The sequence below is a fragment of the Salvia hispanica genome, chromosome 4, assembly GCF_029641045.1.
Source record: "Salvia hispanica isolate PSC_SH4W2 chromosome 4, Shi_PSC_v1, whole genome shotgun sequence".
Classification (NCBI taxonomy): Eukaryota; Viridiplantae; Streptophyta; class Magnoliopsida; order Lamiales; family Lamiaceae; genus Salvia; species Salvia hispanica.
Genome location: NC_142695.1, coordinates 30,890,751 through 30,962,839, shown reverse-complemented (window position 1 = coordinate 30,962,839; position 72,089 = coordinate 30,890,751). Strand labels below are relative to the sequence as shown.

Sequence of the window (72,089 nt, the reverse complement as noted above, 5' to 3'; positions counted from 1 at the left end):
AACAACAATACTTATCTAATGCTTTTGATAAAAGATTTGGGATTTAGAGCAGAAACCTCCTAATAAACTCAGATCGTCAAGTAACAACTAAGCTTAGCTACTGTCGAATAAAGCCACAACATAAGCTAAGTAATGAAAGAAAGAAGACTTAATTTAAGGCCGAGGGGCCGCCTCGGAGACCACCGGCGATGGCACTGCAGGAGCAGTAGCGCGAAATGGCGGCGCCTCGAGTCTCGCCGTGCAGCAGCAGTGAACGGTGGAGGGGCGTCGAGACGGCGGCGCTGGCCATGTGACGGAGTCGACGCCGGCTCGTCGTCGCCCAGAACTAGAAGCTGGCGGTGGAGTGAGCAGGACAGAGAGACGGAGGGAGAAAGGCGATGCCTATTCGCCGGAGAGGAAAGGCGGAAATGGCTGGAGCCGGCGCCGAGCGACGCAGCAGGCGGCAGCCCTGCTCGTCGGGCAGCCGAGGACTTTTTCGAACTCGACAGAGGGAGAGAAACATGTTGGAGGAGGGGTTCCCACCGACGGAGCTCCGAACTTTCGCCGAGGATGAGAGTGACGAATGGCGACGAGCGGCGGTGGGTCTACGCGTCGAGCATCGGAGACGTGGTAGGGAGGGCGCCGTGCGCCGCCGGCGACGCAGAGGAGGCACCGACCGGAGCAGCGAACAGCGAAGCCGGCGAACCACCGGTGAGAGAGGGGCGTGAGGAAGAGACGCCGCCGCCTCCCTTCTAATCTAGGGTTGAAATTGGGGATTTTAGTTAAATTATGTTTTGAGAGAGGGAGGCCGATGGTTTTGAGAGAAGGATGTAAATTGGGCCTCTCTTTTTTCTTTCTTTTGGGCCTCTATTAATTAAATGCATGGGCTAAGGTTTTATTCTAAAGAATGGACTAATTCTTTAATAATCTAAGAAGTTGGGCTAATAATTAAAATAAAATGGGAGTTGGCTTTAGCCTAATTAAATCATGAGCCCACCTATGTTGCTCAATCAAATAATTGAGGTTAAGTAATGGTTCGCTAAATTATTTCCACGATGATAAATTTAATTCCTGGACTTTAGTATTAGCGCTCGAGTAATTTATGGTGCGAAATGATGAAAAGACCTCGAGTCTATTTTAGTGCTCAGGGACCTTTTTTTTATGAATTAAGGAAAAGGAATAAAATGATCACGCACTTAGGATGCATTCATGTTTAAGCTTAATGGATATCTCAAAATCTGATTAAGTATTATTTTATTTCCTAAAGGGGCGTCTTCACACGCCGTCTAAGGCCAAGTTAAAGAACTTATGGATAGAGATTTTGCTTTGAGGTGGGCATTCTTTCAAAACGTGATTTCAGTATGAAAATGTGAATTTTTGCTCAAGTATGTTGTCATGCCATGTTTTGTTTTATGATTACCTATCTGCTTGGCTATGCCGATTTAAGTTAAATCGAATTCGGGTCCCAGTAGGGCCGCAAACCCTACTCGGACTAGTGTACACATAAGGGGACCGTGAGCTAACAAAGGAGTTGGCCGGTCCAGTGACCGTCGTGGAATGTGGCCACATTCCCGGTTCACATCAGTTTCGGATATGGTATATCTATGTTACGAGATTGCGCAATCAAAATCTTTATGAAAGAAAAGGATTTAGTGACTCGGGCCTTTTTAATAAAAACCCTGTGATCACTCAACTATGGCTTGACAATTAAAAATAGAACTATTTTTGGCAATATGCCCACTGACTATATCAAATACTCAGCCCTGCATGTTATTTTCAAATGTGCAGGTTGAACGTGGACGAGCAGGCGAAGGTGTTGGGAACGATCCTTAAATAAGTAGATAGGTAGCCCAATGTAGTATGTCTCCATACATACTACTTTGTCTTGGACTTTTCCGCTGCATTAGGACTTTTACTAGGAATTTATGAACCTAGACCGCACTCTGATTTTATTTTGGCCTTGATTCGCATTCGCCTATGAGACTAATGTCCTATTTTCAACTTATCAATTATGTTTATCCCGTTTCATTATTTCTAAAGTGTTATTTTAGTCACATATAGATGCAGTCACTACCACTAGGGAGAATGTGGTCGTGACAGAGTGGTATCAGAGCAACGTTCTTTCGCTCTGGACCCAAGAACCTTCTTTTCAAGCCTTGGTCTAGAATGATAGTACTAGACTAGAATAGTACTAAAATGGAAAGCTTAAAGGGACCCAACACCTCGACTCGTCACGTTCAACTGCAGCAATGAGGTAAGGAAGAAGTTCTTGCCAGAAAATTTTCAGTTATTCAAGAAAGAACTTGATAAAAAAAAAATTGATTTCTTTATGAAGAAATTTTGAAAATATTCAGGGTTTTCAAGGAAAAGCATGTAAATTCCATTTTTCCTACGAACCATGGAATTTCAAGTTTAAATTGTTAAGCATAAGGATGTCTTTGAGACAAATGCTAAAGTATTATCAGTTACACATGCTCGATTATGTGAAGTATGATGATAGATTAAGGAACTTTTTAGGAAGTTACGGAATGACTAACGCATGCGAACATAGAATGCCTAAGAAGTACGTTAGACTAAACGCTCTTGAACAGAGTTGTAAGTTGATGACTTCCTTACCGCTTTTCTAAGCGATAAAATGAACGAGTATATGCAAGTTAGGGCAAACCCCTAATTTTGTTTTAAGAATGAGGAAATATAGATGAATGTGTCTAAAAGTGGACCCCACACCTTTTCCTCTACCCTATCTCTTGACGAGACCACGATCCATGATGTTGTAATTGGAACAATTCCAAATGTACAAGAATGAACCTAACAATTTATAAATAACCCATCTATTCTTAGATGGTAACGATCAGACGAGATACGAGAAACTACCTACGGCACATGGGCGTCTGTTGAACGTTTTAAATGATGGGAACAACATGAAGTTCCCTTTGTCTTCATGAACTCAATCATAATCAAAATGAGCGTACCCTTGATCCAGTAAAGGAGGTGTATCCTTACACCAAAAGATATCGTACTTACGATCAAATTAAGTGATCCAGTCTTGCGTAGCAAGTCAAGGAGGCTACGTGATCTCGAAACAATACTTATAGCACGCTGTGAAGCACGATGGAGAGTGCAATGTTTTACGAGAATGACCATTCTGACTTATCGAGAACATTATGAAAATATAACCTTCGATGGCAGTTGTTAGTTGTAAGAACATGAATCCTAGCTAGGAATGTATGGCTTCCTAGAACGCTCTTACCATGTTCGAGCTCCGAAAGAACAAACAAGAAAGTGTCACATAACTGGAACAGATGATTATGGTCAACAGTACTTACTTGGATTCCCATCGATTTCTTTCTATGAACCTCATTAAAGAAAATGCCCTCGTCTACTTTAGACTGCAGATTGACTCGCATTTATGGAGTAATGCCTCACTTTTTCCTTTCCTATGAAAGTTGTGACTCTCTTCTAGTTTGTTGGCTATAGTAGTTGAGCTCATTATTCAGAAAATGTAAAGTGTTGACTTCTTAAGCTCCGGTCATAAACCTTCGATTCTAAAGTTGCTTACGACCATGCCCTTCAAAATAATCTCATTTTGAACATCCTTAACAAGGGTGTATTGCCGTCTTTTTAAGACTTTTGATTGACTCATGTTTTTACAAGTAATAAGTCGCTATCATTTTTCTTCAACGAAAGTGGTGACTCACTTTCAAATCCTAAATTCAGAAGAACTCATATGTTTCCAATTATCTTTGTTGGTTGTTGTCTCCTACGACCCATCAGTTATAAGATCAATATCCTGGTTTCTTTAACTCTAACGATATAACTCCACCCTTAAGTTGCTTATTGTTCAGAAAGTTCTCCTCAGAGAATGGCATGTGCCATGGAACTTTTGTTCACCTCCTTATTTGGCAACCATATTGTGACTATTTCGTTCTTATATGGGTGAATTTGTTTTGCCCAGTTCCACTACATGAATTGTTTCTAGCTCATGATTTCTTTCTGAAACACTAAGTTAAGGCTAATGTATTGCATTTTCCTTGATGGTAGTTGACTTTTCCAAAAAATATTTCTTTCACTTTGGTCGCTACCTGTGAATCCATTGATGTACTTCCATGATTTCTACATTAAGATGTTGGTGAACCATGATCAACGTTAATTCATGGCAATTGTTTACATTTCTAAACCCTCTTGCGACTAATCATCTAAGGTCTTGACATGTTGAAACCATCATCCTTGATGTCCGGATCTAGTCAATTTGAACGGACAATTGAACTATCTTATTTGACAGCCTACTATGGAAGGTGAGAGTTAATACAGTATCACCTTATCCTCGTGACCTACCTCATGTTCTTTCAAGTTCCCATCAGAATTGAATTCACAAATTCGATGGGTTTAATTATTTGAAACCATTTGAACCTTGACGTTCTTTGAATGGATACGATAAGTTATATTGAACTTAGTATTTTCCTTCAGAATCAATTGTCATGATTTGATGATGAAAATTCATAAGAGTCGAACAAGAGATGTTATTCTTGTCCCCTTTGATATTATGGAGACCTTCAAATTTTCAGTCATGCTCCTTCTATGTTTCCTATCCAAGTTAAGACTATTAGAGTAATCTTCCAGTTCTTGATATAAGACTCTCGAGAAATGCATAGCCTTAATTCCTTTCAGATACGTATGATGAATAGGTCTCTTTTGACACACGTGATGAAAATGATAGACCAACCAGAAGTGTCGCATAACCGACAATACGAAACGTTAAATATTTCACATCTACATACCGCTTATGACAAGCTGGTAAAAGATCGAATATTATGATATGAGGATAGGTAACTAGGCTTAAGAAGAGAAATGTTAAGGAATATATATGGATCAAATGATTTTTGACGATGTAGAAGATCATATATACAGATGTTTGATGGATCGAAATGCTTATTAGAAGTAAGATAAGTGAGCCACAAGAAATGAAGACACAATCATGGATATGTAGTGAAAATCATGGAGAAAATGCGATTTCATTCGTAGTTTATGTTTGACGAAACTAATTCCATCAACCAGAGAGATTCATCTAATAGTTGGCCAGAAAGAGCCACAGGTTGGAGCGACATTGGAGGAAAAAAAAAAAAAAACGCGTGATAGCACCACTACCCTCACCATCCCTGCTACGGGAGGAGGGAACCAAAATTTCTCTTTAAGGAGTTATCGCGAGAGAACGAATATGGAGTCCTACAAGATGGAGTAAGGACAAAAGTTGGCAACAAGATGCGAAGAAGTATTCTATGATATGGCACACCCCGATTAAGCGATCTTAAAAAAAAAGATATGACGATAGAATTTTGCGTTAATCTAGATATGAGATCTAGATCATTTTGGAAAGCCATGCTAGATTTTTTTTTCCCACGAATCGCTCAGTCGAACTAAAAGGTCATGGAGCCAGTAATGTTTGGAGAAAGAAGCCAACACCTACGTTGTGCTCTTCCATTATTCAAAGATAAACATAATTGAAGTGAAGTATGTGCTAAATCACGACAAAATGGATCGCGCACGAAAGTATCCTAAAGACTGTGAAATGTAGACTACCCCGGCTAAGCAGGGGTTACGAGGTCAAACCCGCTAGCTCAACGACTACACTTACGACTAATGCAAGCATTAGAGGGCTCAATATCGGACGATAAAATCGAAGATAAGGAATGGCTTCACCAGTTAATGAAAATAAATTAACCAATGAATGGCTTGAATCAGCCACGTTATCTCAGGCACCATATAGAATGACGCTTAAGGAGTTTGAAGAACTTAAGGTCCAGTTACGATAGGGCGCACAAGTACTCCTTACGATGAAGAAAGAAGGAACACTGAGAATGTGTATCGACTACCTAGAGTAGAACAAGTTGACGCGCAAGAACAAGTACCATCTACGAAGGATTGACGACCTATATGATCGACTTAGAGGAGCCGGTGTATTCTCGAAAATGGACTTGAGATTAGGTTATCACCAACTGAAAGTCCGACAAGACGATGTACCCAAGATTTGCGTTCCGCACCAGATATGGCCATTACGAGTTCACCGTAATGCTTTTTTTTGGGCTTACAAATGCCCCGGCTGTGTTCATGGACCTAATGAACCGCGTGTTCCACCCGTACTTGGACAAGTTCGTCCTAGTCTTTATAGATGATGTACTCATCTACTCGAAGAACGAGGAAGAACACGAGGAACATCTGAGGACCAACTTGGAGACGTTAAGAGCCGAGAGGCTCTATGCTAAGTTTAGCAAATGTGAGTTCTGGCTTAACGTGGTGAACTTCCTTGGACACATAGTGACGACAAAAAGGATCCGAGTGGACCCTACAATGGTGGAAGCAGTACAACGTTGGCAGTCACCAACAACACCTAATGAGATTTGAATTTTCTTAGGTTTGGTTGGATACTATCGAAGGTTTATTGTGGGATTTTCTAAAATAGCAAGACCAATTACTCAACAGCTCAAGAAAGGAGCTAAGATCAATTGGACACCGAAGTGTGGAGCAAGCTTCCAGCTATTAAAAGAAAAGTTGATCACCGCACCAGTCCTAGCCGTGCCAGCACCAGGAACAGGTTATGTGGTGTACACAGATGCATCAAAGATCGAAATCGGATGCGTGCTGATGCAGAATGGCAAGATGATTGCATATGCATCACGCCAATTGACGCCGCACAAGTTAAACTACCCAACACATGATTTGGAATTGGCGGCAGTGGTACATGCGTTGAAGATTTGGAGACATCACCTCTACGGAGTTCGATGCGAGATCTTCACGGACCACAAGAGCCTCAAGTACTTTTTCGAACAGAAGGATTTGAACATGCGACAACGCAGATGGCTCGAATTAGTCAAGGAGTACGACTATAGTATAAATTACCATCCAGGCAAGGCGAATGTAGTGGCACATGCCCTGAGCAGGAAGGCTACGCCCCAATTGGCCACCTTCCTCACGCAGAATGAGGAGCTCCTACGTGAGTTTGCTAAGATGCGATTGGAAGTAGTAAGAGCACCGGATACGGTGGAAAGTAGGATCGCCACCTTGGTGATTGAACCCGACTTAAGGGCCAAAATTGTTGAGGCTCAAAGGAGTGATGAAGCATTAGAGAAAATTCGTCTTAAAGTGAGGACGAGAAAAGAGGTGAGTTACCGCGAAGAAGCGGATAACGCCCTCACTTTTGAATGAAGATTGTGTGTGCTCAATGACGAGGCACTCAGAAATGAGATCATAAGCGAAGCGCATGAGACACCCTACACTGCCCACCCAGGAGGTACGAAAATGTATCAAGATATGAAGAAGCAGTTTTGCTGGGATGGCATGAAGAGGAGCATAGCGTCGTTTGTAGAAAGATGCCTAGCATGTCAACAAGTGAAGGCTCTACATCAACGACTCTATGGGAAATTGCAACCCCTAGAAATCCCCGAGAGGAATGGGAGCACATTGCGATGGACTTCGTGACAGGATTGCCAAAGTCACAACGAGAAAATACGGTCATTTGGGTGATTATAGATCGCCTTACCAAAAGCGCTCACTTCGTACCAATTCGTATCACTTACGGATCAAACAAGTTAGCTCAGATCTATGTGCAAGAGATCATACGATTACATGAAATACCGATAACAATCACATCAGACCGTGATCTGAAATTTACTTCTAGATTTTGGATAAGCCTGCAGCAAGAGCTACGCACCAGATTGAATTTCAGTACTGCATTCCATCCATAGACTGATGGGCAGTCTGAAAGAACAATCCAGACCTTGGAAGGATTGCTAAGAGCCGTAGTGCTCGACCGCGGAGGAAATTGGGAGGCAGTACTACCACTTATAGAGTTTACTTACAACAACAATTATCAGGCAACTATAAACATGGCCCCATATGAAGCATTGTATGGAAGGAAATGTAGATCACCACTTTACTAGGATGAAGTCGGTGAGAGAAAGACGCTTGGACCGGATTCTGTAGAGGAGATGATAGAGATCGTCCGTCAGATCCGTGAGAGAATCAAGGAAGCTCAAGATAGGCAAAAGTCTTACGCAGATGCTCGCCGAGCCGATTCTGCAGTTCAAGGCGGGAGACAAATTTTTCTGAAGGTATCCCCGTCTAAAGGGATTACGAGATTCGGCGTCAAGGGCAAGCTAAGACCGCGCTTCATCGGACCCTATGAAATTCTGGAAGAAGTCGGTCCTGTGGCGTATAAATTGGCACTCCCGCCGAGTTTCGAGAATGTGCACAATGTTTTTCATGTGTCACAAATGAGGAAATGTGTGTTCGACCCCAAAACACATAGTCCACCAAGAGGAGATGATTTTGGAACCAGACTTAAGTTATTAAGAGAAGCCAGAGGCAATCTTGGACAGGAAGGTCAAAGAATTGAGGAATAAATCTATTGTAACAGTGAAAGTTTTATGGAAGCATCATGGTCACGAGGAAGCTACGTGGGAATTGGAAGACAAGATGAAGGAAAAGTACCCAAAGCTTTTTGAGTGACAGGAGTAAAATTTCGGGACGAAATTTTATTAAGGAGGGTAGAATGTAATACCCGCTTCTTTTATTATCCTTTCCGTTGATGTTTAATGTCGAACTAGAGAATCTTCACTTTCTTGCTTCGTTGAATTAATTAAGAACTCGTTACTTACTGATACTTAGTGTTGATAGTTCGCGAAACAAAACTTTGAAGTGAAAGTTAAACGAACCAAAGCAATTTAAGATATTTATGAAACTTAACAAATGTCGAGAATGAATGCGGAGATATCATTCCCGACTAAAGCGTTTGTATACATCCCAAACTACATTTTCACTTGCATAATTAAATGTATGTGGGTTTATGAGTTTAAGAAAAAGGAATTATGGACGCTATTACAAAATACACAAGTCTGGGCCTAGAGCTTAAGAAACTATATTGCTATTGCTTGCATTTTGGGCCTCTTCTTTTTCCCAAGCCCAAATCTCAGCCCGTCGGGGCCAGGGCAGCAAGACCATTTCTGGACAGCAAAGTGGCAGCCAAGCTTCTCCCTCACCTGCAAGATAAAACAAGATTTAGCTACTAAAGAACAAGAGGAACTAATGAAGCTCTTAATAGAGGAAAGGAAACAACATCTCTTTAACTATGGAGGACCAAAGACTCACTAAAGAGAGCAAGTCAAATCCTGCAAGTCTTCACACCATATGGCAGCACCTGCATTCTTGCATATGTACCTGCCACAATCAAACAATGGTTATTAGCTAAGTACTAAGTAGCCACATGGGAACAAGATGAAATTAATGGTCAAGTACCTAGTAATACAAATAACACCAAAATTCTTAAATAAGAGTGCTGCAGAGGGGATCAAACAAGGGGATTTGATGCGGGAAAAGAACAAAAAAATACAACAGCTCCAAATTAAGGCTTCACGAGTACACTTTCTTGCCTATGAAATCCCCTCCACACCACCTTTGATCACCCTCCTACACACCTTAAGATTTTCCAGCAACATAGCAAGTTGAGAGTAGGAGATATTGAGTTCTAGGAGCAGAACCAGTAGCTACTGCAGAGGTAATACATCTCCATCCTTCTCCCATATGATTTACTCACATCATCATATAGTAACTAAAACCTCAAGCATGTTAGAGCCCCTTCAAAATGTTGACATACTAGAAATGAGGGAAGAACAGTAGCTCACAAAGCTCAAACATGCCCTTTTATGAAATGGAACAGAAGAAAACGTTACGTTCCTCTTAAACTCAAGATTTCATAACAACAATACTTATCTAATGCTTTTGATAAAAGATTTGGGATTTAGAGCAGAAACCTCCTAATAAACTCAGATCGTCAAGTAACAACTAAGCTTAGCTACTGTCGAATAAAGCCACAACATAAGCTAAGTAATGAAAGAAAGAAGACTTAATTTAAGGCCGAGGGGCCGCCTCGGAGACCACCGGCGATGGCACTGCAGGAGCAGTAGCGCGAAATGGCGGCGCCTCGAGTCTCGCCGTGCAGCAGCAGTGAACGGTGGAGGGGCGTCGAGACGGCGGCGCTGGCCGTGTGACGGAGTCGACGCCGGCTCGTCGTCGCCCAGAACTAGAAGCTGGCGGTGGAGTGAGCAGGACAGAGAGACGGAGGGAGAAAGGCGATGCCTATTCGCCGGAGAGGAAAGGCGGAGATGGCTGGAGCCGGCGCCGAGCGACGCAGCAGGCGGCAGCCCTGCTCGTCGGGCAGCCGAGGACTTTTCCGAACTCGACGGAGGGAGAGAAACATGTTGGAGAAGGGGTTCCCACCGACGGAGCTCCGAACTTTCGCCGAGGATGAGAGTGACGAATGGCGACGAGCGGCGGTGGGTCTACGCGTCGAGCATCGGAGACGAGGTAGGGAGGGCGCCGTGCGCCGCCGGCGACGCAGTGGAGGCGCCGACCGGAGCAGCGAACAGCGAAGCCGGCGAATCACCGGTGAGAGAGGGGCGTGAGGAAGAGACGCCGCCGCCTCCCTTCTAATCTAGGGTTGAAATTGGGGATTTTAGTTAAATTGTGTTTTGAGAGAGGGAGGCCGATGGTGTTGAGAGAAGGATGTAAATTGGGCCTCTCCTTTTTCTTTCTTTTGGGCCTCTATTAATTAAATGCATGGGCTAAGGTTTTATTCTAAAGAATGGGCTAATTCTTTAATAATCTAAGAAGTTGGGCTAATAATTAAAATAAAATGGGAGTTGGCTTTAGCCTAATTAAATCATGAGCCCACCTATGTTGCTCAATCAAATAATTGAGGTTAAGTAATGGTCCGCTAAATTATTTCCACGATGATAAATTTAATTCCCAGACTTTAGTATTAGAGCTTGAGTAATTTATGGTGCGAAATGATGAAAAGACCTCGAGTCTATTTTAGTGCTCAGGGACCTTTTTTTTTATGAATTAAGGAAAAAGGAATAAAATGATCACGCACTTAGGATGCATTCATGTTTAAGCTTAATGGATATCTCAAAATCTAATTAAGTATTATTTTATTTCCTAAAGGGGCGTCTTCACACGCCGTCTAAGGCCAAGTTAAAGACCTTACGGATAGAGATTTTGCTTTGAGGTGGGCATTCTTTCAAAACGTGATTTCAGTATGAAAATGTGAATTTTTGCTCAAGTATGTTGTCATGCCATGTTTTGTTTTATGATTACCTATCTGCTTGGCTATGCCAATTTAAGTTAAATCGAATTCGGGTCCCAGTAGGGCCGCAAACCCTACTCGGACTAGTGTACACATAAGGGGACCGTGAGCTAACAAAGGAGTTGGCCGGTCCAGTGACCGTCGTGGAATGTGGCCACATTCCCGGTTCACATTAGTTTCAGGTATGGTATATCTATGTTACGAGATTGCGCAATCAAAATCTTTATGAAAGAAAAGGATTTAGTGACTCGGGCCTTTTTAATAAAAACCCTGTGATCACTCAACTATGGCTTGACAATTAAAAATAGAACTATTTTTGGCAATATGCCCACTGAGTATATCAAATACTCAGCCCTGCATGTTATTTTCAAATGTGCAGGTTGAACGTGGACGAGCAGGCGAAGGTGTTGGGAACGATCCTTAAATAAGTAGATAGGTAGCCCAAGGTAGTATGTCTGCATACATACTACTTTGTCTTGGACTTTTCCGCTGCATTAGGACTTTTACTAGGAATTTATGAACCTAGACCGCACTCTGATTTTATTTTGGCCTTGATTCACATTCGCCTATGAGACTAATGTCCTATTTTCAACTTATCAATCATGTTTATCCCGTTTCATTATTTCTAAAGTGTTATATTAGTCACATATTGATGCAGTCACTACCACTAGGGAGAATGTGGTCGTGACAGAGTGGTATCAGAGCAACGTTCTTTCGCTCTGGACCCAAGAACCTTCTTTTCAAGCCTTGGTCTAGAATGATAGTACTAGAATATCGAATGTCAACAACTCGTATTAAAATGTCAACAACTAACAAATAACACTTATAATTTACATATCAATACCGAGAATATCGAATGTCAATAACTCGTATTAAAATGTCAACAACTAACAAATAACACTTATAATTCACATATCAATAGCGAGAATATCGAATGTCAACAACTCGTATTAAAATGTCAACAACTAAAAAATAACACTTATAATTCACAAATCAATACCGAGAATATCGAATGTCAACATCTCGTATTAAAATGTAAACAACTAATAAATAACACTTACTATTCACATATCAATATCGAGAATATCGAATGTCAACAACTAACAAATACTAACACTTATAACTCACATATCAATAGCGAGAATATCGAATGTCAACAACTCGTATTAAAATGTCAACAACTAATAAATAACACTTACTATTCACATATCAATATCGAGAATATCGAATGTCAACAACTCGTATTAAAATGTCAACAACTGATAAATAACACTTACTATTCACATATCAATATCGAGAATATCAAATGTCAACAACTAACAAATAACACTTATAATTCATATATCAATAGCGAGACTATCGAATGTCAACAACTCGTATTAAAATGTCAACAACTAACAAATAACACTTATAATTCACATATCAATAGCGAGAATATCGAATGTCAACAACTCGTATTAAAATGTCAACAACTAACAAATAACACTTATAATTCACATATCAATACCGAGAATATCGAATGTCAACAACTCGTATTAAAATGTCAACAACTAACAAATAACACTTACAATTCACATATCAATACCGAGAATATCGAATGTCAACAACTCGTATTAAAATGTCAACAACTAACAAATAACACTTATAATTCATATATCAATAGCGAGAATATCGAATGTCAACAACTCGTATTATAATGTCACCTACTTTAAAATTCTTCTCCTCTTCTTTCTTCTTTTCTTAGCACAATTTCTGCATATTTATGCACCTTCTTTTTCATGTATGCCTTTAGCTTCTCTGCCTCTATCACTCCTTCAACCATTATCGTTTGTGCTTTTATGTCTGTCTTAACATTATGTATATCTGCAACCATATTAATATATTTATTTCATTATTCACAAATGAATTTCTATGATATATGTGTTGTAATTTTTGTACCTCTGTGCATTCAGAGCCTCTGACGTGCTTCCTTTTGTTATTGTTCGCAATGCAAGACCCTATTAAAATAAAAATAATAATAAAAAAAACAAAAAAAAAAGTTTAATAAAAAATTTTAAAAATTTTAAAAAAATTTTTTAAAAAATTAAAAAATAAATAAAAAAATATAAAAAATTAATAAAGTTAATAAAATTACAATTATGCCCCTCTGTTGACATAAACTACATGCTGTTGACATTTTTCTTATTTCTCAATTTAGCTAAATAATCTCAACCTAACAAGACCCTATATATATATGTATATGTATATATATATAGGAAAATGATCAATATAAAAATGCATCTCAATACAAATCCAGACCAAATCCTGACCAGAGATTTTTCAATCTAATGGTCAATAATTAAAGAAAAACACGTTGGTCATTATAAAGAAGTTTTAGGTCATATTATAAAATTTTGGTTTGAGGTCATATTAAGATCATTTTATGTCATCCTTATTATAATGACATAAAAATAAGTTTACGATGACCAAAAAATGACCTCTGAGTGCTTGGTTTTATATTTTTGTATTAAGAAAAAATGGGTTTAACATAGATCAAAACCCTCTCTCTCTCTCTACATATATATATATAGGGTAGTGATAAAATGCAAACTTATATATTGTACAAACTCAAAACTCCTCAACATAACACAGTTTCAATACAATATCAACACAGTGCAAAATTTCAATATTTTAATGTCAACACAGTATCAACACAATATCAACACAACATCAATCATTGACTACCGTTGAAATTCTGTTGACATTTTCCTGTTGATGCTTTTTTGTGATCTGTTGACATTTTTCAATGGTCCAGATCATAGTTTTGAGTTTGTACAATATTTAGAGTTTTCATTTGATCACATTCATATATATATAGAGAGAGAGTTTTGATCTATGTAAAACTCATTCTTAATACAAAAATACAGAACCAAGCATACATATGTCATTTTTAGGTCATCGTAAGCTTATTTTTATGTCATTATAATAAGCATGACATAAAATGATCTTAACATGACCTCAAACCCAAATTTTATAATATGACCTAAAACTGCTTTATAATGACCCACTGTATTTTCCTTTAATTATTGACCATTAGATTGAAAAATCTCATGGTCAGGATTTGGTCAGGATTTTGTATTGAGATGCATTTTTGTATTGATCATTTTCCTATATATATATATATATATATATATAGGGAGATGATCAAAATAAATATGTGTTTAGATCCAGAAATGCAGCCCAAATCTTAGCCCTAGGATTAGATGATCTAATGCTCAATAATTAACAAAAAACACGGAAGGTCATAATTAAGCAGTTTTAGGTCATATTATAAGGTTGGAGTTTAATGTCATGTTAAGATCATTTTAGGTCATACTTGGTTAGTATGATCTAAGCATAGATCAAAACCCATATATATATTAGGGCATTTTTAGGTCATGGTTCGTGTATGCTTAGGTCATACTAACCAAGTATGACCTAAAATGATCTTAACATGACATTAAACTCAAACCTTATAATATGACCTAAACCTTCTTAATTATGACCTTCCGTGTTTTTTGTTAATTATTGAGGGCTAAGATTTGGGCTGCATTTCTGGATCTAAACACATACTTATTTTGATCATCTCCCATATATATAATATGGTCCTCTACTATTTCAATAAATAGTAGACAAAATATCAATAAAAGGGTAATATCTTCATTATGTATCATATGATAATTTCCGTGTGTGTTTTTTTATAATTGTTGTATTACAAATATAAAAAATATGACATGAGAATATCAACACAAGTATAAGAAAATGTCAACACAGTTTTATTGATATTTTACCTACATTATATTGAGATTTTGCATAGACTATATTGAGATTATTTTTGCATTTGCTGATAAAATTTGCTTATCAACATATACAAAAATTGAAATATAATTTATCAAATTTCATCACCCGAACATCGTCAGAACATATGCAACTGAGATCTCGTTGGAATCCTTATAAAATTATCTTTAATTTGATATATTTTTTGCGAAAAAATAATTTAAGTCGGAGAGTTACGTAAATTTAAAGTTTTAAGATGATTTTGATGAAAGAAAATAGACATTAGTACCCTTTAAGTTTATTTAATAATTTTTAATTTAAAATATAATCCATATGGCATTATTCCAACCACTAGATCTCCTAATCTGATGGCTAAAAATTTGATCTTAATTTGTGATTAATAATTAGTTAGCAATTGATTACTCCCCTATATAAGTGTATCCATGTGTAGAGAAAGTGTAAGCAATGTGTAATATTTTATTTTTATAGGAGTATATTATATGTACGTGGGGCGCATTTTTATATAGCTTTTGAAAATAATCAAACTTTTAGGCTTTTAAAGTATTATGTTTATGCTTTAAAATAGTAAGTCTTTACAAATAGGATACAAATGCATGATTATTGTATATAGGTGGATTATTCTAAAAGAGATGACTAATCGGCTAAGCCAACCTTATTTCTACATAGGAGGATTTATAGTGGAGACGGAGAGAGGGGGGAGAAAAAGAAAAAAAAAGAAAGACGATGGAGTGCTGAGTATATCTAGTACGAAGAGAATAAAATCATGCTTCGAGCTTATGATGGAGAGGGTTGTAAATCCAGAGAAGGTTTGAGGTTTTGGTTTGATTCTTATCATAATCAAGACACTTTTAATTTTGCATGTCGTATATGCATCTTTTTTATGTGTTCAAATGAAGTAAATGATTAGATTATATGATGGGATACTGATAGGGTTATGTGTCAGTATTTGATATTAAAGGTGAAATATGATACGAGTATATGATTGATGCAATAGATATGTTTTGCTTATGGTATTGGAATTGAATCATTTGATTAAAATGGATCTTGTCCTAGAACTGAAATCACAGTGGACATAATGGGACCTTCGAGTCAATCATATTGGGACCTTCGGTTCAAGTCATATTGGGCCCTTTGGGTCAAATCACATATGGACCTACGGGTCAATCATATTGGCATATGCAGTGGTGGACCTACATGGGGGCATGGGGTTCCCAACTTTTTTAACTTTTATTATATATATATATATATATTGGGTTCACCAAAATTAGATATACATCAGTTAGATCCAGTGGCTGACAGTCCAGTCTTTTGTCGGAGGGATCTGAGTTCGAGCCTGATAAGTCATATTCTAGGCCTTGGTTACTGGTCAGTATGATGAGCTTAATGTACATATTTTGCAAGAAAGGTGCGTAAGTGTGCAGGAAAAAGGTGCAAGTCAGCAGGAAAGGAATTGGGAAGTTCAAGTGAAAAAGGACGCCAGAAGGGTGCAATACTGATCAGAATGCATGCCCTAAGGCCCAAGATGGAGAAAAGAGGAAAGCTAGTAGACGACCAAATATTTAATGGGAGCAAAAGCGACAATTTTCAAGGAAGAATAACCCTACTTTTTAGGGCAAGTCTCCCTATAAATATAAGGTCACATGAAGAAAGAAGTGTGCATGTTCCATAATCTACAATCTACCTACCAACACACAATAACCTCACTTAGAAACCGCTCTCGGAAGTCTTAGCTCCGAGACGGAGGCCAGCTCTTCAATTCTCGTTCCTCGCCACCAGTCATGATCACTTGAAGCCGACCGAGTTCCACTGGAGATCATCCACCGTCTACTCTTCCAGCCGTTTAGTCGCCAAAAATTGTTTCATCGCCCAAGTGGCTAAAACAATCTTTACTTGCTTTCTTAGTTTAATTTCACATTTCGTTTTTAGCTTGTTGGATCTTGTTAGAACTTAAATCTTCAGCTGCGTTTGAAGTCTTTTGTTGCGATCCAAACATTTGCTATGGAAGTTGTTGCTTTTCTTTCGTTTCCTTTGATCGTTGTCGCATTTCATTCTGCCTAGTTTAGATTTTTGTTATTTACGTCTACTTTCCAAGTATTGAAGCATTTTTCATTTGCGTAGGCTAGATCTGAGTTTGTTAACTAGCATTTCGAGTTTTCTTTGTTACGATATAAGGTTTAATGCATGAGTTTTTCACTTACGTTGCCGTCGTCACCTTGCATGTTAGTCAGTAAGATAAATCTACTTTATTAGCTGTTAATCTTCGAGTTTAAGTCTTTTAAATTATGGATCTGATGTGTGAAGCTGTAAATCTGAGTTTATCCATGGAGTTTGTGTTCATCTGAATTTTATGCATACTTGTTGAAGAAGACAACATCACAATCCACCTTTTCTAGGACCACTTTACTTTTCAGCCACCTTTTGCTTTTGTCCTTCCACTTTTTACAGATTTTCTACAGATCTGTCAGCGCGTCAGCCAGTTCGTTAGGATATTCACCCCATCTTTTGTTTAACCACTTTTAGTGAACTTCTACTTTTCACATGCACTCCAATAGAATATCTTTTCTCTCTCACATGTCCACCTCACCCAGATATTAGATAACCACACCAGTTAGTAGAGTCTAAGTCCAATTTTAGCTTTCGTCTAGGTAGAATCTCAACTCAAGCATGGTAGCTAACCAACCATTCTAGAGTATCACCACAGTTTAAAGCTGCAACCATCGTTCCTCGTGGGATTCGACGCTTACTCTCATTATACTAACCAGTAGAAGTGGGTTGAGGAAATTTATTGATACCAGGTTTTTAGGTCTTCGATCCAGCGACACGACTAGGATAGGAGTCACCTCCTGATCAGTTGAACACAACCCGAGACCCAATAACCCTTTCCGGTACATCAGAGCCCTATGAAGGGCGTAATTCACTTTTGTTGGAGAGATTTGAGTTTGAGCCTTATGCGTAATTCATGCACAATTTAGTTCATGCATATAGGATTAGGGCTGGCAAATCGTGCAGATTGGGTCATTATCGGGTTAACCTGATAATGACCCAACCCAATAAGGCCTAACCAGAAACCGACCTGTTAACGAAACCGTAAATCTGAACACAAACCCGACCTGCTACCTTCAAATCCGAACACGACCTGCACCCGACGCGAACCCGTTATTGACACGATATAATATGGGTTGACACGATACGATAATGACCCGAACCTGATATTACACGATTAAAACCTAATATTACACGATTAAACATAATTTTTAACCTATTTTACACAATTAAAATTCGTTTGATAAGAAATTAAAAAATTAAAGTAATATATATATTTTTAAAAATAATAAAAATAGTAATATTATTTCTTAATGGGATACCCGTATCCGACCCGAACCCAACCCGAAATTATCAGGTTCTTAATGGGTCAACCCGATAAGGATACGGACCCAATAAGACTTGACCCTAATCTAATAATTTTGTGCGGATTCATGTCGGATTATCGTGTCGTGTCAAAAATTGTCAGTCCTATATAAGAGTACCATTTTTACACATTTATTTATTTTGTTAACACTTCATTTTTTTCAAATAGATACACTTTGCGATGAAAATTTTTGTTAACACTTTTCATGCTGTTAATTCCAAATTGCATACTTTGCAATAGTTATTCTCCTAATAGTTATTGTATTTATTACTAGTGTTATTCAAGATAAATCATTTTAAAAAATTTTATTATTATAAAAAGCAATACATCCATATTACTTAGTTAATATTATATTTATTCATAACAATCTCGATGTTACTCTTAACGACAATGATCATATGTATTTCTAGATATTGTCATCACCCTTTTATTATTTATCATTTACTATGATGTACTATAAATCTCACAACTTTCATACCACTGATGCCACAACTACTTGCGGTGAGGTAAATATTAAATAATATCTGCAATGGTTAATGATAATTTGGTCCCCCTAGAGTCGAAATCCTGCGTCTGCCACTAGGCATATGCATATGGATATGAAATCAATTATGATGTATGTTGAATATCGTGTCTGATTATATGTGCTGGTTAAAGAATATGCTTGATTGTTATGTGACGTGGAATTAAAGGTGGAAATTTATATACATTAAGTTTTGGCTCATAGACCACTATTTTTCTGGATAAGATATCAATGATGTTTTGATTAACGTGGGTCAATTGTTCACAAAGTTGGGAGTTTATTATTAAAAGATGATATGTCATAGGGTGTGACAATATGGACCAAACAGTAACTACCAGACCAAATTTTGCAGATAAGTTAAGGGTTTAGTGTTTGAAGAGACATACACAACTAGTGTGTGGGTGGTCACTGTGTGCACAGAAAGAAATAGCAGGTTCCTACGTCCAGCAAATCCGCTAGATCACACGGTCTAGGAACTCGTTGGTCGTCGGAAAATCCTGGTCGTCGGACACACAGAGCACTCCTTCAAAAACCCTCAACCACTTTACTAAACCTAGCACAGGGAAGTAGGGATCCATCCCACAGAGATGGATGCGTAATAATCATGCTCAAGGATTTGGGGATTGTTTTTGGGTTGGCTGCTGCCACGCATTTTTTTGGGTTGAGGAAATTAGACTTAAACTTGGGATTTTAAACTGCTACGCTAGCAGCTATATCTAGGAGAAACAACAAAAGCATGCATGAAAACTAAACCGAACAATCACTAGATCTGAGAAACTACCCTTATTACCTAGATCTGGGAAATAAACTGATGGTGGGGACCATAACTGAAAAAGCAGAGTACGGACGAAATGCTGGAAAAACAACTAATTAAGGTACTAACTAACAGCGACATCATCTTCTCCAACCAATTTGCGTAAAAACTCAGAAGAAAACAGCATGAGCGAAATCGGAACAGAGCAGACTGGATTTAAACAATTTTTAATGAAGAAAAATTAAGAACTAAACAGATCTACGAATGCTAGACGAAGCAAAACAGAAAGCAAACAGGAAACTCAAAATCCCTGCATAACTTGACTTCCCCTGTTCATATCCAACCTCGGACGCTAAATCCACTCCGGATCCAAGCATTCGACACAAACTCCAGCCAAAAGAAACATTTCATAACTTCAGATTTAACCAACAACCTCCGATCAACAATAACACCACCGATCTACAGCCAAATTCTCAGATCGAGCACCAAAGTAACAAAAACAGAGATCAACATGCAACTTGCCGAAATAAAAACTCTCAACAGCAGGATCAACGTAGATCAACACGAAATAACACAATTATAACGAAAACTAAAAAGTGCATAGATAATCAGTAACATTAACAGCTAAATCGACTTCCAAAAGTGAAGTTCGAACGAAATAGAGTGCAAAAGAACTGAAAGTAAATCGATTGTATCTTCGCCCTCACGCGGACGGTGTTTCGACGGAATCTCTCTGAAGAATTAACCCTTTGAAACCTAAAACTACCCCAGAACTCCCATTTCCCAAGTGTGTGTTGTGTGTGAGCTAAGAGTGAACGAAAAGGAGTGATATCTTGTGTGTTGCATGCTCCTCTATTTATAGGCGTTGAAGTGGGGCCCAGCGAGGTATAGATAGACTTTGTTGCCCTCAGCTATTGACTCCCTTCTTCAAGCCTTCTTTTCCTTAGATTCTACTCACTTCTACTTCATTTCTTCGCTAGACTATTTCCTTCAGCATCTCCTGGATCTAGCGATTCTGTCACACACCTGGCTTAGAAACCGTGTTAGACCCAGCAAAATGTAATGCTTTTCACTATATAACCGATGCATGAAATTAGCCTTATCAGTGTTCAACAATATTAACTAGTCTATGGTAATTTTACACGCGGTTAGAGACGGGCCATGGTAATTTCAACGGGCCATATTTTTCAAACCAAACACAAATGAATTATACTGGCTCAAGATATTTATCATTTTCTTTCTACTACTAACTAATCAAACAACTCCTAACTAATACTCCCTCCGTCCACGAAAAATAGAGTACATTTGCCATTTTTGGTTGTCCACGAAAAATAGAGCACATTTTGAAAAGGAAAGTTTTCAACAACTTTTCTCTTACTTTTTTCCCTTCTCTCTTACTAATAATATGGACCTCATATTCCACTAATATTACTTCCCTCTTACATTTTTTTCTTCTCTCTTATACTAATAATATGGACTTCACATTCCACTAACACTACTTCTCTCTTACTTTTTTTTTCCTTTTCTCTTACTTTATCAATTCCACATTAATACCCGTGTCATTAATGTGTCCTATTTTCCGTGGAAGAATGGAGTATTAAATCAATATATTAGAAGTAAAAGGAAAAAGTAAGCTGTTTTTATAAATTTGTTAAACAAAAAAGTTGCAGTGTATTGTCCGACAAGCTTATCAAATAAGTTTTTACTAGACAAAAAAACTGCAATGTTACTCCCTTCGTTCGTCATTAGGAGTCCCATTTCTTAGTGGAATAGGGGTTCCACTTGTATGTATTTATATTAAATTATATGTGAGTAGAATGTGCAATCCTATTACTATTTATGGTAAAAGTGAACCGGGACTCCTATTCGCGGACGGAGAGAGTATAGTCCAACAAGCTTATCAAAGAAGTTTTCATTCTCTATAAATACTAGACAAATAGAACAACAACTCAATTGTTATACAATATGGTCGATCATAGCAAATTAGTATGCATGGAGTTAAGGTGCATTGCTGGCTTATGTGATCAAGAAGCGACCTAGGAAGTTAGTTCATATAATCATGTGAGCCATACGTCAAACGTTTCAGCCGTAGCTCAATTCTAAGAGTAATCAGCCTATTGAATAGACGTCCAAATGCTCATCAAAGACCTCCAATATCTTCATCTTCGAAAGAAGTTCGCGTGAGTATCTTGCACACCACAATCGGAGTCTGGTGGAGAGAGTTATGGCCAATTTACTAAAGTCGGCCAATTTACTAAGTGAGGGCGAGTCAAGCGAACGCGCGGCCAGGCGAAATGAGACACTGAAAACGCCCGGTCGGGTGTTTTGCACGTTTTTTCACATTTGGACTGTGACACCCCTTACCCGACTAATTTAATTATCGAATAAGTGATGTCACATTTTGGTACAAATATCTAATTACTAGGAAATCCTTATCTGCTTATAGATAAATTATTTTCATTTACTTGGTAGTTTGGGTCCAATAAAGGATTTTCTCTTCGAAACCCGTTGGAAGGGGCAGGAACGATAGAATCAGACCGATTCCCGAAATGCCTTTCTGGATATTCCTCAATGTCCCGGCTATTCACGGAACGTGAGTAGCAGATGATTAATCATCTGCTTCCGGAAGAAATCCATGAATTTTTTAGGAATCCTACAAGATCGGTTCGTTCTTTTTTCTCTGATAGATGGTCAGAACTTCGTCTGGGTTCGAATCCTACTGAGAGGTCCACTAGAGATCAGAAATTGACAAACGGCTATATAACGTCTATATATATAGATACAACCTGGATAACTATTTACAAAATATAGGAATTTACCAGAAGTGTATGAAATAACTAAAATGTTCCAATTATATTACACTTCCTATACATGCTACAACTAAGCAAATCCAAAAGAATTACTCAAACGCAAAACTTTGGTTAGTGACCCAACTTGCGCAGCTAGTCTGACCACCTAATCTCAAAAATGCCAGACACCTTTGACATACAAATAACTTTATTCCTTCTCCTTCTCCTTCTCCTTCTCCATGTCCTTGTTATCTCCTAATACACAAAGCAAGGGAACAATGGCAATAAAATCGTCGAAACTACAACGGCGCCGGAACAGCCGGGCAGCTGTGACGCAGAGAAGGATGGAGGATGTCCTTGTTTTCGCACAACGGGAGAGAGATTGAGACACAGAGAGAGAAGACAGAGAAGGCGGTGGTCGGAGGATGGTGGTTGCCGGAAGCGCCTTTGCCGGCGGAGGAATTTGTGCGCGTGAGTGTAGGAAGAATGCTGTGTGTGTTTTGCAAAGTGAAATTGTGAGTAGAAGGTTCCCGTAGGTTGTGGAAGGATTGAGATAAAAATCTCATTCCCTTTAGCTTTTCCATTTATTCTCTTTATTTTAAATAATATAGTGCCAAATGGCACCCATTTGAATCAATCCAGTTAATCTAGAATTTTCTACTAAGACATATTAAGAATCTTAAACATCACCATGCTTACAAAAAAACGTTCCCATAAATATCTATGAAGAAATTTGGTTGTTTTCGTGTGAAGACAATTTTGCCCTTCTATCAATCCACAATTCAATTCTAATTTCTTTCTTTATTCACTCATCTATATTTCTGAAACTCACTAATTATAGTGCTTGATCCTTTAAAATTATTCATAATCATTTTAGTTAATTTACCCCTTTCATTAGCTTCAAACGATTATCAAAATCTTGGTTTATAAACTTTATAAATCCTTAATTTCATCACATTCAACCTTATCACCATCAACCTTATAAAGAAAATTATCATTCATATATAATAATTATTACTATTTCTAATATCAATTTATTCTCTGAGAACTCTAATTCACTGATTTTCTAATTCACTAATTAACTTAGCTGGAACGTCCCAAAATGGAGTATGAGTTTAAAAAATTGACGTGATACATGAATAGTTAAGGTGTGGTATGATTTATGGAATATTAACAAGAGTGACCTAGGTATAGGGAAGATAATTCGGTCACTAATTAACACTTAACGATTGGGAAAAAAAGTATGATTTCTCTTAATGGTGATAATACTTTGCACAACAGCGGTTGTGCTATTTATGCAGACAAAACAATTAAAAAGAAAAGAAAAATAGACAAAATAAAAGATGAAATACCTGCATTTTATTGTGTTATGGTTGTATTTCTGTGTACAGTAGGGGATCTCTAGTCAGTTAACGATAATCATAATACTACTTAGGTTATTCAATAATCGAAAAAGTATGATTTCTCTTAACGATGATAACGAGAGGCGAGATTCATAGAGTAATTGATACGATCATGGAAGCCGTGCGTCAAGGATTTCAACTACAGTTGGATTCAACTGGAAATCGTCCTATTGAGATGACATCCGAAAGCTATGAAACTACCACCATTGTCTTCGTCTTGGAAACAGCTTCGCGTGGGTATCTTGCACATCCTAATCGGAGTCCGAATGAGGGAGTTATGGCGGTTTTACGGAAGTCGCGCAGAGAAGGCCGGGAGCTTCGGGAAAAACGCCCGACCGGGCGTTTCGCTTGTGAAAATCGCCCGGGGACAGGGAAAACGCCCGGGCCGGGCATTTTGGCATGTGAAAAACGCCCGACCGGGCGATTATGCCGATTTTTTAGATTTTGTGGGCCAACTTTCTATTTTTGGACCCATAGTATAAATACCTCTTCATGTCATTTCTTTTCTTTAGGTTTTTGCTGAATTATATGCTTGAGAACTTTGTTTCCTCTTGGAGAGGGTTTCTATCCAATTCCTAGATTTAGGTTGCTTGAATCCATCAATTGCTAGTTCAAGCATGGGATTTCCATCAATTGCTAGTTCAAGCATGGATCAAGTAGAGGTATGCTTTGAGGTTTGTGGTTCCCTTGAAGATCTAGCCATGGATGCATGTTAGTATGTTGTAAGTGTCTTAGCTTGCCTCATCAATGACTATGTATCACAATTTCCACTCTATCCAATGTTACTTCTTGTTTTGATCATCTTAGTTTCCTAAATTCTTGTTGGGTTGCCATTATTGATACAATAGAAAATCTACTTCACAAAAATATTAGATCAATCACCTACAAATTGGGTAAATCCTTCAGAAATGGATCACAAAATACATGGATCCACATCATTTGGTATCTAGAGCCTAGTACCCACTAGGTGTTTGATCTATTGTTGCTTTGGGTTGGGTTATTTTTCCTTTTGTCTTTTGTTTTTGCTCTGTTTTGTTGGGATGATCGGATTGATCAATTGTGCTTAGATTAAGCTGAAATTTGGTATGTACGATCTATGTTATGTGACCTACGTACCTGAAACATTTCATCAAAAAATTCCTTAGTTTGCCTACTTAACCGTGGAGATTAACATCATTGCCCTGTTTTGGCATAGTTGGGAAAAACTATACAAAACATATCCAATCATCAAATCTTACTATATATGGCCATTTTTTCCTTGATCTAGACTTGTTTGGGAATCTATCCACCAAAATTCATCCAAATTGGGCACGGGAATCAATACCAAAAAAAATCATAAAGATCAGCCAAATTTCAGCAAAAGTGTCACCCCTTGTTTGTTTGTTTTTTTTTCTTTGACTTGCATCTTGCTAATATGTGTTTATGGCTTTGTCTTCTTGATTTTGTTGACCAAGGAGTATACCTTGATTGATCCACCTCAAGCACTTAAATCTTGGAATTGGATTTGTGAGTGTGAGTGAATCCACCTTTCTCAAAATATTCTAAGCCTTTGTCGAGAGTTATTGGGGAGTGATTTGAGGGGGGTTTGGGACATCAAGGTTGAGTTCATCTTCTTAAATTCTACTTTCTTTTATTACTAACCTCTAGGACTAGTTCCTAGTGTTTGTTTGATTTGTAGGTACTTACTCTATGCCTCCTCGCACCCGGTCCAACAAAATGGTGGGGACAAGTGCGGAAGGGGAGGAAACAAGCATGACTCACCCTATACCCGATGGGGACCTTGTGAGCATGATGGCCCGCATGATGAAGGAATTCAAACAAGAGATGATGATCCAAATGGATGTGCGAGCAAAAGAATCCATTGCTCAATCAAAAGAATCCGAAGCCCGCATGCTTGCCACCCAAAACACTTTATTTGAGGAGTTCAACACCTTGAAGGGAGGCCGCACATCTAGGACTCCTACTTCTAGGGGTAACAATCTACCTAATGTTGCCCCGGAGGAGATGATGGAAGAAGTGGTGTATGAGGGATGGCAAAGGGGGAATGATATAAATAGAGTCAATCACATGGAGAATGATCGGTTTAGGGGAAGAAATGGTGCCCGTGGCCGTTTTAAAGGTGACTATGAATCAAGGTACCATGGAGATAGGCTTGATAGAGGATATAGTGGGAAAAGAGCTCCCAAGTCTCATGGAGAGTGGTATTCTAGGAGGGTGAGAGATCAAGTTAGCCATAAGGGGTTTGAGAGGCCAATTGAAGAAGAAGTCTCATATAGAGCTCGATTGAGGCCTACCTACCCACATGGTGGTGTTGACACAAACCAAAGAGGTAACTCATCAAGTAATTTGGCTACACCCTCTTCTTTCCATTTATCACATAAGTCTCTTGATGTATATGGAAATGTCTCCTCTTCGAAGAGCTTAATCCAAATTAGTAGAAAAAAAGAACGAGAGAGAGAGAAAAGGCTTGAGAGTGAATGTGAGTCTAAAAAGCCAAGAGTGTGAGGTGCAAAAGTCAAGAGAGAGTGGTGGGGGTGAGAGAAAAGAAAAGTATCAAATGAGAGAAAAACCACAAGCACAAGTGAGTAAAGGGTGCTTATTAGATTCTAAGGTCAACCTTGGGTGGGCACCAAATGATCCTTTGCCTCTTGCCCTTGGTGAGGAAACTAAACCCTTACCCACTAACACTTCTTCTATGTCTTTTTGTGTTCATTAATTTGTAGGAAATTTAATTGAAGGCATGGAAGTGAGGCATCATGTTGTACATGGCTTGGAAACTACTCACCCGGAGAAGGAACAAGAGGAACGAGGGCAAGTGGATGAACTCCTTGCCCTAGGTTCAAGTGCACTATCCTTATCTTCTTGTGATGTTTCATTGAATGAGATTATATTAGAGAAACCCCTTTGTGTTGATAAATTTGTTATTGATGTCTTGTGTAAAAAGTGGTCTCATGAGCTTGAAACTTTGAATGCTAAATCTACCTTTGCACCATATATTGATCCTTTCTTGGTAAAATCAAGCATTGAGAGACATGGCATTTCTCTTGTGGCTTCTACCTTGAATGTTGGAGTGACTTCCTTCCATGCTAAGATGCCTAAACTTTCATTTGTTGGTAATTTTGAGCTTCATGTGTATGTGGATGAGGATACTAAGACCAAGAAGAGTAACATGGATAATGACTTTAGAACTTGGTGTTTGCTATGTCTTCATTGCAAAGTGGTTAAACCCTTCAATGGGATTGGAGTATTCTATGGCCGTTTTGTGAAGGATTTTTTCACTCATATGTCTCTTGAGGATGATGTTGTGACTAATGGCATAAAATTGCATCGTTCTCATGTTTGTGGTATTTGTTTTAAAATTGCTAGAGCAATTGTGTGGGGCTAATTTGGAAACATTTCTCATGATACTTGATGTAGTTTTTTACAAGTATCATATGCGTGGTGTTGTGTCTTGTCTCCATGTCGTGCATGAAGGTTTATGGACACATTGCTCCCTTATGTTTGATAATCTCTTGAAATTGATGGGGCAATGGGATGAAATCCATATTGATGAACTTTGTTTGTTAAATGATAATCCTTCTTGCAAACTTGATGTGTGTTGTGATGAACCTACTCTATGTGTTAAATATGGGCTTGTCAATTTGTGGAGTAGCTCTCATTTGAGCAAGAATGATGTATCAATGGTTCCTTATGGTCTTTTGTTGTTTAACCTTGAGAATATGAATCTTGTGAATAAACCTTATTCGGTTACCTTTGAATATACACACTATGAGGACCCTTTCTTGTATATGCCTAGTCTTGTTGAGAATGCCAAATCTTTTGTGAAGATGTTCAAGGATTTGGGCATCATTTGTATGAGGATGATCGAACCAAATAGAAACAAGGTGCTTGGGGCATTTGTGTTTTGGCATGTTGATTGTTTTTATTGCATGTCCATCAAACTATTCAATGGAGTTGGGATGTTTTATGGTCTATTTGTGAAGAACTTTATATCTAATGGCTTTGTTTGGGACTACATTGTGAAGGAATGCCTATGTTTATTTGCACATATATCTTATACCTATATTGTGAGGTTGTTTGAGTTTTGTTATGAAGGGTATCTTGATGATTTTGTCTTGATTTCTTATGGGAGGGATTTGGACATGAAAGGAATCATTAATTCGTGCTCTCATGTTTATTGTCACTTGGCCTTGAGCTTGAGGGAACATGATTCTGGAGGCCCACACAACGTCTTTGGTGTATTATTGTCTCTTAGAGCCGTTAGTGGTCTTAATCCTTTTCATCATACTTTCATATTTGATTTGCTCTTTTTCCATTCCATAGGTGTATGAAATCCGGATTTGAGGAAAAATCATTTCCAAGGAGGGGAGGATGATATGACCACGAGTGCTAGACGTCAAGGGTCTTCATTTTGGCGTGAGCCATGGGTTGATTGGGGCCCAATGATGAAAGAGAAGAAAAGCCAATGGTCCAACAAAGCTAGAGGGATTCCCGATGAGGCAATGAATAGAGACGGCTCGGATTTGAGGACAAATCCTTTCCAAGAAGGGGAGGATGATACGATCATGGAAGCCGTGCGTGAAGGAATTCAACTACAATTGGATTCAACTGGAAATCGTCCTATTGTGATGACATCGGAGAGCTATAAAACTACCACCATTGTCTTCGTCTTAGAAACAGCTTCGCGTGGGTATCTTGCACATCCCAATCGGAGTCCAAATGAGGGAGTTATGGCGGTTTTACGGAAGTCGCGCAAAGAAGGCCGGGAGCTTCGGAAAAACGCCCGACCGGGCGTTTCGCTTGTGAAAATCGCCCGGTGACAGGGAAAACGCCCGGGCCGGGCATTTTGGCATGTGAAAAACGCCCGACCGGGCGATTATGCCGATTTTTTAGATTTTGTGGGCCAACTTTCTATTTTTGGACCCATAGTATAAATACCTCTTCATGTCATTTCTTTTCTTTAGGTTTTTGCTGAATTATATGCTTGAGAGCTTTGTTTCCTCTTGGAGAGGGTTTCTATCCAATTCCTAGATTTAGGTTGCTTGAATCCATCAATTTCTAGTTCAAGCATGGATCAAGTAGAGGTATGCTTTGAGGTTTGTAGTTCCCTTGAAGATCTAGCCATGGATGCATGTTAGTATGTTGTAAGTGTCTTAGCTTGCCTCATCAATGACTATGTATCACAATTTCCACTCTATCCAATGTTACTTCTTGTTTTGATCATCTTAGTTTCCTAAATTCTTGTTGGGTTGCCATTATTGATACAATAGAAAATCTACTTCACAAAAATATTAGATCAATCACCTACAAATTGGGTAAATCCTTGGGAAATGGATCACAAAATACATGGATCCACATCATTTTTGTGATCCATTTCCCAAGGATTTACCCAATTTGTAGGTGATTGATCTAATATTTTTGTGAAGTAGATTTTCTATTGTATCAATAATGGCTACCCAACAAGAATTTAGGAAACTAAGATGATCAAAACAAGAAGTAACATTGGATAGAGTGAAAATTGTGATACATAGTCATTGATGAGGCAAGCTAAGACACTTACAACATACTAACATGCATCCATGGCTAGATCTTCAAGGGAACCACAAACCTCAAAGCATTCCTCTACTTGATCCATGCTTGAACTAGCAATTGATGAATTCAAGCAACCTAAATCTAGGAATTGGATAGAAACCCTCTCCAAGAGGAAACAAAGCTCTCAAGCATATAATTCAGCAAAAACCTAAAGAAAAGAAATGACATCAAGAGGTATTTATACTATGGGTCCAAAAATAGAAAGTTGGCCCACAAAATCTAAAAAATCGGCATAATCGCCCGGTCGGGCGTTTTTCACATGCCAAAATGCCCGGCCCGGGCGTTTTCCCTGTCCCTGGGTGATTTTCACAAGCGAAACGCCCGGTCGGGCGTTTTTCCCGAAGCTCCCGGCCTTCTCTGCGCGACTTCCGTAAAACCGCCATAACTCCCTCATTCGGACTCCGATTGGGATGTGCAAGATACCCACGCGAAGCTGTTTCCAAGACAAAGACAATGGTGGTAGTTTCATAGCTTTCGGATGTCATCTAAATAGGACGATTTCCAGTTGAATCCAACTGTAGTTGAAATCCTTGACGCACGGCTTCCATGATCGTATCAGTAATGCATAGTTGAGAGAGCTTTGGGAGTAGAAGATGTTTTATATTTCTTTTTGATAATTCGCAATGTAATTTAGCACCTCAATATATGGGTGTGAATTTTCCTATCTATGAAAAATACAATCAATTGTAATCAATCTATTCTAGGACAATATGTAATTGAATCAATCTTAGTCAATCAATTATTCTCCTCATTATTCTGCAATGTTCTCTCCTCTTAATATGTTTTTACACTCCCCTTCAAGTTGAGCAATGTAATCTCGATGCTTAACTTGCCTAGCATTTCTTTGAAGACCTTTGGGTGAACTGCTTTGATTAGTATATCCGCGAGTTGTTCCTCAGATCGGACAAAGGGGAATTCAATGATGCCTCCTTCAAGCTTTTCTTTGATAAAGTGCCGATCAACCTCCACGTGCTTCGTTTTGTCTTGTTGCACTAGATTTTCCGAAATACTAATGGCCGCCTTGTTGTCGCAGAACAATTGGCTCTTCTGAGTAATTGGAAAGCCAATTTGTTTGAGCAATCTTCTTAGCCATAGGATTTCCATGAGTCTGCTTTTCATTCCTTGGAACTAAGCTTCAGCGCTTGACAGAGCTACAACCTTTTGTTTCTTACTCCTCCAAGTAACTAGGTTGCCCCCGATAAAGGTGAAGTATCCTCCCGTTGATTTCCTATCCACTGGATTGCTCGACCAGTCAGCATCGGTGTATCCATCGACCTCTAAGTCTTATCTCTTTGCTAGGAATACTCCATAGCCTACAGTACCCTTCAGGTATCATACAATCCTCAAAGCGGCCTCCATATGATTAGCTTGAGGTCGATGCATGAACTGACTCACTATGCCCACTGCATATGAGATGTCGGGTCTGGTGTGTGAAAGATAGATAAGTTTTGCAACAAGTTGTAGATATCTTTCCCTCTCTGCGAGATCGACTCCTTCTTCCAGTTTCAGGCCATGGTTGGGAATCATTGGAGTGTCTGCAGGTTTGCATTCAAGGAGACCAGTTTCTGCCAGCAAGTCTAGTACGTACTTCCTTTGTCTTAGGAATATTCCGTGTTTGGATCTCAACACTTCTATTCCCAAGAAGTATTTCAGTGCTCCTAGATGAATTTGAACAAGTTCTCCTTCAAACTCTGAATTTCTTTCACATCGTCTCCAGTAATAATCATGTCATCAACGTAAATAATCAGACATGTTACCTTGTTGTCTCTCCTTTTTGTGAAGAGTATGTGGTCAGAATGGCTTTGCTTGAATCCATATTTAGTCATTGCCTAGCAAAATCTTCTGAACCAAATTTGCGGAGACTGCTTTAACCCATACAATGTCTTCCGTAGTCGATAGATTTCTCCTTCTCCATACTCTTCCGAGAATCCTAGGGGAACTTCTATGTAAACCTCCTTATTGCTTTCCAAATCTCCATGGAGTAATGCATTTGTGACATCGAACTGGTGTAGAGGCCAATCTTTGCACACTGCTACATATAGTAGGGCTCGCACAATTTCCATCTTAGCAACTGGGGAGAATGTTTCTTCATAATCAACTCCATACACTTGCGTGTATCCTTTCGCCACAAGTCACGCCTTGTATCTCTCGATTGAACCATCTGCTCTTCTTTTTATTGTGAATATCCATCGACATCCAACTGGCTTCTTTCCTTTGCGCAATGTGCGTTTCTCCCATGTGCCATTTTTTACAAGGGCATCAATCTCCTTTTTGGCTTCTCTCCAATGTTTGTGCTTTCTAGCCTCTTCAAATGATAGTGGGATTTTTTCCTCCTCATATAGGGCAGCTTCGAATGGCAGAGCCATTTATGATAGATGACCTTGAGCAATATTTGATACTGCATATTTTGCCTTTCTCCCTTTCCAATCTAGTGAGTATCAAACTTCGTAAATTTCTGAAAACCACACAAAAAGATAAATTAAAACTTTGCAATTCTTATGCCTACTCCATTTTGAGTGTTGGTGAGATTTAACTTTGGACCTTTAACCACAGTAATAACCACGCAGCTACTAACCTATATCATCCTCAGAAAGCTATTTATCTATAATAAATTAACTTCGAGGAGAGATCCCTCTTGTACTCCTGGGAGGTAATTCATATGGTTCTCCAGTAACCTCATTTCTTCCACTTGTTCCACATTCTTCATTATTGTTCCTATCAATATAAGTCTGTTGTGAAGGTTTTATGAAAATCTGAACTGTTTACCTCAGGAATCAAAGAAGGGGATAATGGTTGGACGACGTCACCTTGCTGTTCGTTCTGTATCACAGGGCTTGACGGCCCGGCGGTGCTGCTAACTTCCTCTGTTGGACCAATGATAAGGCTCATTTCATGCATCGGTTATGGGGTTAAATTATGTGATTTTAATGAACTAACACACGTTTAAAAGTTTAGGTGGGTAGAGAATCTACTAGGCCAAGGGAACGGATGAAAAATCTACAAGGCAGAGGAAACCGAAGAAAATGGAGTGAAGAAGTCAGCTTGCAACCGGACCCAGGGGATTACAGGAGCAAAGGCGGGAGTAGAGGTGTTAACTGGGCCGGGCCGGCCTGGCCCAGCGACTTTTAAGCCCAGCCCGGGCCAGGCCCATGTCGGTGGCGGTCCGGGCTGGGCCTGGGATTTGATCTAAATAATGGGCCCAGTCTGAGCCCGGGCCCAGTTGGTAAGTGGGCCGAGCTGGGCCGGGCCGGGCCGGGCCTGCGCTGGGCCAAGTCAAAATTTTCATTGTGCACACTTAACATTAATTAATCTATATAAAAAATACATAGTTTAATCAAGATTATGCTTCAATTTAATATATTCCAAACGCATAAATGTAATATAATTCCATAAAATTAGTTATCATAACATATTATAATTATGGAACGATTTTGAATTGAGAGAAATCAATTATCTACTAAAATCTATAATTATGCAAATCAATTAACCATTAATATTTATAATTATGCAAATCAAATGTAATTATGGAAATCAAACTTGTTATAAGTTTTAATAGGTTGACTAATTAAATTAATTGATTATTTTTGCATAATATCATTAATAAAATTTATGATTATCTAACAAATATAAAATAAGCATGCATCTTGTAACACCCAAAAAAAAAAGCCCTTAGTCGGAAATTGATTTTCCGATTAGGAAACTGGAGAATCAAGACTCTTGCCGAATAATTCGCTATTGAAAATAGTGGTTGTAACATCCCAAAAGTGACCGACCCTAGACGGAATTTGTTATTTCAATTGAAAAATTTGAAGAAAAAAGTAAAAAATAAAATAAAATTCATAATTATTGTAAGTTTATAATGTTATGAGAATTGAGATTTTGAAATATTATATTGAGTTTTGTTTGTGTACGAGGAAATTTAGTATTGGGATTAATACAAAGGTAACATTGAAGAGTAGAAGAAATTAAATAGATGTTGGGTACATATTGAATTAGATGCCTATAACTAAAGAATTGTATATGAAATAATTTAACTATCCTCTTCTCAATCAAAGTGGCGTGTAATGAGGAGAAAATAAGCTTCAACTTGAAACCTTAATCTAGATTAGTCTAGAGAAATTGAGTAATTCTTAAGTGATGAAAGAGTGCCACATGTCATAGGTTTTTACCATTTGTTAATATAAGACTTTTTAAAAATACCAAATGCAACTTTCTCTCCCTCACTCTCTCTCGATATTTTTTTTTCTCCCTCAAAATAAACCACAGCTTCCATTATCTTGAACCTCCATAACTAATTTTTCTCGAATTGTCAAGTTTATCTGCGGATCGGTTGAATCACTCATGCAATCGACAGGTTTATCAAGGTATTACATTACATTGACCTAGCTTACTCCTGAAGCATATAAATTAATGAAACCTTAGGAATTGTGAATTGTATATATGCGATTTTTGGGATTAAGATAGGAGATGAATTCAACCTTTGATTCTATTGGTCAATAGAGGTTTGTTGGTGGTGATTTAGTAGGTTTTTATGTTGGAAATGGAAGAATGGTTCACTTGTTCTTCCTGGCTGTAGTGATCGACACCATAATTGGTTAGGATTTGTTTAGAATTGGACACTAGATTGGAAAATAAGCCTAAAGTGATTTTATTAAAAATTATTATGATGATTTAGTATACTTCTGAAATTTTGTCAGTAGGCCTAACTTACTAGTTTAGGATTTTGGTTAATCATATTTCTAAATACAATTAACATATGTCAATATTGGGATGAATTAAGCTTAACAATGGAGTTTTTTTTAAGCGATGATTAGAGTCGAGATGCTATTATTTAGCATAATGATCAAAATTAAGAGGAAACTAGGTTGATAAGATTAGCGAATTTAGTTAGCAGTTTTGATCATGAGGGTATAGTTTAAGTAGAGATATTGAAGTATCTTATTGAGAACTTTCGAAGCAAGATTAGTAATTTTTAGAAATTAGTACATAAGTGTATACATTCTGTGAATAGTGGTGTGAATATGAATTTGATATGTGCTTGAAATCATAATGTACATAAGGTGTGTGATTAATCTGGGAATTAATTGGAGTCTTTTGGTATAATTAGGGAATTTATGAAATTAACCCATAAATAGTATCTTGTGAATAGCAAAAGAATATTTGGTGTTTCTATTTGAAAGTTTTAATGAGAGAAAATGGATAAATAGTGAATTTATATTACAAATGATAACATACAGATTGAATGTAATTAATATGAGTTGCTTATGAGTAGAATATAAGGCGGAGGATTATGGACGGTGGTAAAATGATGGGATAAGGATTGGAAGAGAAAAGGGTGTGAAGTGACTGGAACGTAAAGGTGGTCAAATGGATTATGCTCATAAGCCTGACAGGTAGCATGCTCAGCACTTAAATGGCCTAATTCTCTTATGTGCTTTAATGTGCTTATTATATGACATATTATCTTGGTAAATTATGAGTAATTATGTGATAGAAGACTTATGAAGCAAAATATGAGAATATGATGATTGAATGATTTGGTAATATAATATGCAAATGGAAGAATATGATTGTGACTGTAGATAAATGTGGAAATGAGCATTAAGGTGAATATGATAAATGATATATGATGATGAGATGTATACAAATATGATTACATGTGATGAGGTCTGATTTGTCTTGTGTTATGTTGGATATAAGTATTGATACAAAAATAAGTATATTTGACTGTGTTTATGCCCCGTGCTTGAGTGTATTCTGTGGGTACAATTGGCGTGTCATAGGACTGCAGCGCTGCATAATCTGAGATCACTCATCTTCTGGACGATCGAAGTGAGGATCGTTCTGATCTGTCTGATATCTGATATCTGATTATCTGTCTACACCCTAAATGGGTGGTCTGTGTGGAGTCCTCTCGAGGACAAAATCCGCTTTTGCATCTGATTCTGATATTCTGATTCTGATTTTTTTTCTGATCTGGTTAGTGTACCCTAGTCTGTCACTAAGCACTTAATGGGGCAATATGTGTTTGATTATGTGAAAATGTTTGTGATCTATATGTGTTTGTGTGTGAAATAATAATTTGTGATACGCATTTTACTTTGTATTCTACCCTGTTGGTTTACGAAGTGATATATAATTATAAATCTGGTAAATTCCATAAATCCCATGAGATAGAGGATGATGACTGTTGATCATATGTTCTGGGATTGATCTTACTCATTGTTGGTTTCTGGGCATGGATAGTTATTGGGGAAATACTGCTTAAATTATGTTAGAAATTAATAAAATGAAAATAATATGATAGAGGTGGTGATAATTGGTAAATAAAACAATTTTAGAATTTTTTTAGTTGTATGATTATTACTTGAAGAGAATTTTGGCTTAAGTGTTGATTGTGCTACAGGTTAGTTGGTATTGAAGAGTACCAGTCGATATTTGTTCATTTCTGTCTCAGCGCTGCATCTTTGGTGGATCACTTAGCTCTATTAGAGATAGATCTTTCGAATCGTTAGTTGTGGCATGTTAGCACTAAATTCTGTACTAAGTTATTTCCGCTGTAAATGTAAATATTAAATAATCATTTAAGTATTTGGTTTTGAATGGTTTTCAAAATGAAAATTTTGAATTTGCTATACTTGACGGGTGACATTACCTATTCGGCCTGCCGACGCCGAGTAGGGGGTGTTACACATCTAACAATATATTAATAGAGATGGATGTGAATGAAATAATATCTAATCTTCATTGTAGACTCATATACATATATACTACTCCACTTAGGCATAATTTATATATACATACATATTACAATTTTCATAAATATAGATAACTAATCAATCACTATATTTATGGAACTATATTTGGTAGAAATAAATTATTAACAACTAATCTTTTTATTATACATATCAGAACAATTATACCACAATCAATTCTAGGATCCTCTATATCTAAAAAGAAGATAGTCAGTAACTATTCTCTATAATTATGAAAATCAAATTTATTAGTATAAGTTTTGATTTAAGTTGAGTAATAATTGATTAATTGAATATTTTTGCATAGTGTTATTAATAAATCTGTAGATATCTTTAACATATACAACAAATATTAACCATACGTCTAATAGTAAATTAATATAGTAGATATGGATATGATATTGGTATATTAATATAGTAGATATGAATATGATATTAGTATGTTATTATGTTATGCTTAAATAAGTCCATGGAAAGAACTAAAAATATAGTAGTACAATAAAACTAAGTAAATAAGTTAGATTATGTTGGGCTGGGCCGGGCCTGGGCTGGTTCTGGGCTCGGGCCGGTCCTGGGCCTGGGTCGGGCTTTGTGTGGGCCTGGGCACGGGCCGGTCCTGGTTTTGTAAAAAGGCCCAATTGGAGCCCGTTTCATCTACTCGGCCCAGCCTAGGCCCGCTTCATTTCATTGATTGGCCGGGCCTGGGCTAGACCATACTGGGCCTGGGCTGGGTCGGCCCGACTCATTTGACATCTCTAGGCGGGAGCAGCTATGAGTAGAAAAACATCTTTTGAGCTGTGGGCCTCAACTATAAATAGAGACACAACATGAAGTCCGAGCCTCAACTATAAATAGAGAGTACCCTAGAAGTCCGAGCCTCAACTATAAATAGAGACACAACATGAAGAGAGGCATAATTCATTAAGCTCACACATTCATTTTTCGGTCTTAGCTCACTTCCTCTTCACTCCACATATTTCTCTGCGCACTTAGCTTCTATGGGGTAAATTCTGGGAGTTCGCGGTGGTCTAGTTAGTTTCCGTGGTGTAACACCGTCCTTACGAAAGGAGAAGATACAATTGGTTATTTTCTATGATTTTGAGCTGAGACTTCATCGTTTTAGAAGATCAATACTTGATATTTCTGTGTTGAACCTTTAATTTAGTAGTTATGGAAGTTGTTGTTTTCATTTCAACTAATTCTAATGTTTGATTATTGGAATTTACTGATTTGGATGCTTTTCGCAATTGATATTTGATTTGGAGTTTAGATCGGGTTGTTCGGAGTTGATTTGTAGTTGAATCGGTTGAATCTGAATTGAGGAGTGTGGATCTAACGTATCGGAGTTGGTTTTTGTTGATCTGAGTTGAATTGTTGATCCGAGTTGTGAATCTGAGACGTAATGTTCTGAATTTTGCATGGTTATGGATGTTTACTATTGTCTGCTTATTTTGCTCGGCCTAGTAGTTTAGATCTAGTAATTTTGTGCTTAATCGTAATGTTTGAAGTCAGATTTAAGTTTGCTCTATTTTCACATGCTTGATGCTCTGTTTACGTTTCTGTTTACTCAGCTCGTTGAAGAAGATGAAGGTAGAAGTTAGTAAGAAATCGGATCTGGCAGTAGCCGTGTTTACTTTCTGCAGCTTTTCTGTCGTCATAGCTAATTCGGGAAAATGGTCCCCACTGCATGTTTACGTATTGTTTAGCTGTTTTCAGAACTCTGGTTACCTGACCTAGTAGTTTAGTGATTGAATTTCTTTAGTTAAATTTCATTTCCGTTAGTCATGCACGCGTACGTACTTTTCCTGTTCCCTAGGTCTAATAGATAGGTTAGTTACCTTTAAATTACTATAAGTCTAGTAGTTTAACAAGTCTTAACCCATGAGTTGCGTGGCAGCAGCCAACCCCTTCCAAATCCTCTGAACACTTGCTTACACCTCCATCTCAGTGGGATCGATCCTTACTACCATGTACTAGCCAATAGTAAATGGGTTAAGGTTTTGATAGTGATTGAGAGTATCCCAACGACACTTTCAGATAGTTTTAAGATTAGCTAGGCCTAGCGATTGAGTAAATCCTCTGGACTTATTTGATCTGCACCTGCACACATACATATCATACTACTCGCCAGTCCACTTCAACCAACGTCTGTGACAGGGATTGGCTGGGACTCTCTCCCCTGTCTGGTTTCCCCTTGGATGTGGTTCTCCCCCTAAGTGGTTTTCCTGTGGGCTGATATCCAATAGCCAATCTAGGAGGTCATCGTTTGGACTCTTGTCTAAAGGTTGAGTCTCAATCTGACTACTAGATTGGCTGTAGAAGTATTCTCCCTCCACAAAGTCACAATTCATGGTGGTGTGCATCCGCCGAGTTGTCGGGTCATAGCATATGTAGACTTTCTGATTTTTTCCATAGCAAAGAAAGACACACTTAAGGGCACACATGTCAAATTTGGAACGCTCGTGCTTTGGGATTTGAACAAAGGCTGAACAGCCAAACACCCTGGTTCAAGAGATAAGGATGAGGGGATTTCGAAGTGGTTTGAAAAAATATCTAAAGGAGTTTTGAAGTTAAGGGTTCTAGTGGATAAGCAGTTTCTAAGGTATACAGCGGTGGCTATAGCTTCATGCCAAAAAGATTTTAGTATTCTGGATTCAATTAAGAGGGCTTGGGTAATTTCAAGTATATAACGGTTTTTCCTCTCCGCTACCCCATTTTGCACCGAGCGTATGCACATGAAGTTTGATTGACTAATCCCTTTGTCCTGAAAAAGGCTTACATTTTATTATTGACAAATTCCCTCCCCCCCCCCTCCATTGTCGGACATAAGGATTTGGATGCTGTGATTATACTAAATTTGAATAAGGTTATAGAAATCAATGAACTTATCAAAAACTTCAGCTTTATTTTTTTAAAAATAGATCCAAGTCATGCGAGAGTAATCATCAACAAAAAGCACAAAGTACCGAAAATCTTGTCCCCCAGGGATAGTGGCAGGACCCCACACAACAGAATGTACTAAAATAAAAGGAGATTTCATTTGAGTATTGTTCAACTTGAAAGAATATCTATGGTTTTTGGCCAATACACAAGTATCACAATTGAAAGAGTTCATAGAAGTAACTAATTCAGGAAAAAGTAGGTGAAAATATCCCAGGGATGGGTGCCCTAACTAATGATGCCACATCCAAGCCTGCATGTCTGTCGGTCCGGGAGTCAGCATCATCACAGCACTCTTTTGGGCTCTCGTACACATAATACATTCTGCGTCGCTCAGTGCCACACCCAACTATCGTCCCCGTCTTGATATCATGCAACATGCAAAAATTGAGGTTGCATTAGCAATTTAATTTACAGTTAAGCTCCTTAGTCACATGACTAATAGATAAAAGTTTGTGGGACAATGACGGAACATAAAGGCAATTAGATAGACATAGAGTGAGCGAGATATTTATCGTGCCTGCCACCATAACTCATGCTAGGTCCCCACTGGCAGTTTGGACAGAGGATTTTCTAGAAGTGGAGATAGATAAAAAATCTGAGGCTTCAAATGATATTGTACCTGTTGCTCCACAGTCAAAGATCCAATGGGGGTCTTTCGGGCCTGATGTGGATGTAGAGGAACATGTCATGGCGTCGAAGGAGTTTTTACAAGGGATAGATGCCTGGGATATAACATTTTCGGAAGGCTGGGGGTTAATTTGCAAGGTTTTGGCGATGTGGGGGCCAGTCTGCAATAATGCAGAATTATGGGGTATGTATTTGGGACACTGATGTGGTATGGGGGTCAGTGGGGAATTTATGGGAAATGTGGGGTGTATTATGTGAGGGGGTCGGGATTTAGGGCTGGTGGATTTTTGGTTATTAGTGGGGTAGGTTTGGGTTTCGATGAATTGCGAGTATTTAGGGCAATTTTTGCCCTAATTTGTAAAATCCCCACCGTCTCACCTTTGCTTGTGGGAACCCTAGGCGCCTTCTTCATCCGTCTTCCGCCGTCAATGGCGTTCCTAACCGGAGATACTGTACCTTCTCACCACGTTTTCACCATGGAGACAGATGCAATGGTCGGCTTCTCCTCTGCTTGCCCCTCGCTGCTACCTCCGCCGCTGCCGCTCACCGATTTTTCGATGTAGGTGGCGTGGTCGATGGCAACAGCGACTGAAGCCCTTTCGTCTCCACTATTTCGGCTGGACTTACGGGTTTGCCTCTCCTTCTTCATATCCTCCCACCACTCCGGGAACCCGTGAATGTGAAACCATATGTCTTCTGTATGCTTTTTACCTCCGCAGTGGCTGCACACCAACTTGCTCTTGTCTTCCTCCTTTCGGTAATTAGGGTTCCTCGGTGGCTGGTGATTTTGTGCGTTGGGTGTTCGATTTCTGTCGAACACGGCAAGACCTACTACGATTCCAGACTCATGGGGTTCTGTATTCAGCAATTTTTCATTTACAGACTCTCGTCTACCAGTCTGTAAGCTTTTCTGGCTGTTGTTATTAGATTCATATTTAGGATCTCCCTTTTGATTTTATCATATCTATCATCTAATGCCCATACGAACTGATACAATCTGTGTCTCTCTGAGTATTTTAATTGTACTTTTCGATGTTGGACGGAGTGTTCATCGGGTTTGGATCTCGAGTATCAATAGAGATCCATAAATCTTGAAGTTTTTGCCATAAGTTCTCCGGTGACAGATTTCCTTGTTTCATACTGTAAGCTTGTCTGGGCAGGTCTGAAATTTGGAATTGATCTGCGCCGCTTCCGTACGTTGCTGCCAGACTTTCCCATAAGTCGTAGGTTGTTTCGTACTGGGAGACTTCATTGACGAGGCTGCTATCGATGTTGTTTATGATCCAATTGAAACAACAATCGTCTCGTTGCTTCCATAAATTGTAACTTTGGTCGGTTGTTTGGGGAGGGTCTGTAACTCCAGATATGTGAGATGCCAGACCTTACCCCCGAATGGCCCGTCTCATCAGTTTTGCCCATAGGGGATAATTGTCCCCGTTGAGCTTTTCTACCAGGCGCACCTCGCCTGTCGGCATCGCCTAGCGGTTATGAGTTGGTTGTTTTTTGTGAGGGGTGTCAAATTCAATATCTGACATATTGCTGGTTATTTGTGTTTTGCAGGCTTCAAAGGGTCGGAAAGGTACTCGAGACTGTGATAATATTTTTCTGAGTCTCAGGCCCGGATAAACCTGCTCTAATTATCTATGGAAAATACAATCAATCGTAATCAATCTATTCTAGGACAATGTGTAATTGAATCAATCCTAGTCAATCAATTATTCTCCTCAATTATTCTGCAATCTTCTCTCCTGATATGTTTTGACAATTTCAACATACATGTGATATTCCGTTTAAGTCTCAATTGTCATAAAAATTGGGTGGACTTAGAGAAATTTTAGAAAGAATGACACTTTGTAACTGCCTAATGCAGTGAACATACCTTTTTCAATACCATGTTGAAGCCCAACAAAAATAATAATCCCTAGGACATGCATACAATTTTGGTTTAAACCGGATCAATTAACAAATATATTCTTGAAATTTAAGCTGTCACTATAATGTACTAATGATTTGGTATAAAATAGTATTCCCTCCGTCCCATAAAAGATGTCACACTTGAGGTTTTGTTTTGTGTGTTAAGTGAAGAGAGAAAATATAATTTGTATAATAATGTGAGTGAGAACTTTTACAAAAAATGGAAATGTGACATCTTTATTGGGACAAATTAATAATGAAAGTGAGACATCTATTATGGGACGGAGGGAGTAATCAATATATAACTAATAAAATAATTCAAAACTTAATAAAACGAATGAATTAGAGTCTATGTCCCGTTGAAATAGGTTATTCAGAGTTGACATAAATTTTAATGTGCAGTTGGTAAAGTAAAAGAGAATGAAAAAAAAAAAGTAGTTGAAATTGTTTAATGGATGGTGGAGCCCATAAATGATAAAGTAAAAGAGAATGAGAAAAAACAATAAAATGGATATGGGCTATTCCCCCGTATCTGAAAACCTGACAATTATTTATCCCTAAAAATTTGTCACCTTTCACTTTTACTATTTTTGGTAGTGGACCTACATTCCAATATTAATTTCAACCTACTTTCTATCACATTTTTTGAAACCTGTGCCGGATCAAATGTGGACAAATTATTAGAGATAAAAGTTCAACCCTAGCCCTAAAAGGTCGGGTTTCGGACTAGTGACTCGGGATCGATGGGTTCTAAAGGTGGACCTTTAGAACGAGTGCGCATACAACCTGAGAAAAGAAACACCAAGATTAGAGAACTCAAAAATAAAAATAAAAATAAAGCAAATAAAATCTAGACTAATAATCTCAATTATTATCACGATATTAAGCTCTAACGACACAAAATTGTCCCCGGCAACAGCGCCAAAAACTTGACTCATCTCCCGAGTTTTATTGCATTAAGGTGTGAATTATTCTTATTTCCAGATTAATTATTTCATCTCCCGATTAATCTAATTAATCCTACACAATCAAGTGGTGATCAAGCAATTGAAATGAAGAAACCCAAGAATAATCAAATAACTACAAGAGCAAGGTAAGAACAAAATTAATTCGATAAAAACTATGGAATCAATGTATCATCACCAAGAATTCTACAAGAAATGTTTAGCTACTCATGTTCCTCAAAAATACCATGTTTGAAATAAAGAATTCAATGAAAGACATAAGAGATGGATACTAAGAACTCCTGTGGAATGAATCTAGGAATGAAGTCTTCAATCTTCCGATATAGAGTCTTCAATCTTCCGATCTAGAGTCTTCAATTCTCTCTCTTAAAGTGTTCTTGGGGGGGTGTGTGGGTGATGGAGGCGGTAGGTGTTGAATCCCTCTTAACCCTAGCCTTTTTCCTCTTTTTCTTTTCTCAAAAATCGTGTTTTCTGCAAATTAATTCGCCAAAACAGTGCACCCGGCCGCGTGAATTAATAATACACTGTAAACTGTAAATTCACCCAGCCGCGTGAAGTTTTTTGACCCCTTTCTGACTCTTTCGGCGCAAAATTACAGTACCCATCCGGGTGAATTTACAGTGTAATAATTCACCCGGCCGCGTGTAAGTTTCTGGAGAGCGCAGTGTTCTTGTAACGGCCATAACTTCTTCTAACGAACTCCGATTGAGGCGTTCAAGATACTCACGTGAAACTCTTTCAAAGACGAAGAGATTGATATGAATTAGAGGCTGATTGGACTTCAAAATCTCCAGTAACCATTGTCTCAAACCAAGGCTGTTGCAACTCCACATAATTTTATACCTTTTTCTACACATTCTTAACAAAATGGTCAACATACCAACATAATAGAGAAGGAGATATAAACACGTCCAATAATAGACAAAATATGATCAATTCATACAAAACCACCCTCTAAAACCATGTAAAATCCAAGTATGCCAACTCCCCCAAACTTACATAATTGCTAGTCCTCGAGCAATGAAAAAATAGAACTAATAGAAGACTTGGATTTAAAGGGGTTTAGACATCATCATTGTTTTAAAGAGTATGGAATAAAAGAGCATATCACAATACAAATTCTATCAAGTCAAGTTTGGAATAAAAGTGCACTTTTACTACTAAATCGTATATCACCTTGGATCCATGCTTCTCTCAAGATATGTGTATGTGTATCTCACTCTAAAAAGTGTATGTATAGAAATAATACTCTCAAATCAAAATACAAGTAGTGTTTATCATAGGCTTGCTCAAAATCAAACATCTTCTCTACTAGAATGTGAAAGTGAATTTAAAATCAGAAAGGACTTATTAAGGTTGTAACGTGGCTCTTTGGACGGTAGGGAAAATTTAGGCTTAAGTGGCTGAAAAGTATAAGAAGCACAAGTACCCACATACTAAACTCCCAACAAAAGACCATTTCCCAATACAAATCTCAGATAAGTAAGACTTTGTCGAACTTCTTCCTCTCATCTAGTCTCCACTTATTTAGAAACCCAACCAATAATTCTTCTAGACTTCGTCTAGCTTATACCCTCTACAAATTTATTGGTTTTTTTTGTTTTGTTCCTCTAGACTTCTTCTAGCTTATACCTCCATTATTATTATTTTTTTTACAATTCCCCATATGTGCTTCCAAGTTTGTAGGCTTATCACTCTTGACGGTGACTTAAACAATTATTTGACATTGTGACACTTTTTAGGCTAGGAGGGCTAACTAGGGATTAAGACAAAAAATATATACACTTGTGAAGGGAAGAACAAAGAATGCCTAACGTCATCTCCTAAATTCACATTCACTATGTAGATTTAATATGATTAGGAGCAAGTTCTAGAAACAACAACAAGCATATGATAAAATCACACAAAAATGAAGTTTTGGCTCAAATCTCACTCGGGTAATAGCATGAATCAAGGCAAACAAGCAATTCGTTACTTATGCACCTATTACTCAAATTCTTAAGTCAAAAACCATGATAACTTAACAGATGGATGAAGTTTTTATCATTAACAACTAGTCTTTAACCCAAGAAATTAAAATTCAAACAAGTTCAAATTCAATTCCACAACAACCAAAACCAAAACAACTCACAGAGGTCTAAAGCAAAACAAATCTACCCTAAAACATAAATAAAAGCAACAAAAGACATCTAATCAATTTGAAACAAAAATAAAGCAGTAAAATACCTCATAAGGCTCACTATCCACCATATCACCCCCCAAACTTATTCAAGACTATGCAAAGAATAAGTTTGAAAAGTTGGTGGAGAAGGGTGACTTATATGATAGGCAAACTAAATCGAAAATAATCTAAAAGTTACCTACTAGGGGTTACCTCCCCTATAGTGCCTTTGGTTATCGTCGTTGGCTCGATGTCTTCACACAACTTTCATTATTTCACTCCCGCATCAATGGGATTGTTGGCTTCTCCTTCGTGTTCAAGCAGGTACATTCTTGCCACCCTCTTCTTCCACCAGGTCTTCTTCACCAAGTTATCATTTGATTTGAGCTCTACTTACGGTGTGATCGATATTCCTGCTTCCTTTTCCTTCACCTTCTTGGGCTCTCTCTGTCTTCCTTTGCAATGAGTTGATCCACCACATGGGCCAAATAAACACTGTGATAAGGAAATGTTCTCGACCTTGGGCTTTGCCACTTGAGCCTTCTGAATCTCTACAACGTGCACAACTTTGCACTCTTTCTTCATAGAAATCTCTTCCACCTCAGAACTCTTCATGGCATTGTAAATGGACAAGATATGGTGTTTGGTTCCCATGCGGATGGTAAGCTCTCCCCTTGACACATCGATCAACGCTTTCCCCGTCGCTAAGAAAGGCCGACCAAGGATAAGCGGCACATTCTTATATTCTTCCATGTCAAGCACAACAAAATCAACGGGAAATATAAAGTCATTTACCCGCACCAACACATCTTCAATGATTCCTTCAGGATAGGTGACGGATCTATCGGTCATTTGGAGCGTGATTCTAGTCGGCTTGAGAGTACCGATTTTTATCTTCCTAAAGAAGGATAGGGGCATCAAGTTGATGCTCGCCCCCCAAATCACAAAGTGCCTTCGTGTGTTTGTCATCACCAATAACACATGATATGTTGAAACTTCCAGGGTCTTTGAGCTTTGCAGGAAATTTCTTCTAGATTATGGCACTGCAATTTTTCGACATGCTCACAGTTTCATACGCCACCCACTTTTTCTTCTTGGAGATCACGTCTTTTAGGAACTTTGCATACTTAGACATCTTTTGTAGAGCCTTTACTAGTGGGATATTCACATTCACCTTCCTGAAGATGTCCAACAATTTTTCAAAATTTTCATCCACAGTCTTCTTCTTGATCTGGCTCGGGAACGGTATCTTAGGAGTATATGGCTCCAATTGAGGTGGCTCAGGTTGTTTCTCTTCATCCTCACAAGCACTATAATCTGCAGTCTCTTTATCCATCCTTTCTTCCACTTCATCGGGTTGAATGCTCGCGCAGATGGCTTTGCACTCTTTATGTTTGACGGGATCGATACTTGTATTACCAGGAAATTACCCCGGGTTGGGTAGAGTTCCCATAGCTTGGAAAATCTGACTGAATTGAGTGTCGATGCTCTTCATGTGTATGTTCAAACCTTCCACATTAGCTTCTACCTTATCCAGCCTCTGATTAGATTGTGTCATGCATTCGCCTGTGTGTTTTATGAAAGTCATCAAGACTTCTTCGAGCTCGGCCTTCTTTAACTCTTTTACCTGGCCATTAGACACTTGGAATCCTGGTGGTGGCTGCAGAGTGTTGTTGGCATTCCCGTAAGACAAGTTGGGATGCACCTTGTTCCCATAGTGGTTGTAATTACCACCCCCTTGGTTGGGGCGGTAATTGTTGAAGTTTCCATTATTGCCACCTTGGTGAATGTAGTTCACATCTTCAACCCCTTGTCGGCTTTCAAGCCCAGAAGGCTCTGTTCCCATAAAACCAAGCTTGCTAGTTAAGAAGTCCAGTTGCTTGGACATCATGTCCATCCTATCAAAATCAGATGCGGATGCCACCATGTAGGATTTGCTTCTCTCATTCTTCCACCCATCATCGTTGGAGGTCATTCTCTCAATCACCTCTAATGCATCGTCTTCTCCCAACTTAAGGAGTGACCCTCCTGCACTCATATTCAACTCGCGTATTGCCTCTGGAGTGGCTCCCCTGTGGAAAGTTACGATCTGTTGCCTCGGGCTTAACCCGTGGTCAGGGCATCTCTTCATCAGGTATTTGAACCTCTTCCATGCCTCTTGAATATTTTCCTGAGGCTACATTGCATAATAGATGACTTCAGCTTGGCGCTTGAGTGCCTCGTTAGGTGGGTAATATTTATCCAAGAAAAGCTCAACCATCGCATCCCAAGTAGCGACCGAGTTAGGATCCATGTTATCGTACCAATCCCTGGCATCATCCTTCAAAGAGAAGGGGAATAATCTGAGGCGAATCTTATCATTGGAGACCCCATTAGCCTTCCCTGTGTTGCTGATTTGTATGAACTTGGTCAAGTGCTTGTTGGCATCTTCCGAACCTGTTCCACCAAATACATGTGCTTCTGCCCTGTTTATCAATCCCGACTTTAATTCAAAGTTGTTGGCCGCAATCCCGGCATTATTGATTGGTGGATTAGCAACCCGTCTATATGCATACAGATTCTGCACGGGCTGAACTGGTGGTCTCGCGTTCTGCTCATCCAACTGCCTCTGCATGTTGGCCATCTGCTCACGGAGTAGACGAATAACAGGATCCTCATTGTTGTTATTCTCATTGTGGTTCTCCCCCTCGTTCTCCATTAGGATTGGAGAATTATGCTCGTACTGTATAGGTGACGGAGGTGGAGAAGGAGTAAGTAATAGAGTTCTCTGAACGGGGGAGGGTAGACGCCTATGACCCGGTGAAGATACGGGGATCCTCTGGTTCAACCTCCTCTGAGCTTTCCTCCTCCTGTTGGATGCTTCGATCTCGGGATCGATGGGTTCTAAAGGTGGTCCTTTAGAACGAGTGCGCATACAACCTGAGAAAAGAAACACCAAGATTAGAGAACTCAAAAATAAAAATAAGAATAAAAATAAAAATAAAGCAAATAAAATCTAGACTAATAATCTCAATTATTATCACGATATTAAGCTCTAACGACACAAAATTGTCCCCGGCAATAGCGCCAAAAACTTGACTCATCTCCCGAGTTTTATTGCATTAAGGTGTGAATTATTCTTATTTCCAGATTAATTATTTCATCTCCCGATTAATCTAATTAATCCTACACAATCAAGTGGTGATCAAGCAATTGAAAGGAATAAACCCAAGAATAATCAAATAACTACAAGAGCAAGGTAAGAACAAAATTAATTGGATAAAAACTATGGAATCAATGTATCATCACCAAGAATTCTACAAGAAATGTTTAGCTACTCATGTTCTTCACAAATACCATGTTTGAAACAAAGAATTCAACGAAACACATAAGAGATGGATACTAAGAACTCATGTGGAATGAATCTAGGAATGAAGTCTTCAATCTTCAATTCTCTCTCTCAAAGTGTTCTTGGGGGTGTGTGTGAGTGATGGAGGCGGTAGGTGTTGAATCCCTCTTAACCCTAGCCTTTTTCCTCTTTTTCTTTTCTCAAAAATCGTGTTTTCTGCAAAATAATTCGCCAAAACAGTGCACCCGGCCGCGTGAATTAATACACTATAAACTGTAAATTCACCCGGCCGCGTGAAGATTTTTCTACACATTCTTAACAAAATGGTCAACATACCACCCTCTAAAACCATGTAAAATCCAAGTATGTCAACTAGCCCAAGTGGTTAATCGGGTTGCTACCGATTAAATTAACATGCAATCAATTCAAAAATAATGATGAAAATTAGTTATATTTATAAAATGTAAAATATTTAATTATGATAAAAAATATTTGAGATATATACTTAAACTCAAAAATAAAAATGATTAAATACTACTCCCCTCGTTCCACAGTAGTAGGAACATTTCTTTTCGGCAAGGAGATTAAGAAAAAAGTGTGTAATGTATTAAATAAAAGGGTGAACTACATAAATGATACCTGATCTTTCACTTTCGCACATAAATGGTACCTGATCTTTATTTTATATCGTTTTTAGTACCTTGTGACAAAAATAACCCTAGGTACCAAACATGTGATTTTTTTGTTATGGAGGATAATTTTGGAAATTTCAATTAAATAGTACCAAACATGAAATTATTTTTTCTTCCTTTCTTATTTCTTTTATTTTTCTTCTTTAGTTTTTTCTTCTTTCTTTTTTCTTTATTTTCTTCTTTCTTTTTAGTATTTTATCTTCCTTTCTTCCTTCTTTTTTTCTCTTTATTTTATGTTTCTTCTTCTTCTTTTTGCTTTTATCTTCTTTTTCTTCATTTTTTTAGTTTTTTTATATTCATAATATAAATCAAAAACAAAATATCTAATTAAATTAATTATTTAAAGTAATCAAATCAATTGAATATTTTTTATTAAATTACTTTATACTCATTTTAAGGTTGAGACACCTAACTAAAAATATTCAACTCTTTATATTATTATGAATACAATTCACAATAATAATAATAATAATAATAATAATAATAATAATAATAATTATTATTATTATTATTATTATTATTATTATTATTATTATTATTACATAATATTATATGATTCATAATTTATATAATTATACTATAATTATTTATTAATTACTACTAGTTTTTAGTATTATAACAATAATAATATTATAAATATAAATGTAACTATAATTATAATTAACTATATTTTAATGATATTAAAAAATAAATTAATTATTAATTTATAACATCAATATAATAATATTAATATTGATTAATAATAATAGTATAAAGAGTGAGGATAATGAGAGAAGATATTATAATATCACTATTGGTACTAATTTTATGTATGCCCAAAATATCCTCTATGACATAAATGGGAATATCAATATTATGCCTTGAAGAGGACTCGAACCTCCACGCTCTTTAGCACGAGATTTTGAGTCTCGCGTGTTTGGAGGGCATTTTAGGAAGAAAATTGCAACAGGTAAACATGTGATTAATAGGTACCAAAAATGATATAAAATAAAGATTAGGTAGCATTTACGTGCGAAAGTGAAAGATCAAGTACCATTTATGTAGTTCACTCTAAATAAAATAATAATAAAGTATGAGAGTGGAAAAAGTAGAGAGAAGAAAGTAAGAGAGAGAGAAAAGTAAGTGGGAAGAAATGTGTTGACTTTTACTAAAAAGAAAAATGACTCTACTACTATGGAACGTACCAAAATGAAAAAATGACTCTACTACTATGGAACGGAGGGAGTAATATTTGAGATTTGTGCAAAACAAAACATAAATTTAAACATTTTAAAGCATGTTATAGAAATTTAAATATATTTTTAATGATTTTGATGTTTCTAATTTATTTATCTATTCATATTAATAAAAATTTAATACAATATATAATTTGTATATTTAATATAAAAAAATTTAATATAATATATATTTTGTATATTTAATATAAAATTGAAAGTTATTTTTTAGTTATTTATATTATAAAAATAGTCAATGAAGTATCAAATTAAGTGTCAAACAAATAGAACAATAAAATTTTATCAGATTTTCGTATCTGACACCAACAAGTTGCGAATTAATTAGATGCGGGCTAATCGAATTATAATTTATCGGACTAGAAATTTTCAATCCTAACTCAATAAATTTGGCATACTATATTAGGATAGGCTCACAGGTTGCGGGCATTAGTATCCTAGTAGCAAAGCAATTTTAACACACAAGGGAAAGTAGCATTATCAATGCTCATTAAATGCAGAGAGCAACCGACGTTGAACATTTATGTTGGTACAGTTCGATAGCATGGTCGAATTTAGAGTACAGCAACTATTCAAAAATTAATGTTAAAATTGACCCATTTTGGTAAATTGAGAAAAATTTATATTCCCTCCGTTTTATAAACGTTTGAAACGATACGAGTTTTAATACTCCCTCTGTCCCATTAGAAATGCAACGTTTTCCTTTTTGGGTTGTCCCACTAAAAATGAAACGTTTCATAAAATAGAAATATCACTCTCTCTACTTTTCCCTCTCTCTTACTTTACTCTCTCTTCATTAACTCACAAAACAATACTTGCATAAAATTCTGTGCCGGAAACCAAATGTTTCATATTTATTGGGACGGAGGGAGTACACAATTTGGTCAAGTAAGAGAAAGTGAGAGAAAAATTGGTAAAGTAAGAGAGATGGAAAGAAAATTTGGTAAAATAAGAGAGATGGAGAAAAAAAAAATAATGGAATAAATGTTAATAAATTATGGGGTCCACTTTATTAGTGGTATAAGTGATAAATAAATTAATGTATATAGGTGTAAAGATTTCCTAAAATAAAAAGTTTGAAAGTTGTTATTTCTAAGGAACAGACTAAATTGGAAAAAGTTGTTATTTTTAAAATACAGAGGGAGTATACTACTATTAAATCAGTATATTAACATGAAAAATTGAACATTAATACAACTTATCCTTATATTATCATGAAAAATTTCTAACACGTCTTATATTCTAAAATTTTGATTAATTGCAAATGTTAAAATAAATTAATAATTTGATAATTTATAAATGAATTTTATAACTTATATACAAAATTTAAATTTGGTAAAAATTTAGAAATTTATTGAAATCGCTTTATTAAAATCAAATGATGAGGTTTCTAAGTTGTTGCAAACATTCATATACTGGTACAGTTCGACATAGTACTACATTACTTCTATTCGTAATTAAAGTTTTTACTAATCTCATATATTACCTATAAAATCAATCTTTATTTAACTTCCAATAATTAGTGATTTTCCTAATTCTTTATATGCTCAATTTTCAATAGTCTCCATTTTCTTGATATTTGAACATGTACGATAATACCATTTTTTCAAAATTTATTTAATAATTCATATATTTTTCCTGTTTCTTTATCGTTGAAGGACTTCTCTTTGGTACGAAGTTTAAGGATTTGATGGTTAGTGTATTAAAGTAGATAGGTAATTAGGTAGATAAAAAACAACAAAGAGAATAAAGTACGTAAAAGAATAATTAAGAGAACATAGTGAGTTAAATATTATTTACTCACTTTGTTCCGCCATTGGTTAATAGTTTTTTCATTTTGAGAAGTTCCATTATAGTTGAGTCATTTTCCAATATGGTAATGATTAATTAATTTTTCTTTTTTCTCTCTTACTTTATTATCTCTACTTTATACACTTTTCTGTTTTATTCTCTCTACTTTTTCCGTTCGCTTACTTTTGTCTTTAACTCCATGCCAAACAAACGCATCAACTATAGCGGCACAAAAGGAGTATCATACGTAAAAATGATTCAACTATAAAGAAACTTCACGAAATAGAAAAATGACTCGACTATAAAAAAAGTTGAGAGAATACATTATTTACTCAATATTTCACCTCATTTGTATCCGACAGTAGATTTTTCAATCTTAAAAGATTTATATTCTACATTATTTGTTATAACTAACCACATTTTTTAGTGTAAAGCTTGAGAATTCTAGTCGTCGTAACTTAATGCTTAATAGAAAACTCAACTTCACCCCACTTTAATACTACAAATATATTAGTTTTAAAAAATTATAAAATTGTTTAGGAGGGTTGGCTAAACGAGTTATCTCGAAACTCGAAATTTTAATGTTATAGTTGGCACTTTATAGCCCAAAAAATTTATACTTTCAAATGACTTATAATCGAGTAGTTCAACAACCCGAATGAATTGGCCCAAGCCTAAACAGGTTGAGCCGAATTACATTCCTAGTGGTAATTTCCTACCCCTCCGTTTTCCAACTCTAGATCCGCCACTAGTTGCACAACATGAAACAATTCATAGATAATTTTGTGAATTCACTTCCTTTCCGGAAATTTCAATACTCCATCCGTCCCACTTTAGAAGTCTCGGTTAAGTTCGGCACGGGTATTAAGAAATGTAAAGGAAAGTTGGTGAAAAAATATAGTGGAATGTGGGTCCTATTTTTTTATATTAGTTTTATAATAAAATGTGAATAGAAAAATATTAGTGGAATGTAGAGCCTAATACCATTTATGGAATATTTCCACCGGGACTCCTAAAGTGGGATATCCAAAAATGGTAAACTGGGACTCCTAAAGTGGGATGGAGGGAGTAATATATTCCCTCCGTTTCTTATTAATTGACACTGTTTGATTTAGCATGAGTGTTATGAAATGTAGTGGAAAATGAGTGGACAATGTTAGTAGAATATGAGTCCTATCTTTATAAATTATTTTTAAAATTAAATGTGATTGAAATGAAGTAATGAAATATTTATCGATTACAATTAATGAGAGACAATCGGACAGAGGGATCATCTAAATAGCACACGGGATGATTTGTGTTCACTTCTTTACTTATAAATGGCACATGGAATGCATACAAAACCTCAAACTAGACCAAATTACACTTGAAATAAAACATAAAAGTATTGAAACGGTGAAGATGAAGATGGAGATGAAGGTGAAGGAGTCGGCGGTGGTAAAACCAGCGCCGGCGAAGCCGAGGTCAACGATATGGATCTCCAATCTGGACGCCATTTTGCCGGAGAACTACCACACTCGTACTCACATCTTTTACCGCCCAACCGCCGTCCCCGACTTTTTCGACGCAGCGGTGCTCAAGGCAGCCCTCGCGCGGACCCTCTCAGAGTTCTACCCTGTCGCCGGGAGGCTCAACAAGGACGCGAAAGGCCGCATTGAAATCGACTGCAACGGTGAGGGAGCAGCCTTCGTTGAGGCAGAGGTCGACGCCGACCTCAACGACTTGGAGGACTTCGCCCCCCACCCCGACTTTTGCCTCACCCCCGAAGTCGATTATTCTCAAGGAATTTCTTCCTTCCCACTATTACTAGTTCAGGTATATATGTATTGTTGGGTATAAATGTTACAATTTGTATGAGGTTTTATGGATAGTATTTTAAAAGCAAAACTGTGAGTGCTTTGCTTAAAGCGAAGAATATAATACTAATGTGGAGTTTAGGTATAGATTGACGAAACCTTGGTATCACGGGCCTGTTTGGTTCGGAGTTCGGTCGGTTGCTTGCTATTTTAATTTGACAATTGTGCATCGACAAACCATCACATATATAAATATTTTGTCTTATTTTTATTTTGAATTGCTGTCGAAACCTCTGTTTGCCAATTCTGAGATTTGTTTGGTGGGACAAAAAAAGGTGACACGATTCAAATGCGGAGGAGTATGCCTAGGTGTTGCAATGGACCATCAAGTGAAAGATGGAATTTCCGCTTTGCATATTCTCAAAACCTGGTGCGACATAGCTCGCGGCCTCGACATCGGTGTGCTGCCTTACTTGGACCGCCGTGTCCTGGCAGCGCGCACCCCGCCGCAGCCTAAATTCAACCACGTGGAATTCCATCCGCCGCCGGCGCTGAAAACTCACTCAAATGTTTCCGGAACAAGATTTTCAATGTTTCCGCTGACGCGAGATCAGCTAAACATCCTCAAAGCCAGCTGCCAAGAAGATCATGGGAAGACCCCACCGTACACTTCATTTGTAGCGCTCACAGGTCTCTCTCTTTTTCCACTGATTGTACTCGTTTTAAAAAATATGATAATAAATAGTTAAAATAGAAAAATAATTAAGAGAAATAATTGAGAAAACTATTAATTACTGCATTTATAAAAAAAGTTTCTAACTTATGTACTCCTACAAATTTGTTAGGCCATGTTTGGAGGTGCATTTGCAAAGCTCGTCGGCTTCCTAAAGACCAAGAAACCAAGCTGACGATTATAGTCGACGGGCGGTCGCGGCTACGGCTTCCGCTGCCGCCAGGCTACTTCGGCAATGCGGTCTTCAAAGCCTCCCACATTGCTTTGAGCGGTGAAGTCGAATCAAAACCATTGAATTTCACTATTGGCAAAATTCGGGAGGCGGTTTCCCGAATGGATGACGAATACTTGAGATCCGCCATTGATTACTTGGAGGTGGAGGGCGGCCTCCACCCCAATGCTAGAGGCGCTGGGCTTTACAAAAGCCCAAACCTCGGCATAACTAGTTGGGCCAGACTGCTCTTCTATGAGGTAGACTTTGGGTGGGGCCGTCCCTTTTACGTTGGACTCGGTGCCCTTCCGGCCGAGGGGCATTTAATTGTGATGCCTACTCCTGTCAATGACGGGAGCTTAGCATTGGCCATCGTGCTCCCGGAGGAGCATATGAAGGTGTTTGAGAACATCTTTTATGACATTTGATGTTCATGGGAACAATCAACAAACTATGTTTTTTACAAGTTCATGTAATGCTTTTTTCTCTATTGGAAAAAGAAAAATAAGCGATGTTCTAATTTTTAAAAACAAATTGTACATTGATTTATACCGGCGTTTGTATGCAAAATGTGAAAATGAAGTCTTATAAAGATTTGTAGTAAGGTATATATTTGGTATTCAAATTATAAGCGCACACAATTTATTTGATTTGGTCACTTTTGAGCAAGAAAATAAGACAATTAATTGTAAATTAACCTACAAAACTAATATTTCCACACTCATCTATGTTTGATGAGAAACTCCAAAACTAGACCAGCCTTGTTCTCGTAAAAACACAATACAACAGTACAATTAATATTAAAAGCTAAAGCATTACAACAATAACATAAAACAATATTACACTAAATCATGACAAATAATATAAATGATAAACCATATGATAAAATAAATTTAGAAGCATTGTATTTCTCAATTCTAGACTAGACGTCAAGTTCGTCGATGCCTACGAGTTTGAGGTGCTTCTACTCGATAGGATGAAAATTGTTTCATCTTCACAGACATAGTGTAAATTCGTACCCGGTCTTGCAAAAAGAGAGATACCTCAAATCGACTTGAAGAAGACAATAATTTGCTTTCGTATAACATTTGTTATATTGTTATTGTTAATTTACTTTTCTACATTTGGTTTATTATAAAAATAAGATTTTGCTTGCATTAGACTACACTATTTCTATTTACCGGTACATTTGCCATTGTTATAAATCACATGATATATATTGAAATAGTCTTAACCATATAATCTAGGTTCAAAATATATACTTCATCCGTTCCATAATAGGAGTCATTATTATTGTGGGTGTGAGTTTTAAGAAATATAAAGAATAGTGGATTGGAAAAGTTAGTGAAATATGAGACCCACTTTTTTATAATAATTTTATACTCCCTCCGTCCCGCTTAAGATGACACGTTTTCCTTTTTAGTTTGTCTCAACTAAGATGACACATTTCCTTTTTTGGTAACTTTCTCCCTCCAATTAATACACTCAACCACCTTTTCTCACTCCTATTAAAATATTCATCTTTCTTTATCTCTCTACTTTAATACTTATACCCACCTTCTCTTTCTCCAATTAAACACTTTAACCAATAACTCCTAAAACCCCGTGCCGGCTAAGTAATGTGTCATCTTAGCCGGGACGGAGGGAGTAGTATAATGTGAGTGAAATGAGTTACTGAAATGTGGTACCTATTTGCTATTTATGATAAAAATAAAATATGACTTTTATTATTAGATGAACTAAAATAACAAAGTGTAATATTTACTGTGGGATGAAGAGATTATTATACTTTCAGTTATAATAGGCACCACATATTTCCATCATTGTACGAACTTTAGAGGATTGAACCTCGAGATTAAGTAATGTGGCCACGCTAGCTAAAATAATTGGTCAGATGTGATAGGTTGTTGACGTTTGTTTTCATAAGGGCCCCCCCTCATTTAGTTAGAAAGGAATGGATTATTGTAACACCTAAGTCCATTTTCAACCGCTGAAATCAACGATTGTTCATGGCTCATGATACTCATTTACTAAAAAATTGTTACTTATTTAGTAATTTTCATTTTCTTCCGTCCATAAAAATTTATCATCTTTCATTCTTACTATTTGTAATAATGGATTATATATTCTATTAATTCATTCTCACAATCCCACTCACATTTTAATTTAAAATTAATATATAAAAATATGATCCACATATCACTAACTTTTTCAATCCACTTTATATTACATTTCTTAAAACCCGTGCCGGGTCAAATAGTGTCAAATTATTAGGGACGGAGTACTCCTTCCATTTTCTTATAGTTGAAGAAGAACTTTTCGGTACGAAGTTTAAAATATGGATATTTAGTGTGTTAAGTAGATAGATAGAAAAGTAAAAGAAAGAAAAAGGTAGAGAAGATGAAAAAAATAGATATTGATCTCTAAAATCATGAACTTTCCTAAAAATTTGGTATTTCCCACGAACTTTAATATTGGTATACAATATCACAAACTTTGCACTTTATTTGGTATTTCACAAACTAGCCCGACTAAGATATTTTCATCAAAATCTTATTTTAGTTGTACAACCGTGAAACATTTTATGGTATTTTAAGCCACTTTTTAAGTTCATAACAGTAGGATAAAAAGTTAGGTAGAAAACGAAATTGATTTCATTGTATCAAGTATGATAAAAAAAAAATTCGTAAGTTAGTCAAATATGGTGATAAATATGCCATGGGAATTACTAAACAAAATGCAAAGTTTGTGATATTCTAAACCAATTTTAAAGTTCATGGGAAATACCAAATTTTGGGCAAAGTTCATGATTTTAAAAACCAATATCCCCCAAAAATGAATAAAATAAAAGTGAGAAAAAAAATATTTATTACTACTATTCTCTTCGTCCATGGAATTTGTCACATTTCATTTTTGCACTCATTTTGAAAAAAAATGATAGTTAAAGTGGATGAGAGTAACATAAGAGAAAAAATAATGTAGATAAGAGTCTTCTCTATATTATTCTCTCTCTTACTTTACTCTCTCTCCACTTTAACTATTTATTACTCTCTCTGTCCCATTAGAAATGAAACGTTTTCCTTTTTAGTTTGTCCCATTAAAAATGAAACGTTTCCTGAAATGGAAACATCTCTATCGCTACTTTTTTCATCTCTTTACTTTAGTCTCTCTTCATCAACTCACAAAACAACACTATATAAAAACCTATGACGATTTCCAAATATTGCATATATAATGGGACGGAGGGAGTATCATTTTTCCAAAACGAATGCAGAGAAATGTGACAAATTTTCAGGGATGCAGGGAGTGCTATATATGGAAATAACTTGAGAGAACTTACTAAAATAAGAAAATGACTCAACTATGAGGGAATGGTGAGAGTATCATAATACTCTCTGTCTAATATAAATAGGTATTTTGGGGATGACACAAGTTTTAATGTGAAATCGATAAAGTAGGAAATATGTAGAAATAAAAAATGATTGAAGTATTGTTAGTGGAGAAGGAGACTCACCTAAGAAAAAAGAAAAACTTGCCAAAAATATAAAGTGACATTTTTGCGGGACGAACCAAAATGAAAAAAGAAAAAAAAATTGAAGGGACGGAGTAAGTGTAATATTTGATAGACATACATATTTATGAAAATAATTTATTGATATACTCCCTCCGTCCCCAAGGAATATGCACTTTGAGTTCGACATGAGTTTTAATGTAAAATTGGTAAAGTAAGAGAGACGTAGAGAGAAAAAGTAATTAAAATATTATTAGTGGAGAATGGGTCCTACCTCAATAGAGAGAAAAGACTTTCCAAAATTAGAAAGTGCATATTTTTGTAGGGCATACTAAAAAGGAAAGAATTCATATTCTTGTGGGACCGAGAGAGTATATTATTAGCTTGATTTAGAATCCAGAAGAGGCGAAATATATAATATTAGCTTATTTAGAATGGACATTACTATTTTTCAATCTTCGATGAGACATCAAAAGTAAGCAAAGAGAGCGGATATGGTAATTTTACGTTTGTTTCATAAAATTAGTTGCACCGATAATGTAACCTTTATGGGTAGTACACATTTATAAATATGAAACTATGTAGGAAAAGCATTTATTTAGATATAAAGTGTTTGTAAAAATAAAATATAAAACATGAATATTTCTTTTTTGCTAACACCAAATAAAGCTATACTTTTTTGCTGATGATATTTTTTTGACCCAAGAAGTTAAAGTGACGGTATTTACTTGGTGAAAGAACTTCCACGTTATTGTTAACATCAAATAAAGCTATACACTTTTTGCTAATGACATTTCTATGACCCAAGAAGTTAAAGTTAGGTTATTTACTTGGTGAAAGAACTCCCACGTCATCGTTGCATGACATGATGGTATTGGTAGTGAGCAACAATAACGAAAATCATACTTTACTTTTGTCATAATAATGGAAGGTGTTTGGATCCCTACTAGGCCTTTTAATGAAAATCATACTCCCTAGCTCCGTCCCACGGATAAAGATTCACTTTTCAGTTTAGTTTGTCCCAACTAAAATAACATATTATTAAAATTAAAAACACATTTTTTTTTATTTTATTATCTCTCTTATTTTACTCTTTCCACTTCATATACAAAATAAAATTGCATAAAATCTCATGTCGCTCAAAAAAATGATCATCTTTCTTGGAACAAAGAGAGTACTTTACTTTAGCATTAATAATGGAAGGAGTTTGGATCCCTACTAGGCTCAAAGTCCTAGCAGGGGATGTTGTTCCATACATATAATTACCCCCATCTCACAGAAAAATGTCATATTTTCTTTTTCGGTCGTCACATAAAAATAGTTCATATCCATTTATAATAATCTTTTTCTTTTTCTTTTACTTTATTATTTATGGGTCCCAGCAAATACTAAACAATTTCAACTACTTTACCTCCTTCTCTCTAACTTTACCAATTACACATTAAAACTCGTGTCAACCCCAAATAACTTATTTCTATGTGACAGAGGGAATATTATATATATATATATAAATTTTATATTGTAATTATTTTTTATAAAACTCCTGCTCCTGGGAGGTCTCAAATAAATGACTGCTTGAATCAGGGTTTTGAGCATAAAGATTCTACTAGCCTGAAAAAAGTGGGCCTAACCCTTGGGGATGCGGTAATACATCTAAGAAATTATTCCATCGAACGGAATCCCCTCTGGATCCAGGAATAGCGACATGTACTAAATGTCCTGTCCAAGCCAAGGAACTTACACCGAAGAGTCCTGACAAATGAACGTGTGTATTTGGGCATAGCACATTGATACGCTTGGATTTTGCACTATTTTAGGGCCCTTATTTGGTCTGTTTTTAGTGTCTTAATCGCAATTCATGTCCATATTTCACATATTTTATCTATTTTAGTATTTTGACATGTTTTGTGAGAATTGTGCATATTTGAGTAAAAAAGATAGGAAAAAGTCGAAGAAGGAATTCTGGAGCGTTCAAGATGCCCAGCGGCCCGCTGCGTGTGTCGCAGCGACTGCTGGCCCACAGCGACCACTACATCTGGAGCGGTCCGCTTCGGAAAAATTGTGCTGAAAATTCTGAAGACGCCCAGCAACCGCTCGAAAAATCCCGTAGCCACTGGACTAATCCACAGCGACCGCTGGAGGATATGTAGCGATCGTTACCCAAATCCGCAGAGGCTTCGGACAATGCACAGCGACCGCTGGCCAAGGTGCAGCGGTCCGCTGCGAAAAGGCGGTGCACAAATTTATCTAGATTTTCTCCAGATTTTACATAAATTAGCTAATCTTTTCCTTCTATCCATAGGATTCGACCTACTCCCTGTATATACCCCCTAAACCCCTTCATTCACAACACACTTTTTACATTCTTTACCTCACAATTCTAGAGCAAGATATTTGAGAGTTCTTCGCTGCGCAAGAGGTTGAAGACGGAGTCAAGTGAAGATCAAGGCTACAGGATTCTACCTTTGGGTTTTATCACTTTAGTTCTTATGTTTACATTGCTTTCCCTTCAAACTATGTTTTTAGATTATTCTATCATGTGGAACTAAGTTCATAGGATTCTAGGGATGTGTTAGTAACTCTTTTTGGTTTATACGAATTCTGTTTTCTATTTAATATCCCTTTGGTTTATACTTCGTTTCTTTCTTAAGTTGTTCCGTAATACTACATGCTTGAGTGACACATTCAATGCTAATTTAATATAACTTGCTACATAATCGTGAGAGGAGGTTGACGAGTTAGATCCACTTAATAGACACTACAATTAGCTTCCCTTAAAACGACACTGTTAATTGAGAGTGAGAACTTTACAAGGGTCTTAGGAGCTTTTAGGAGTTACGAATCTAGGATTGACAACCCTAGTGTTAGTAATCTACTCTTGTACCGCATGTGCATAACTAGTGTGACTCGTTCTATTGAAGTATAAATTGTTCTAGGGTATTTTAGTAGGAATTTGTATAACCATAGTTGTGAATGCACATCCCTAGAATTCTCTTATCTCATTTATTCGACCTCTAGTTTGTGTTGCATTCATCCATTTACTACTTTCCGTTTAACTGTTTTCCAAAAATTCTCTGTTTCTCCAAATAGTAAAAGAAGCTGAGTAGGAGGTAGCCAATCAGTGATCTTATTCCCCGTGTTCGACAACCTGGTATTGACCTTTAACTATACTAGATCTACCCTGTATACTTGCAGGTATATTCAGTGCTAATAAAAAGTGCATCACACATGTATAAAAAATAATGCTCTCTCGTTAGATTATTTTCATCAATTTTAACTATTTCATAAAATAGATAATGTTTATTTAAAAAACATTCTTTAATTAGATGACCTTTAATTCCCATAAATAATATTTAAAATTCTCTCATCTCTCCTTAGTGAGATTTTTCTGTCTTCTTTATTCGAGTCCTAGTATTCTGATATGATCAGCCCATATCGGAATATAGTTAGAAGATCCATGGTCTAGTATTGAAGATCATCGTGGAGAAGATGCGAGCAATCGATGGCTGCTTTCCTCGGCCTCTTCGATGGCTGCTACCCTTCTCGAGTTGTGCCTTTCTTTCGATCACCCCCTACTATTGGTGGCAAACTCCTCTATGACTGCCATGGCATTCGGTCCACTCTTCCGCAAAAATCCTCCGTTTGCCCCTGAATCCAACGTAGCACAAAATTTCTCATTAAATCAATTATAAAGTATGCCTAACTGATGATCCATGGTGAAACCGTGGTTGGGGCATTTGCGGAGGAGGCCTTTGAAATGAGTAACAGTCTCGTAAAGGGGCTCGTCATGGCCTTGCATGAATTGGAAATCTCGCTCTTAAGCTTTAGGATCGTGCCCAGCGGATAGTACTTATCGAGGAAGGCCGCCACTATATCTTTCCACGTGGAGACTTGCTCTGTGAGCAAACACTCAAACCATTCTACTAAGCTTCTTTCACTATTTGGGAAACTGAGAGAATATTGAATTTTTGAAATAAAAAACTTAAAAAAGCGAATCAAACAACTTTTGCAGATAAAACACCGAAACAGATATAGAGATAAGGAAATTCCAGGGATGTGCTTTCACAGTTATGGTTATACAAATTCCAACTACAATACCCTAGCACAGTTCTTACTTCAGTTGGACGAGTCGCCTAGGTTATGCTCATGCGATACAAACGTAGATTACTAACACTAGGGACGTCAATCCTAGATCCGTAACTCCTTAAAGCTCCTAAGACCCTTGAAAAGTCTTCACTCTTAATTAACAGTGCCGTTTTAAGGGAAGCTAATTGTAGTGTCTACTAAGCAGATCTAACTCGCCAACCTCTTCTCACGATTATGTAGCAAGTTATATTAAATCATCACAGAATGTGTCACTCAAACGTGAAGCAATTATCCAATACTTAGAAAAGAAACGAAGTAAGAACAAAACGGATATTAAATAGCAAAACGGAATTGTATAACCAAAGTCGTTACCAACACATCCCTAGAATCCTATGAATTTAGTTACACATGATAGAACAATCTAAAAATATAGTTTGTAGGGAAAACAAAGGGAACATAAGAACTAAAGCAAATAAAACTCAAAGGTTGAGCCCTTGTAGTCTTGATCTTCTCTTGATTCCTTCTTCAAACCCTTGCACCTTGATGAACAAGTACGAACTCTCAAATATATGCTCTGGAATTATGCAGCAAAAAAGAAGATCCTTGTTGAAGAGGTTCGAGGGGGTATTTATAGCCATAAAATCGCCCATCACTAAATAAGGCAAAATGTGGACAAGTATGGTAAATCTTGGGGAGAAAGTAGGTCAATTCTGTACGCCGCGTTTTCGCGGGCCGCTGCACCTTGGCCAGCGGTCGCTGTGAGTTGATCCGAAATCTCTACCTCTTGGACGGCGGTCGTTGCCTGTGTTGCAGCGGTCGCTAGACATAATCTCGTAACTTCTGGATATCTTGGGGCGGTCGCTGGGCGTGTTCTTCTTTTCAGCACAACTTTCTCGGAGCGGACTGCTACTTGCTCAGCCGTCGATGGCCGCTAGCGGCCACTACATGGGTTGCAGCGGACTGCTGGACGTCTCGAAAACTCCAGATTTCCAACTTCGACTTTTAGCTATCTTTTTAGGCTTAAATATGAACATTTATCACAAAACACGTCAATATACCAAAATAGATAAAATATGCAATTAATGGACGTGTAATGCAACTTTGACACTCAAAACAGACCAAATAAAGGCCTTAACACAGTGCAAAATCTGAGCGTATCAGTATAGCACTGAACGGATCTAACAGCAAGACATGTCTTAATTTTATCTACTGAAAGACGAGGTCTTGATAAATAATTATTTCTTAATCAATATATATTTAGCATTGAGGATACGATATTGGTTTTGTTTTATTTTGATTTAACAAATGGTGCGGGTTTTTCGTAACCCAATAATCCTGATATCTTGGGTGTTGTCGATTGATGTCTACCAGTGCTAAGATTGCTATTATATTGTAACGCGTGTCTGGTGAGTTTGGTTTGATAATGTCCTCAAGAGGAGCTCGAAACAAGGTGTTATTATTCGGAACCTAGCTAGTTGGAATTTAATTATTCTCTCAATAATAAATAAGTCTTTCTTGCTAAGTCCAATCTTGGAATTAATAAGATGTTATATAATTACGTTTATAGCAGATATTAATTAATTAATGGACATTTCTATCTTAAGTACCAGAAATAGACCTTCAAACAAAAGTGGAAACTCGGATTACTTGTAATTTTGGATTTGGATGGACAGTGCAATATTATTACCATAATGGCTGATAATAATATTCCAATATAAGCTTGTATTAAATTGTGGGTTCAATTTTGTTAGTAAAGGTAATTGGGCGAGGTCACATCCAAACCTCCATAAATCCCTGACTGGGCCCAATATGTAACTTAATATAAATAGGAGAATAAAGGAGAGACATATATACTTTTTAATATTACTGAAATTTTTGTCCCCCCTTTCTCTCTGAAGTGGACGAAATTTTCTCCCTTTCCTAGTAAGGAACTTTTGTCTTCTTTATTTAAGTCCTAGTGTTCTGATAAGATCAATCCACACTGATTTCGGAATACAGTTCAGGAACCGGTTAGAAGATTTGTGGTCTAGTATTGAAAATCATCACGTGGAGAAGTAGCGAGCCATCTATGATTCTTTCGAGAATCAAGAAGGTATTATTCCGTCTATGTAGAATAGTATGTTTTAGGTTTCAATTAATCAAAAGCATGTTTTAATTCAAGTTATGAGCATGATACATGTGATAATTGCGCGAACAAAATTTGTCTGAATAATCTACTAAATATAGATCTAATTCTATGATTTATTTGTGCTTCCGCTGCAAACACCATCAGTATTTCGTTATTTCGGTATTTTTCCTACCCCTACTTACGAATTATTTGAGCATTCACAATGAGGAGCCCTATAGCCGCCCAATACTTGGCCACGTCAACATTTTATCCTCCGTCCATTCACTTGCAGTTGGGCGCCCTATAGCCTACCCTATCTTTTTAACTATTATTTTGTATTTATTTTTTAATTTTTATCATTGATATCTGTGTGGACTATTTGGATTTGAGAAATCGACGGGATTCATTCTTCAATGTAGAGAGAAATTGGGATGGGGGAAGGGAATGAAGTGAAAGGTGTGAACTGAAGTACAAAAAGTGGTGATATATATAGAAGAAATTAAAAAAAAAAATTGAAAACGCATGCTATCCTCCGGAACCCCGTAATGGGGCGGACGATAGGCTGGAGGATGCAAAAATCGGTTGATCATCAGTGGAGGATGGGGGAGCATAGTCCGTTCACTTGCAATGGCAGACGATAGGACGGATGATGCATCGAGCTAACTATCCTCCGCCCCATCGTGGAGGCTCTTAGGCCTTGTTTTATCGGTAAGTTAGTCCTTGATAGTCCTACTTATCCATGCTTTTCTTATGTTTGGTTGTCATGTTACCACTATGATACGACCATGGAAGCCATGTATCAAAGTTCGTACCTGCAGCTGGCTTATTCTGCCTATTGAGATGACGTCCAAAAGCTTTGAAACTCCCACCATTGTCTTCATATTTGAGATAGCTTCGTGTGAGTATCTTACACGCTCCAATTAGAGTTCGGAGGAGGGAGTTATGGCCGTTTTACAGAAGTTGCGCAGTGCAGAAAAAGGTCCACCCGACCAGGTGGATTTGGCCACCAAATTCCACCCGGGAGGGTGGCTACCCGAAGGCATGGCGGAGACAACAAGTTCCACCCAGGAGGGTGGCTTTCGGCCATCAAATTCCACCCGGGCGGGTGGCCCACGCAGAGGCCAGTTTTTGTGGGCCTTTTTCTCGGGATTTGGCCTTCAACTATAAATAGGACTTTATCTCATTTTCTTCTTTGGTTGATTAATGAATTAAGATATCTCCTTTGTGAGTTTTTCCTCTTTGAGGATTATATCCAATTCCTTCCTTGAAGGTTGCTTGTTTCAATTCCATAGATTGATTCAAGTAGATGTATGCATCAATGGAGTGTATCCATTGAGTATTGGAGCCAAGGGGTGATAGTGTTGGGGTTTGGTGGCCCTTGCACAGCGGAAGACTTGTACAAAACAAATAAATCAGATACAGATCTATTTGACCGATTATGCGATAATCAATTCACATGTTAAACAGATAATTGCATGCTAGAACGCAAATAATTCATGTTTAGAAAAATATAAATCCTAAACATGATTTCTAAGGTTTAGAGTTACAGATTTTGATTCTCCAAAGAATCGACGATTGCTCGCGCCTTCTCCACGATGATGATCTTGGGTACTAGACCACGGATCTTCTCTCTGGTTCCCGAACTATATCTCGATATCAGGGTGGTCTGATCTTATCAAAATACTAGGACTCGAATAAAGAAGACAGAAAAATTCCTCACGGAGGAGAAAAATAATAAAAAAAATCGTTGCCTTCTGTAGAGAGGCAGGACCAAAATTTTTATAGTGAAAATAACTAATTATTTTGTGTCCTTTATTCTCCTATTTATATTAAGTTCTTTGTGGGCCCAGACATGGATCTATGGAAGGTTTTGGATATGAGCTCCCCCAATTAGCTTTTTATTAATTAAATTGAACCCACAATTTAATACAAGCTTATATTGAAATATTACGAGCAGTCACTACAGAAGTAATATTGAACTCTCCCCTTCCAAATCCGAAATTACAAGTAATCCGGGTTTTCGTTGTTTATATTATTTATTTCTTGCGCTTAAGATATAAATGTCCATTAATTAATTAATGTCTTCTATGGACTTAATTAATTAATATCTTATTAACTCCAAGAGTAGACTTAGCAAGAAACACTTATTTATTATTCATAGAGTAATAAAACTCCAACTGGCCAGTTTTCCGAATAATGAAACCTTGTTGGAGCTCCTCTTGAGGAAATCATCAAACGAGACTCACCTCGCGCACGATTCAACATAATAGCAATCCTAACACCGCTAGATATTAATCACCACTACCCAATATATCAGGATTATTGGGTTGCGAAAAACCCGCACCATTTGATAAGTCAAAGTAGTGCATAATCAATACCATATGCTCAATGCTAACGTCTGTAGATTAAGAAATAAGGCTTAGAAATATGCGGAATGACATTGCAACCTTTCACGATAGGTAGTCTAAGCCTATCTAGGTTGTGAAATTCTTCTTCTTTTTATTTTGCAAAGCATTGCATAGATCTGACCGTGTTACCTTAAAGTGGACGTCGCCCACAACCGGTCTACTAAGCAAAAGACTTAGGCTTTGTTTACTTCTTATGCATTTAAATGTTTATAAAACATCTTATAAATGCACAAGCAAACACAATGTAATAATAATAGTGATTCTATTCGTGCGAGACTGCTCGAATAATACTGAATCGGGTTAAAAGTAAATTGTAGAGTTTTACGTTGACAAGCAAGATTCTATCCGGGCGAAACTTGCTCGAAACATGCTTTTCAGTATACCAAACCTAACAGATAGAGCTAATGAAAGTTGTCTAGGGTTGTCTCCATTCTTTTGGTTAAGGTCTTATGGTTGTAGCTCTTTTATCTCATCATTATACACATGCTTTCCATTTCTAATCTACCATCCTTTCTAGTTTAGGTTCAATTTTTGTTGTTAGATCTCTTTTTATCCTTTGCTTTTTATTGAGAAATTGAAAGTCAATCTCACAAAAATATCTAGATCAAACATCACAAACGGGTAATTCTTTGGGAAATGGATCATGAATTACATGGATCCACATCACACTATCTCTAAGCCCGAAAAAAAGTGAAAAGCCCGTCTCGGCCCGGTGAACTATCCATAAAATGGAGAATACACTATACCACTAAAATAATGTGATAGTCTACTGTTTCTTCAAGATAGTCAATATTTCCCCTTTCTCTCTCTCTGTAACTACTCTTCTCTCTTCACCCACTTTCACTGCTCGACCTCTTTGAAGAGTCTAATAGAGTATGTAGTGCGGTATGATTTATCACTCGATCTAACAGGTCCAGAGGATTCGACTAGACTTCAGAGGCTAGAAGATCATGCAACTATCATACATGGGTCGTTGGATGCACTCTATTTCTTCAAAACCTCAACCCACTATACTACAACTTAGCACAGGGAAGTAAAGGATCGATCTCATGAGGACGAAGGTGTTACGAAACTGCATTAGAGGATGTTTAGGGAAGAGGGGGCTGGCTGCTGCCATGCAATTTTGTGGGTCGAGAACTTAAAACTACTGGGTCTGAGAGATAGGAAAAACTTTACTCTACCTACTGGGTCTAAGAAATGAGAACGTACGGAACATGCATGACTTTTGAGAAACGAGATATTTTAAAGTTCTAAGACAACTGGAGTTAACTTAACTACACGGACTTTCCTAATTTGGGCAGGCAGAGACAAAGCGAAAAGTAGAGACAAGTTTCCCTAAACTACCAGGATCTGGGAAAACATGCAGAAAAGTAAAAAGACATTCAGAAGGTACCGACAGGGTCTGGAGAACAATGCAGAAAAGTAAAGTACGTGCAGAAAAAGTACTGACATAAAGCAGATCTGGTTCTAACTACCAACAACTTCATCTTCTTCGGGAATCAAACGAGAATAGAAGATAAAACAAAGTATTAAACTCCATGAAAACAGAGCAAACTTCAGATCTAACTTAAAACGAGAAATTAAAGCCTAAACTACCAGATCTACGCTACTGGACCTAAAGGATGCAGAAACAGAAAGTAAATAGCCATAATCATGCACAACGTAAACAGCAAACACCAGATACGCGAAACTCCAACTCAAATACACCACGATTCAACAAATCCATACATCTCCATACGCAGATCCACAACCTCCATCAATAAACCAACAGATCTCAGCTCCAAACATCCAACAATAAACAAAAACGAAAGTAAAAGACAAGAAATAAACATCAACTCAGCGAGATCCAACAAAAACCAACATAAACTTCCATAATAATGAGAAATAGGTTCGAATCCAGCAAATCAAAGTCAGAAACTAGAGTTACGAAATTTAAAAACCAACAAGTACTTGAAACCGAAAGCAAACTAAACAAAGCAAAGTAAATATTGTTTCTTCGCCTTCACAAGGCGCTGTTACACAGCAGCAAAACGACGATGAGAACCACGGTGGCCAGAATCCTCCATCTCCAAGTGCGCAACAAGTAAAAATGAGAAATTTGAACTGTGGAACTAAGGTCTGGAACGAAAGCTTGAGCTAAGAGCGTGTAGAAGTGCCTGCCTTGTTCTTCAAGGTTGAGCTCTTTATATATGTGAGGCTCTGATCCCTAGGGTATCCCTCTAGTGATTTGACGCTCTTGCCCTTGAGTAAGACTTTTAAATTGATCTGCTCATGCTCCATTCTGTTCCTTTCGCCAACTTTTAATTCTCCCAGGCCTGGACGACAACGTCTGATTTTTACTTCAATTTCTTCTCTTTTGCATCTGCCAGGTCAGGTAACAACAACTTCTAGGTTCGGTAGATTACTACGCACCTGAACTCATAAACACAGATTAGCGCCCCAAATGCACAGAATTTTAACCCAAAACCAATGCATGAAACGAGCCTTATCACTCTTCCACAAAGGCTTCGATTTTAGGCTACTTGTGATGATGGGACGAGAAGATGAAGCTGAATTTGATTATCGTGTTGAAATTGGATTCTGATTTTGTAATAGAGGAGATGATGATGGAGATTGAGTATAATTAAACTTTAATTGTGTGCCTCAATGAAGAATAATTATCCCAATTTTGTTGTAATGATAATAGCAGTAGTAATATATAGTAATCAATCATAAGTTATCAAATTTATTTCAAAAAACAAATAATATAGTTAAGTTAATTAAAATTTATATATTTAAGATCCATAAAAGAAAGTAAATACATAAGGGTATTTTTGTTCTTATAATTTTTATCTAAAAAAACTATCTTGTTATCAAACAACATCATAAAAATACTATCCGATATTATCTCACTTTCGGGCCGAAAATACTATCTTAAGATAACTATCTTGTTGTTTCCTAACATGGCAATCAAACGAACCCTTAGGCCCTACTTGGTAGGATGGAATGGAATAAGGAGGGAATGAAATGAAGGTGAGAATGGAATGACAATTCCATTCCATTCTTGTGCTTGGTAAGCACAAGGAATGCAAAAGGAATGTAATTGTTATTCCTTGATTGATTCCATTCCTATGTTTGATATCTACAAATTAATATAGAAATGGAATGAAATAAAATATGAATAATTAATATGTTGATTCTACCAAAAAAAGCACTACACACATTTCACAAACTACACATACTACACGCACTTCACACACTTAACACATTTCACACACTGCACACATTTCACACACTGCACACACTACACACACTTCACACATTTCACACACTACACACATTTCACACACAACACACATTTCACACACTACACACATTTCACACACTACACACACTTTACACACTACACATACTACACACATTTCACACACTACAGACATTTCACATACTACAAACACTACTCACATTTAACACATTTCAAGCATCCTATTTTTGAATTTGTGTACTATGTGTAGTGTGTGAAATATGTGAAGTGTGTGTAGTGTGTGAAATGTGTGTGTAGTGTGTAAAGTGTGTGTAGTGTGTGTAGTGTGCGAAATGTGTGAAGTGTGTGAACTGTATGAAGTGTGTGTAGTGTGTGAAGTACATGTAGTGCGTGCAGTGTGTGTAGTGTGCGTAGTGTGTAAAGTGTGTGAAATGTGTGAAGTGTGTGTAGTGTGTGAAATGTGTGTAGTATGTGTAGTGTGTCAAGTGTGTGTAATGTGTCAAGTGTGTGTAGTGTGTGAAATGTGTGTAGTGCGTGTAGTGTGTGAAATGTGTGTACTGTGTAAAGTGTGTGAAATTTGTGAAGTGTGTGAAATGTGTGAAGTGTGTGTAGTGAGTAAAATGTGTGAAGTGTGTGAAATGTGTGCATTTTTTAATTATTAAAAAATTTTAAATTTTAATTTTATTGTAAAATTGTGATGATATTAAATTTAAATATAATATAAAATAATATTTATATAATTTGTTAAATTTTAAAATAAGAAGAAAGGAAAATGGAATGGAATGGAATGTCCATTCCTTAGCTAAATCAATGGAATGGGTATTCCCATGTGGAATAGAATGGCCATTCCGAAAGGAATGGTGATTCCTAAAAAATATATTTACCAAGCAAAGGAATGGAATGGAGCTAGGAATGTCATTCCATTCCACCATACCAAGAAGGGCCTTAGTGTGATAATCTCATCGAAGCGCAGCAGTCAAATTTTTATCTATAGACAATGATAAAATTTAAGAATATAAGGGGGCGGGTGGTAGCTGATACAACAATTATCAGGCTTTGTAGGAAATGGGCTTATCTTGATTTGGTGAATAGAGTTGTGGGCTGTTTGGTTCAACCCAATTTGTGTGTGTTTAGTTGATCATGGCTGAAAATAAAATGAATCAGACTAAACTACCCCGCGAGTTCTACTTCATTGAGTTAAACGAATTTTTCGACAATGGGAATTGAACAGAAAATTGAGCTCAATTGAACGTCCTCGATCGAATTTTCTCTGCATCCGCGCTAAATAGTGGAGATCTTCGCGCCGGCCTCCTCGAGCTGCTTCTTCGCATCCTCCGCTTCCTCCTTCGTCACTCCTTCCTTGAATTTCTTCGGCAGTGGGAATTGAATAGAAAATTGAGCTCAATTGAATCACAAATTCAGATTATGAACTGCATCTACACATCTATTTCGAAATTCAAATGAAATCGACTAGAAATTTAAATTCATTTACCGCACAAAATTAGTCGATCGAATTTCCTCTGCATCCACGCTAAACAATGGAGATCTTCTCGCCGGCCTCCGCCTCCACCGCTGCTGCCGCAATCAAATCACTCTTCTCATCCAGTTCCACAGCCAACAACTTCTCCCCTCCTCCCCTACCTCCTAGTCCCAAATGAGAAAACTAAACAACCAAACATAGAGAACAAATGAAAAATCCTTTTTCATATTCTGAATACTCACGATGACGATGTCGAATCCGTGAAGAGCTGCTTCAAATTGGAGGTATACGAGGGAAAAATTAGGAGAACACTTTGTTTTCAGGAGCATGTCTGAAATTACTGATCCTTATACCTGCAGGGGAAATTGCACCATACATACAAAATGTTTTATTAGTGTTTCAAATTGGTACAAAAAGTTTCAAGTTAACATATTACATACAAAATCTTTTGTTAGTGTTTTAAACTAATACATTTTCCTTAATTGATTAACACCGTTAGTTTTTCTGTTTCATCTTTACTTTAAATTCTTCATTCATGATAAATACTTTGAATCCCTTACAAACATAAAAATAAAATTCAAATATAGCTACAATCTTTCTCAACCAAATATAAGTTCCCACGCTGAAATGTCACTCATGATCTTGAAAATATTTTCACAACCTTAAATTTGTGATAAAATAGAATGCTGCTACAATTTATTGC

The 72,089-nt window shown here is 37.2% G+C and overlaps 1 protein-coding gene, 2 long non-coding RNA genes and 1 pseudogene across 3 annotated transcripts; 3 read left to right on the top strand and 1 right to left on the bottom strand.

The window, feature by feature from the left end:
- The first annotated feature begins 33,607 nt into the window (after positions 1-33,607).
- Positions 33,608-36,039, top strand: LOC125193646 (uncharacterized). Its single transcript, XR_007171604.2, has 3 exons — positions 33,608-33,766; positions 34,675-34,795; positions 35,809-36,039. It is a non-coding gene; the product is annotated as an uncharacterized LOC125193646 (long non-coding RNA).
- A 4,007-nt stretch (positions 36,040-40,046) lies between these two features.
- Positions 40,047-40,710, top strand: LOC148928431 (uncharacterized). Its single transcript, XR_016137789.1, has 2 exons — positions 40,047-40,356; positions 40,493-40,710. It is a non-coding gene; the product is annotated as an uncharacterized LOC148928431 (long non-coding RNA).
- A 4,761-nt stretch (positions 40,711-45,471) lies between these two features.
- On the bottom strand, positions 45,472-46,103 carry LOC148928430 (uncharacterized; annotated as a pseudogene).
- A 7,005-nt stretch (positions 46,104-53,108) lies between these two features.
- Positions 53,109-55,160, top strand: LOC125193644 (shikimate O-hydroxycinnamoyltransferase-like). The gene is made up of 3 exons (XM_048091484.2): positions 53,109-53,625; positions 53,942-54,296; positions 54,452-55,160. Exons 1-3 carry the CDS (start codon positions 53,137-53,139, stop codon positions 54,976-54,978), a joined length of 1,371 nt encoding a protein of 456 aa, XP_047947441.2. The 5' UTR covers positions 53,109-53,136; the 3' UTR covers positions 54,979-55,160.
- The last annotated feature ends 16,929 nt before the right edge of the window (positions 55,161-72,089 follow it).

What these genes read in the sequence shown, in the direction of transcription:
- LOC125193644 (XM_048091484.2), top strand. Translation starts at nt 53,137, where the DNA reads ATGGAATGCATACAAAACCTCAAACTAGACCAAATTACACTTGAAATA. An exon ending in TCCCACTATTACTAGTTCAG is followed by an intron (nt 53,626 to 53,941) that starts GTATATATGTAT and finishes GGACAAAAAAAG; the next exon opens with GTGACACGATTCAAATGCGG. An exon ending in TTCATTTGTAGCGCTCACAG is followed by an intron (nt 54,297 to 54,451) that starts GTCTCTCTCTTT and finishes CAAATTTGTTAG; the next exon opens with GCCATGTTTGGAGGTGCATT.